A 72,089-nucleotide genomic window follows, 5' to 3' on the forward strand; every position below is an offset into this window, starting at 1 on the left:
TTGTGTTAAGTCATTTTTTTCGTGCAATAACTTACTTTATGTGGTAAAAGAATCTCCATTTACAAATAAAGAGAAAGTATCCAAATATATTTTCTAAGCATCCAGACAAATTGGTGTCACTCCTTGTGAGCACACTAATCTGAAATGCTGCAGGAATCCTCCATGGTGCCCAGAAACCCGCAGTCACTTTGATCCAGCCAACTCTCTGAACAGTCCCCAACATGCCGACATCCTGGGGATCAGAGCCAGGCTGCCGAGGGAGGTAGGAATTTTACTCTACAAATTGCTCTGAATTTATAGAGAAACTCTTAGGGAGTGGGAGAAAGAATTAAAAAAAAGAATGCATTAACAGTACTCTCCCAGTACAGCAAAAGTCCTTTCCAGGAAGAGGGATGCTTCCTAATTTTAGTGCTTCCGGTGGCAGCAGCAGGACAGCGAGTGCTTCCCGAACAGGTGGAGTGTGGGTGTTTGGGGAAGGTGGTGGTAGGCAAGAAGGTTTTATAAGAGAATGCACTTTCCCCCCCTCTCACACAGAGGATTCAAAATAGGCTGGATCATTTGGCTTGCAAAGCTAATTACCCTCCTTCCCTGCCAAGATGCTTCCAAACCATTCCCCAAAATTTAAACTTAACTTTTTAAAGGAAAAAGGAAGGGGAGAAAAATGTCTGGCTTTTAAGATGACGAAGAGAACTCACATGACATACACGGGCTGCCAGTAAAGCAGTGCACTGATAGTATTTGAGTCTGAACAGAGAAATACTAACTATCCTATATCATGTCACGAACCCAACAGAGATGGTTAAAAAGTTAGTGCTAGCTTTTTTTTTTAAAGCCAGCCAAAGCAGGCTGCCGTCATGCCCATTAAGCATGCCATCTCACACAGCTTAAAGGCTCTTCAACATTTCATTGTGATGCCCCAAGAGGACAGAGCCTGGGGCGACTCTACTGTCCATGTGTCCTACTTGACCTAATTTGTGCCAGTGAGATGTAAGAGAGACCAGACACGGGATGGAGCAAGGTTTCACGCTGGGGAAGCAGATGACTAACAGCAGCAGGACTCTCCGGTGCGAAGGAGCTGAGGTTTGCCTAAAAGGATGGGATGCCGACTCGTGCACGTTCCAGTCCACACAGGACAAAAAGCTCCTGTGCAAAGTAGGGAAAAGGTAAGGTATTTCGTGTGCTGAAAATACTTCAACTTTTACAGTGCAGCTCCACACTTGATGGAAAGCAAATGGTTTCCTCTCCTGACAGAGACAACAATGTTTAGTAGCACTGGATAGGAAGGCCAAGAAAAGGGGAAAAAAAGACCTTTAATGTCTGTCTCAGGCTTTGCCTTCCCACACTTCTGTCCTGTATCCTACAAATAGACACATTTCCCTGAATCTAAAGAGAAGCTGTTTTCTATGAAATTCTTCCTCTTAATTTGTAGAGTCCTTCCAGCCTTTATCGGGAAATAAGTTTTTCAGATGGCATGAATGTACTACTCTCTTTTATAATTATAATTCCAGTTATCCTGGCTCTAGAGATTAGTTAACATGCATCACTTTGTATTGCCTAAATGATGCCGTGGGGACTGTGGCACAGGCATGCTGCAATGCTCCCGAACATCTTCAAACGTCCTGGAAACACCAAGTTTGTAAATCTTTGAGAAAGGTAAAAGCTGGCGACACACTCCTACACTGCAGTATCATGGAGAGGAGAGGGCTTCCTTATGCCCACTAGTTTTACAGCAGCGACTGTGGCTGGAAGCTCGCCAACACAGCAGAAAGTACGTTCTGCACAAGATGAGACTTGTGTTTGAAACAGATAAACTTGATGTTGAGAAAGAAAGAGAAAGTGAAATCATGCTCGGTGCTTAAGGTCAAAGCAGAATTCTATGTCTCTTCCAGATAATTAGAAAGAAAATCCTCTAATTTGCTGTTGTTGCTCACATCCTTTGTTTGCTTCTTCACATCTTGCAGCTTGACATGACATTCTTCCCTTGTCTGACCTCCAGAAATTGATTCAGAATGAGAGAAGTCATGAATGTAATTTTTATTTTGCCAGTTGCTCTGTCTTTGGTTCCACTCTTATTTTCCAAAGAACGTGTAAGTATTTTGTTCTCAGCTTTTAGAAAATCAGAGCTCCTCAAGAACTTTACTGTTAAACCACAACTTTTACCTCTTTAAAATAGTATCAAAAGAAAAAAAAAATAAAAAGAAAAAAAATCCAGGCACGGCTATAGAGGAATTCAAAGTTTTTGAATTGTAACATCCAAACTGTTCACCCTTATTAGCGTGAACAAATCTTGCTTTTCCACACTGTCCAGGAATTTCAAGAAGCTGGGGGTACTTCTCCTAGCCTCAGATTCTACAGAGATTCTGTATTTCATTCCCTTTCTTTTTTAAAGAAAAGATCTGAACGGAAATCTAAAATGAAAGACCCCAGCAAACATTTTGTCATGGGGCTGCACCACCTCCGTAACTTTCCATCTAACTGTTTTTTCTTCCTAAGGACATTTTCAGTCAGAAGTTGAAAAAAAATCTCCAAAGCAGTTTGGGGCAAGAAGCTAACTTTTGGAAAGAAGTCAGATGAAAGCATTACTAGCATTTCCAAGATGCACAGATGGGATGGACGCTATCATTGCTTTAAACTAGCGACTGAGTAAGTCTTCCTTTTCTCTCTTGGAAGTAACCTCAGAGTAACGCGTTGTGGACAAACCAGCCCCCAACAGACACAACCACCTCCAAAGAGCCACACGGATGGGAAAGAAGGGCAGCAGACGCCGCCGGGAAGAGGGAGCGGGCTCTGCCAGGCTCCGTCCCCCCCGCAGGAGCGCACCTTCCCCTCAGGAGGGGCTCAACCCACCTCCTCCATCGCCCACCGCTCGCTGGGGGCCGGGCGGCGCCGCGCCCCTGCCTGCGGGAACCTCTATGAAGGAAATCATCCCTCCCGCCGCTCCAGAAACGCGACTGGGGAGGATCCGACCGCGGCTGACACCGGCGCGGAGCCGCCGCCGCCGCCGCCGCCCGGGAGAGGCGCACAAAGAGGCCGGGGTCGCTCCGGGCGCCGGTGCGGGCCACCCCCCGCAGGCGGGAAGGGGGTAGCGGGAGGGGACGGGAGGGGACTCACCGACCTGACGAGGGGCCCGAGCTGCAGGAGGTGCAGCAGCAGCACCAGCGGGCGGTCGCGGCTGACATCGCGGTGGATGAAGACCAGGCTGAGCTGCACCAGCGCGCAGGGCAGGAGGGCGAAGAGCAGCGTCAGCCACTGCCACATGCGGTCCCCGGCCGCCCGGTACGCCCCGCTCAGGCACAGGGCGGCCGCCGTCTCGGCCACGAAGAGGACGAGGGAGACGAGGACGGAGCCCGGGAATTTCATCGCCACCTACCTACCCACCCGCGGGGGAGGGGGCGCGTTTTCGCCGCAGCCGCCCCAAGCGCCGGCCCGGCCCGGCCCGCCCAACCTCCGCGCTGAGGCGCGGTGCGGCCCGGCGGCCGCTAGGGGGCGACTCCGCCGCGCTCCCGCCCCGCCGCCGCCCGGGAAGGGCTCGGGGAAGGCTCGGATGGAGGCGGAGGGAGGGGGCGTCGATCGGCGGGGCCCCTCCGGCGGCCGACCCGGTGCGAGTGAGCTCGGAGGCGGCGGGGCTCGATGCCAGCGGCGGCGGAGCTGGGGGTGTACGTGGGGGAACGGTCCCCGGTGGCGCTTGGGAAGCCGCCTCCCTCGTCACGACTCCCGTGGCCGTAAGGTACATAACTGAACTACCGGGGAGGGGTCGGTGGAGAGGTGGGGGTGCTGTCCAGATCTAATTTTTTAAGCCTTTATGGGCAGCCTGGAGAAATAGCCTGAAAGGAGGAGGCAAGGGCAAAGCCCTGCACCTGGGAGAAAATCACAATAAAGGCTAAGGAACAGCTGATTTAAAAAAATAAAATAAATAAACAAACAAACAAACCCACGAAAAACCCCACCCAAACCCAGAAAAGGAGCTGCAAGTCCTGGTAAGCCTCCCCTTAAGCACCTGGTTCAAAGGCCTCCTCACCAGGTTAATGTCTGCTGGCAGAGGTGCCCTTTTACGACTTTGTCAGGTGGATCTTACTCTTGCTTGTTAGCCAGAATCACAGAACGATATGGGGTTGGAAGGGACCTCCTAGTTGCCTCTAGTCCAACCCTCCCGCCAAAGCAGGTCTGCCTAGGGCAGGTTGCACAGGAACTTGTGCAGGCGGGTTTTGAATGTCTCCACAGACGGAGACCACCGTGCCTTTCTCCCTCACCACCAGAGAGCTCTGGAGTCATTCTGGATGTGCATAAGGTCACCCTGGCAGTGTCGCTAAAGCCCACATGGACAAGCAGGGAAAGGTATAATAGCCCGAGGGCAAAAGAAGCCTTTGCAATCTCTCTGCAGCATCCTAAATCTGAGCACCTGGCAGGAAAATAAAGCTGCTGAGGTGCCAAGGCAGGTTGGCAGAGGGTGCCTGTATCCCACAAATGGGGAATCTCCAGTCACGCCCGCTTCTCTCTTCCTCCTGGTGCAGGTACTTGGTTGATGCTCAGCTGGCTCCGATGCCTGCCCTGATAGATCTTGTTTCTTTTGGCCTGTTCCCAGGTAATTGCAGATTTGCATGTGGAGGTTAGCTACAGACCTGAGACCTACCAGGAGCACAACAGGAAGGCAAGATGTGGTGTTTGAGATGCTATTAGCCTATTAATGGGATCCAGGCTGGATGGGGCTTTGAGCAACCTGCTCTACTGGGAGGTGTCCCTGCCCATGGCAGGGGGGTTGGAACTAGATGATCTTGAAGGTCGCTTCCAACCCTAACCATTCTATGATTCTATAACACTAATGGCTACTTCCGCATGTCTGCTATTATTCTTTAACGTGACTTAAGTTGTCACCAGATTTATATGAAAAACGCCAATATCGCTTTGTTTGGGCCATTTTTTGAACTGCTGCACTGGCGAATCTGCAGAGCCCCATTGCTTACCTTCAGGTGAGCTCAGCTCATGATGGCAAAGACAGAAACCTTGTTATGGGCGGGCGCATGTGAATTTAATGCTCTAGTGCCTTTCTCTGGGAATGGAGGGGTCTTTCTGGAAAGAGAAGAGACCGCATGTACGGAGAATTAAGCAGGCTGAAAAATAAACACCTAAGTGGGAAACTTTAACCTACAGGCCAAAAGCAACCCGTCTTCTCTTATCTCGTGGGAAACTACCATGAGGTAGTCTTACCTAATCGCTATGTGCAGCTTGGATGTTTTACCTAATTCTAAGGTGAATGATTTTACCTTTGATAACACAGTACCACTGAAAAGCTTTTGGAACCCCGAGTCATGACTGCTCTGGAAAGAAAAGTTGCCAGCACTATGAAAGATAAGTATAGAAATAAGCAGTCCAAAGCAAAATCATACTATTCAAGGTTGGGCTTTTATTTAAGGCAAAATATAATCACAGCTTTAATATTCATAATATAGATATACACAGAGTTTTTTCTGCCACTATGAAGCTTAGTATTATCACTGCTTTTAAAAAGCTATAAAATCTAGTTTCTATCATAATCTACAATACAAAACTAATACAATAAACACATCCCAAAAGATCACAGTGTTTAAAACATTAGAAGAGCAGAGGTCCTGCTTTCAAACAATAAGGTGCATTTCTAAAGAATCAAATCAATCTTGATTCTAAGGGCCTGTACCATATTATGGCTGCAAATGGCTATTACACTGAGAATACCCAATCTAGGGTGCGGCATGTACTCAAGAAATGAACACCAGATGTTGGAATATATTGAATAATCAAGTGTCACCAACACAAACTAGACATGAAATAATGCCAATTAAGTTCCCTGTATTTTTATTGGTATTGGCATTCATGTATATTGCAGACATATTGAGGGAAAATGGGTATAAAACTGCTATCAAATAGGGCCTTGCATATGCAAACCCCTGTACTTTCTTCTTACTAATTCTGTGGGACTCGTGTACAGGAAAGTTTGTAGGCTTGGGGTCCAGATTGATGCAGTTTTGCCCCTGTTTCATATGTGTGGAAGGACCTGACCTTGTATGCCTGAAATCAAGTGGAGATTCACCACTGGCATCAGCAGGTGGCATATCAGGCCCTTAAAATGAGTGAAGGAGGCCAAATCAGTGGCAAAATCAGACCATTGTTAGAGGAAATCTTTCTTCTCTCATCTGCGGTCATGATAATGCAGACAGCAGCAGAGTTCAATTTCTGGTCAGTCTTTCTCTTCTATATGAAGCTGAAATGTTTGAATAGGATTTGTTCTCTGCTCACTATGGGATGTGACTGACTTCAGGACTTCCACATAAAATTTTCTGGGGAGTACGCATGTATAGTCATGCAGTGCTGTTGCTGAATATCACTGCGTTATAAAGTATCTTTTATTCAAATATTACTATACCACTAGGCAAAATGAGTTTTTAATTAATTTTCTGCTGTTCTAGTTGGTATTGCTGTACTTGACCTAAATGCCTCCACCTTCTCTTTGAGTCTTGCAATGAACAAAGTCAAGGGACTCCCTCGTAAGTATTAAAAATAAATATGGCCTTATGCATTTTCAAGCAGATTGCTATTTATAAATTTACTTTTTTCAAAACATGATGTAAAATTTTAAATATACAGGGTACAGGACCAACAGTGACATCAGTGACAGTACAAATTAGTCAGGAGGTCTAATAACTCAAAGGCAGGTTGAAAAGTTGGTGCACGTTGGCTTCTTAGATCTATTTTTTTAAACTGCCTAAGCATTGATAGTGTACATTACTTCTATTCCATTAAATGACAGGAGTAGGCAGTACGTTTGGCTACAGGCAACTCCTTCACAGGCAGGCTTCTATCAACATATGATGACTTTGCTACAATGGCAATGAAGCGCTGTTCAAGGCAGCTAAAACCTGTACAGTGCGCACTGTGCCACTATCTGTGCAATGAAGCAAACTGTGCTATTCTCTTGGAAAATGCCTTTTCACATCCCTAAATTGCTGTATTGTTTTGTGGGCCCTGAGCATTTTTGTCTTATGGCTTTGAAGTATGTTGTTCCCTCAGTAATGTGATTTTTTTGGTCATTTTCTTACTTCTTTTCAATTTAGCTTTCTGCTGCTTACTACTTAGTCCAGGATGTGCTTCTGTAAACTGAAATGTCTTCACAGAGCAACCTAGACTGTGCTCTTAGACAGCAACTGCTCATCGATGTAGTTTTTCACAGGAAGATTACTTTTTAAATTCTACAGGGAAATTCTTATTCCTGATATACTAATTTTCCTACAGATTAGAATATGCACTCATGCCAGTGAATATTCAAGATATGTAGAAGATTTACTTGGCAGACCTCAGAGACATTCTGTCCATAGATCTTATAGGTCCAAGTAACAAGGATATGTATGTAGTGCATGCATATGCTAAAATAGGTCACTGTTTGCATAAAACATGCAGTATGTTGGCAGATGCTGTAACTGTATATGCAGATAATACCGATGTCAAGTACACAAATTTGATTGTTTATGAAAGTTTCCATTTGCACATATTGCACCGGTTTCTGAATACATCAGATATCAACATTTTGTTTTTTCCACAATCTTTTAAAAACTAATTGGTATTCTTATTATAGTACTTATTATTAGAACTTATTATTAGAACATCAAAGTGGCATTATTTAATTTCACAGAGTAGCAAAAAGGGTGACCACTTTACTTGCATTTGTTTGTGCATATTTCCCAGAACTACTTAAACGTGTATTTTGGGATATTTAGCCATTTCACTTGTTTTTTATTGTCTTAATAGAATTGAGATACTAGAGAAGTTAACAAGTTCCCTAGAAAGTCTCACTTTTGTTTTATTTAATAATGTAAAACATCAGTGACAATTGTTATACATTATAATGATTTTTCCTTAGCAGGTGGGAATTGGCAGAGCCAGTGAGAAGACACCATCTGGGGGCATAAAATAATGTAATGCAAATAAGTGAAACATCCCTCTTAAGCAAAATTAATCGATCTTATTTTCAGGAACAAAAGACCTGGGCTGCTTCTTCAGCCTTCTGAAGTTATTCCTAGGTTGGGAAAGAAAGGCAGGGAAACTGAAGGAAACAACAATGCAAACAAAGCAGATACTGAAAGCAGTGGCACAAAACGAGTACATTATCATGCTGAGGAGTTGTGAGTAGCAGGAAAAAATTAAGATACATTTGTTAGAACTGTACTGTTGATGAAACTTATTGCATCTGGCTCTATGAATCCTAAAATCACTAAATCTGGACGTTACAGATCTAGTTTCCCTCAAAATTATTCCATGACAGTAATCTAAGGATGACCTACTATAAGTCATGAATAATATATATAGCTCTTTATACTGATAAGTAATCTACAGCTTTACTCACAAACCGCACCACACAAACACAGGTACATCACGAATAAGCACTGATACCCACACAGTGCATCCTCTTTGCTTTAACAGCATAATCAGAAATACTATTATATCACTTAAATTCCTATTGCCTACACTTTAGAAACTAAACACAGTCAAGAAACTAATGTGCAAATGTGACGTAGTAACTTGTGTTTTACACTTTGAAAGAGGCTTCTCGAGATTCTGGTAGCACAGTCGTTTGTCACAGCACCATGGCAGAATCTGTTCAGGAATACGCTTTTCCAGTCTATTAGGGCCCGATTCGGGAGCAGGAGACAGCATCCCACTGGGAATGTCTAGCAAAGGTTGCATGATTGATTTCTCAAAGCAGTAAGGAGGGAACACAAAGGACATTATTTTTTTTTTTACACTGAAAAGTGCTGATGGCTCTGCTCAGGTTGCTTTCCTGTCAATGTCTCAAAAGCAATAAATAAAGGTCGCAAAAGCATGCATGTAACAGCAGATACAGTACAAAGGAAGAAAAGCAGACAGACAATTCAGAGGAGGAAAAAGATGAAAAAAACCTGCTCTTTGAATGATTGCCATTTTGAGAAGAGCCCTGGGGTATATTTACACTGTGTTCAGAAGCTGTGACTACAGCACGTCTAATAGCCACCTTAACCCAGCTAGGTCAGGTAAGAAAAGCCACGAAGCTCTAAGAATGAGCTCAAACTGCCATGTCTGATGAAACGGATGAATAATTATGTTCCAAGATTTTATAAGATGTATCCCATAAGAACTGGATGCTTAAGTTCCTGTTACTGAGCTTATGTGCCAGTAAACAGACTTTCTGAAGTCAGTGCCGAACTCGCGTAACTTGCAGGGAGATGTTCGGGACCTAGATTTTGAAAACTGGGTGGTTGCATGGGTTTTCTCATTGTTGAATGGACTAACTCTTACTCAAATAGCTATTTTCTTTCTCACAGGATTAGCACCAAATGAAGCCAAACACGTGGCTTCATATATGGTGGTGGGTTGCAAAGATTTGTTTTGCGGGTGGCTGTTGAACACAACACAGAGCAGATCAGTCTCCTCTGAAAGTAAATCAGAAGGAATTAATTCTACAAAGAGACACAGAGGAAAAACTACTAGAAAACTGACACCGAGTTCTTAATGTATATTTCCTGCCATTTATGAAAAATTACATCAAAAGAGAAATGCAAACATTTAAATAATAAATGATAAAAGATAAATGCAAATGTTGGAAGTTAAGCATAATAAATGGAGTGATTTTGTCTACTGCTATTATGGTAAATTTTACTGTATTTGTGGCATATGTTACAGTATCAGCATTGATGACTTGGTCAGGATCTAAGTTACTGTACTGATTTATTGTGCTCTAGATTTATTGAGGCTTTGGCAAAGATTTTCTTCTTCAAGCATCTCCTGAGAAATAACTAACTAGAAAAAATTAAATGTTGTGGCCCGATGATAATTATAAAGTAGGCACTGGGGACAAAATTAAAAGGTGATGATTACTTTTCTGACATGCGTAGATTCTGTTAAGGCTTAAGCTTGGAGTTGTTTGGGTTTTTTGTCAGTGTAGTTATCAAATCACTAGGCTGTTTTGTTTTATGTTTGCATCTCTAAATAAAAGGATTGGCAATAAATGTAGGATTGCAACAGCTTGAGTCTAGATCATGGCAGAACTGGTCTCTCTGTCTTACAATAAGATAGAATACAGTTACAGTAGGTATCTAAATGCTGTGGCACAAATGTTGTTACTTACATGTTTTAGCTAAGTGACACGACCCTACAATAAAAATTGAGGCTGAAAAGCTATTGACTACAGGGAAAAAGTGGATAGGCCAAGTTTTACCTTCCTGAAACATTTGTTTTAAAAAGTTCCAGTTATGAAATATATGAGCCACCTGCATTACGGGAAGCAACTAGGTTAAAACCCTATTGGACTTAGGATCTTCACTACTGACAATTGACTTTGCTCTGATCTAACAGGAGCATTTCAGCATGGCTGGGCAGAGCACATGCACATCTCCATTAACTTTTTGATTTAGCCTCCCACATATACCATCCTCTGAAATACATCATCCTATGTGTACACATCTCACTGCTCAGAGTAACAAAGTGAGTGACATTAATGGCTTTCTTTAAAGACCTTTTATCCCACAAATAATAAACACATAATGAGTATATATTGAATTTTAACATCTCCATTCACCCTAAAATTTTGACAAACTGATAAAGAACTACATTATTTTACTCACTAATGAAATATGGTTACTTCTATAATTAAGTAATTAATTAGAGCTGCACAGTGCAAGACAAAATAGCAAAAATCCTAATCTGCAGCTCATAATAATGCAAGCCATCTCATTAAAATAACAGTTGCAAGAGTAGGAATGGGATTACTATATTAAAATGCAGAAGTATTGCAAGACCTGGCTCCAATTTATAGCCTGATCAAGGCCCACTGAAATTAAATGGGAACTTTAATCCATTAGGCATTAAAAATAAAGAAATTGTAATCTCCTCCAGCTGAGAATGCAGGAAGAGAGTCTGCATTGTTTGGCAGTGCATGTACATCAGCTTTTTCACCCTAACTTCAATTTTTGACATACTGGTCTTTCCAATTTGTCTTTAAAGGTAATTACATTACATTATTCACTTATAAATAAAAATAAATAAATACTAAATATATTTAAAATACAGCTGTTGATTTTATAGTTTTTTTAAGTAAAAATCTATGTTAGCATTTTCTTTAGCTTTCAAGTACCATGTCATATATATAATACATATAAAACAGCAACCTTAAGTGCTAGTGCAACTAGTGTTGAGCAACCCATTTACTTCTATAGCTACAAATAATTTGGTTATATACATTATTTTGTTAACCAGGAAAAGAAGCAATTTTCAGTTTTGTTATCAGGTTTTTTTTAAGATCAGTATGCCATCCAAGGTTTGCATTCAGTTTGCAGGGTTTGTAGTGAACAATTCATCAGGGAAATGGATTTCTCATTTTCAGAAATATGTCTGTTATTGTTCAGAAATGCTGCTATAAGTAATTAATTTTCAAAGAAAGCTTTTGTATCACCGAACAATACTTGTCTAGTAATGCTGTACTGTGAAGAAAGCATCTGCCTGCTGTGTCTTTGCTATAGAACTTTTGGATCCAAGTCTTCTCTGTGGCTCCGCTCACCTTCCCTGTGACAGGGAAAGAAAGCATTGACAAGAAGTGACATGGTTAAGGTAAATCAATAAGGAGACCAGCTCCTTGCCACAGACTGAGCTCTGAAAGGAGAGGTCAAATTCAGTTCTCATTTGCACACATGAAACCCCACTAGCTGAAATGAACCCATGAAACTGCAGGCTGAATATATAGCTATCTACATAACCATCATCATATGCATATGAAGATGAAAGAGCTCCAAGATACGGGTATTTCTAATACACGTTACTAGAACTAGTAGATGTGGTTTAGGTAAAAAATCCCAGATTTTGCCTTTGTGCAGTGTAGTGACATGTCTACAATGCCCTCCCCAGTAAGTGCATCACTGCATGAAGACTTATTTTTGCAGGTCTCTTTTTAAAACCTACTGGATGCATCACTGTTTCTTCTTTGCATGTCCTTGTAATTTTAGCTTGCCTTTTTTTTTTTCTCCTGTGTAACCACCAAATTAAAAGTTTAATAATACCCCTTTCTCTGTCTTCTGAATAATTTGATTTTGCTTCTTATTACAGCTAAATATCTACCACATCAGATTCAATCACTTCCCCCAATTTTTTTTTCACTGACCCTTTTTTTTTTTTTACCACACACTTCCCTCCCAAAGCCCCAGTGTATTTTCTTTTTCACCTGACTCCCAGCTACATTAAGGCTAGCATTAGTGGTACCACTGGCTTGTTTTGTAAATAGCCTCTCTTGATAAATAAGTGAAACCGCAGGTGCCCTCTCCCACTGCCACCAGGACGTGGCCCTGGAGAATGTTACTCTCTAGACAAAGACACTGAAGAGAGGAAACTCGGCTTGGTTGGGTTGCAGCAAGTCAGTCAGGAAACACACAGTTCCCGAGAAACCTTCATACAGACTATATACACTTTCTAATGCCCGGGAACCAGCCTTAAATTCTTCTGTAAATAAGAACTCGGCAAACCTAAGAGAAAAAAAAAAAAAAGAGAGCGTTTGTTATATTTGATGTCCCTCTATTGTCTACTTACTTGTTGTTTGAAAGCATCATTTTAATAACATTCAACGATTAAAAAAAGTAGAATGTTCATTATTTAACCTTATCTGCAAATTTTACACTATTCGATTTCCACATGAAACTAAGGTCCATTAGAACTAGAAGAGACAAACCTTTGCAATCTGTACATGCATTATGCTTCTTTAAGAGCTATAAACTTTTTCTGATTTCTGGATGACATATCGTTGAAGAAATGCTTTTTAATAACTTTTATCTTGGTTGTTATTTCAGCAGGCTGCAAGCAATATTTCACATTGATGCAACAAATTCTGTAACATCAGGATGAGACCTGGATGTGCCCCGTTCCTCCTCCTGGTGCTGGAGCGGGTCCAGACAAGGGCAACGAAGCTGGGGAGGGGTCTGGAGAGTAAGTCTTATGAGGAGAGGCTGAGGGAGCTGGGGTTGTTCAGCCTGGAGAAAAGGAGACTCAGGGGAGACCTTATCGCTCTCTACAACTACCTGAAAGGAGGTTGTAGAGAGGCAGGGGTTGGTCTCTTCTCCCAAGTCACAGGCGATATGACAAGAGGAAATGGCCTCAAGTTGCACCAGGGGAGGTTCAGATTGGATATTAGAAGAAATTTTTACACTGAAAGGGTTATTAAGCATTGGAACAGGCTGCCCAGGGAAGTGGTTGAGGTACCAGCCCTGGAGCTATTTAAAAGACGGGTTGACATAGTGCTTAGTGACATGGTTTAGCGATTGTTTTTTTATCAGTTAGGTTGATGGTTGGACTAGATGATCTTAAAGGTCCCTTCCAACCTAGACAATTCTATGATTCTATGATTCTACCCACCCCAGTTCCCTGTGGAGGAGGGCAGGTTCATGGGCAGGGAGGGAGGGAGCCTGGGAGAACCCGATGCTTCTCCCTCCACAGGCAGCCTGGAAGCAGGACCACAGGGCTCCCTGCAGAGCGCGCCTGCCCCACAACTCACAGGTAGAACTGCACCTGAGGCTCAAACAGTCAGGTCACATCCGAGGGTGGTGATCACAGACTCTGGGCAGCTTTATAAATGCTCCTGAAACTCTCTGGTATTACCCTGAATCCAGAAAGGCAGAAATGCTAACCTTTGTGCCCTGTATATGTATTTTGAGTTTCCAGTCAGCCTATACAGCAGCAGGAACACGTAAGCACTACCAGCCACTCCATGGCATATTCCAGGTCCCTTCTTCAACAGGCCTTTCTGCCAAGTTAGCTCCCCGCAACGGATACAAGTGTCCAGATACTGAGGCTTCTTGGAAACCAGGTAAGCTTTGGCGAAGAGGTATGCAATGCCTAGGAAAAGAGCAGTGAGATTGTCTTTTGTAATAAGTAGGCCACGGGTTTCATAGAACACATAAGGAAATAAAGATTAATACACTAAAAAACTGCAGACTCATGCTCTACATGTGTCAACGTTACATATCTATATCCTACATAGGGAGGGGAGAGTATCTGGTATGCTAAAATGCATACGGTGAGACATACTCATCCACTCCCTGTGACACCACCACTTCCAGTCTTTTCAATACATTACTGAATTCCAGGGTTTACTCTAACATCTCTAAAATTTCCAGTCCTTCAGCAATTTAAAATTTAATCGCATTTTCTGCCTTTAAAACAGTAAGCTCTCAGCATTGTCTTTTACCAGTTTCAAATCGCCATTTGCCTCACCTATATACACCAACAGAAACACAAGGATGGGCAAGACAATTTCCTGCATTGGCAACAGATACAATTCCTTACTGAATAAAAAAAAGAAACTTGCTTTTTTTTCAGTGGGGCCCATGCTGCTTTATTCATTATAAACAGTTATGCATACTAAATTCTGTTAAAAAAAAAAAAAAAGCTATTTGGCTTATTTTTAGAGAGGATTCAAATAAATTAATCATATCTTCAACAGAGCACTGCACAGCTCAGTTCATGGTAACCTTAAAGGAAGGCATATGACACATAACCAAATCAAGCCCCTAAGGAAATATTTAGAATAGCTCACTCATGGTCCAAATATAATATACACTGAAGTAGCTGAAAAGTGTTCTTGTAAGCTCCATGTGTGCTATTACTCAAGAACAGGGACAAGATACAGGATTTTCTGGGGAAGAACAACAGCAATTAATGAATTTGCATGTCTCTAAACATCTCCTAAACTAACTTCTATATGCCCTTTGCGATTTTGTCACTTTGGTTGAGTCTCACTGCATGTGCCTCCACTAACAGTTAAACCCAAGTCAAAAGCCACTCTCAAGATACCAAAACAAAAAGGGCATCTTCCCTGCAGGTTTCATCACTAGGCCAGCCATGCTGTAGAAGTAATTTTTTCCTCTTAAAAATAAAAAAGGTAAGCAAAAGCTGTTTTCACTTTACTTCATTAGAGTGTGAGAGCAAGAAGCTTCTTCCTTAATCATACCAACAAAATGATAATGCATCAGCAGAAAGCACATTTAAGAGGTGTTAATTATAATGCATTTTTTGTAATTTAAATAGAACACCTTTAAAAGCAATGCATCAATGCTTATGGACATTCTTTAATGAAAGTAAGTTTTTCTATAACCTTCCAGGTTCATGTTACCAAGCCAATGTGACTCGTTAGCAATAAAATTCTCCCTGGGGGTAAAAAAGCAATTTCAATATACAGCATTACTTGCCAGAATTGCTAAGGTATAGGATTAGATTCTGAAATGACAGACATCAGTCTTACCTCACGAACACAAACTAAGGACTGATTCTCTTTTTCTCTGAAAAGCAGTTTAATATCAGTGACTTACAGAAAAAATGCCTCTTGCTAGTACAGACGCCCCTTCACATGAAAATACTTTGGTCAAATTTTTGCATAATCCATGTAATAAGTGCAGTTTAAACTGTGATTCTGATGAGAGGGGGAAAAGCTATTCTGAAGGCCCTCCCCAAACTCGCAGATATGTCTGTATTTGTGTTCTTTTGCATACTATTTGTCTGTCCAGCCATATGCTGTCTTTTGACTGAGATGTATCATTCTTGAGGTCTTGTCACAAAAAGGAGCAAAAGCAGAAAACATACAGCTCAGGATCACCAGAATTCTTTCAGCTGTGATCACCTATCCTTTTAAGGCAGAAAATATGCCTACCTTTCCAGCTGCTTCAGCAATAAATAAAACACTCTTAACTGGAAGAAAAAGCCTAAATAGCTTGCCTGCATCTCATAAAATGTCAAAATCAGTCAAATTTAACCTGGGATTATCTTCTACGTGGAATCGCCTAACATGGAAAAGCAAAACAACAAAACGATCAGCATCTGGCTATTCATAGCACCAATGGGAAAAGAACCTGGAGCTCCATGACACCAGTGGACAAGCTCATTCTCCCTCTCGATTGTCTCTCCCAGTTCAGGAGGCCAGTTGCTGTTCTGTTCTTGGTCCATAAGAAAATCAACGCTCTGCCACACAAGCTCCTGATCTGCTGGCTGCAGGTACTCGTAATAGGAAAGCAACATCTGAAGGATCGATGAAAGCCCATGTGCTGCACCTGTAAAGAACAGAAACAGTCAAATTAGAGGGTAGGTTTAGGTGCTACCTCAACCTTACTGCGACTTTCCCTTGGGACTGCTTTCCTTGCCAAGTGCATGGCTCTTCCATCTTCTTTACGCATATTACAACAGCGCTTGGAAAAAAAGCTTTCTAGGTGCATGAAACTATGATTTGTTACTACTTCTGTCATTTCCATTTCCCCAAGCTATGCAAAAAACACATATAAATTTTTTCTGCTGTTAGTCTGATATGACTGGAACTCAGTGCATGAAGTTAAACTGAACCTAAACTGAATACTGTTGCAAGATGTTACTCTTCTTGATACACTACTGAATCTGGACCATTATTCTGATGTCTTTCTTGAACCCAAATTGAAACTGGACCATAAATGGTATTCCCAGTTACTGACTGACAGTATCAGTCAACTAAACCCCAAATTTCAGTGCAAGAGTTGTCTGTACCTGCCAAAGTCTGTGGAGCAGCACCACTCAGTGACTTCTCCCTCTGCTCCCTTGCCAGAGAACTCACTAACATCTGCAAATCAATCTCACACTTTCTGCGGTGTGATATTGTCCCTTGAGGACCCCACGAGGGAGACCTGCTCAATGACCTTTCACCACTGCTTCAGATGAGCTCCAAGTAAGCTGCTTGCGATGGGTAGGAGCTCACCATATGCTTGAGTTGCACTGCTACTGCCAAAAATGCTTTGCAAGTCCCTGCGTGGCAACAGCAGCTTACAAATAACATCCCCTGACAGTTCTCTCTGGGAACCTTCTCCACACAGGCATGGGCACCACACCTCTCGCTGCCTCCATCTGGCCAGGGCAGATTTATCAAGGCCAAAAGGAGAAGAAGGAATGAAGCTGCTGCTTGCTGCTCCCCTCGTCCAGCACAGGCACCTCATGTATTCCGCAGCCCTAGGCGGTATCAGTCCTTCCCTCCAGCTCCTCAGTCCCACTTCCCAGTTTTAGGAGGTTGGATGGTCCCAACTCAGTCAGGAGAAATTCCACACTGTAGGTTTTATGTATTTTATTTCTGAAACGTCTACTGGCTCAGCATCTACACACAGCATCACTTTCAATGTAGTTGGTGTGTTCTACTCACCAAGATACTCTGTTCCATAGTAGGAATACATGAGTGGGCACGGTTTCCTCTTCTTCACTGCATACTGCTTTCCTGATTCTAGTATGGCCAGGCAAATTGATTTTATTTGTGCTGGGGTCAGCACCTAAACAGAAACATCAAAAAAACTATCAACCTATTATAATAATTTTATTTTTTAGACATTTTTCAAGACTCTGCTTTTTTGCTGGGGCACAAGACAAAATACTGCCTTTAATCTTATGAGCATGTTGTACTGTACATCATTATTAAGAGTTCCTTACATAAACCAGTAAATTTACATAATCCTTCTCAAAAACGGAGTTTCATCCTGTCTCAGGAAAGTGAATGTCAAATCTTTAGCTGCACAGATGAGGTGAAAAGAGACCCACTAAGAGCCTCTCCTTCCCACAGATCCATCAGTCTGATGGAAGCTGACAACAAGCACTGGGCAAGCTGCAGAACAACAGCCTCCAGACTGGAGGAAGAGACATTAGGAGAAGAAAGAGGAAAATAGACCTAGAGAAGAAGTAAATGTTATAGGCTTCATTGGGGCACACTGAGCTAGACAGATTTTTCTCAGACAATATAAAATAGGAAGCAAGGAAGAGGGTACTAAACTTTATTGAAAATCAATACTACATATTGGGTAGTGGGTTCAGAAACATCTTAGTAAAAGAATCAAGCCTTCTTACTTCAAGAAAATGGTAAGAAAAATAAAGTGCAAGACAGGTTTCTGTGAAGAGAGGCTAGCTGTGTTTATGGAACTTTATCATCATGAACACCGCCTTCAATGCAGCCCTAAGAAATGACTAATGCCTTACTCATCGTGGTGCCAAAACTAAGATTGACAAATCATGTATTTCATCAGACATGAACTTTTCCAAGTTACTGACCTAAACCATTCAGTGAGGAATCGGTTTTACAGGTTTTAACTACAGCTCTAATGCTATGCAATTCACTGCAATCATCCACAATTTCCTGTGTCAGCCATATTAGTACATTACTGACCAATACCTAGGTCATTAAAATAATTTATTTTAAGTAGCGTTTTGGCTTTCAGAGAAAGCCTGTATGGCAGCTGTACTTTGCAAAAATATGAACTTATGAAAAGAGAACTGAAAAATTAAAAAGGCAAAATGAGGCAGAAAGAAGAAAAAGGCTGTAGACATAGCCCTGACAAGATAAATAGTAATCCTAAAACTAACTGAAATATCAAGATAATGTCTTTAAAATGTTTCTGAAGACATTTGGGTTTGCTGTAATTTGTATTATCATAGGATTTACAATTACTTCTTCAAGTTTAAAAAATACTGTTAGCATTAAGAATGGAGGCAACATCTGTTATAAACTATATTCTCTCATTTGACATGTGAAAGATGCTATGGATAATTAACGTTACTTAGAACTTGACTGAAAACTAACGGCCGAAAAATGTTGTTTGTCTGTCTTACCTTGCTCCCTGATAACAAGGCATCTTATTATAGCTGCTCCAAATGACTGAGATATTTATACAACCTGAAGAACAACCTACTTATGTTCTTGATTAGTGTTCTTTCACGTTACTGCAGTAGAAATAAATAAGCCGTTAACATCTGGAGACTTCACTCATTTCCAGTCATTTTTAAATAAATTGTTTCAGCTTCACTGAATTCAAAGAAATGGTTTAAATCCTAAGAAAGCGAGGATATCAGAGACACGGTGAGACTCACTGCATTTTCTCCAGAGCTCTTATTTTACCATCTTGCAGTTTGGGACCTAGTCCTCCAAATCCTCTACTTTGTAAAAGGATTAGTAAGATAACCCTTTAAAAAGAAATGTGAAGGATAAGATCTCCTAGTTGTAATTCTGGAAGGCAAAGGCACACTGATTAGAAAAATCTTATCAGTTCATTTTCTGTATGTAATGGTTCCTTTACTTAATAAATCAACTGGCTTTCAATACAAACCATGTTTTGCTAGGCTTATGTATATGTTCAGCAGATTTAATTTTTAAATTGAATTAATGACTTTTTTAAAATGCTGATTGTGTATTTTAAATGGATTTAAACTTCTACCCAAATCCAGCGTTGCACAATGCTACGTAAAGAAGTATCAGCTAGCAAGAAATGCATTGTTCACCATTTTTAAAAATAAAGTAAGTGTAAAAAGTCAAACACTTAAGCACTATGATTAGTGATTAATTGTATACATAGCATATACCCTTTTGGCTGGCATAATGAAATATGCTAATGAATATCACCTCTTTTTCGGAATGCAAAAAAAGCCCTTGTGCAAAGCCAGATGAAAAATGATTCTTTTAAATCAATATTAGACTGGATGATATAAATCAACTTATCCCAACCCACTTCCACCTTACCAAAGAAAACGGAAAAGAAAATAACCCGTATGACTTGAAAGCAACCTTCTCTCTGGCCACTTGGACTGACCTGTACGCTTAAGGCAGGTAGGAGATGTGTCCTAACTAATAGCTAAATAAGAAAATCTTTGTGATGACTCCAAATATGTCTTACCAAGTGCCTCAATCCACAGTCATTATAGGGCTGCTGCCTGTTTTCCAAAACACTTAAATATGAAGGATTTGTATTTGCTCTTTATTCTAGAAAATGGTTGGCTGGAACAGAGACCCTCAGTTACCATCACTATTAGCAGCCTTCCAAAGGTAAAAATGGTCAGAGATCACATTTAAGATCTCCATTGGCTTACCACGTTTTATTTCAACCAAATCTGTGTTAAAATCTCCTCAGATTTCTTTCACCTTGCCAACAAATAAGATCTGTGGCTAGTCTCTGTATGCTCCCTCACAGTATCTTTAATAAAACAGCTAAAAATTTACAACTGAAACAACAATCATAGAATACATTAATCATAACCACAGACGGTGTAGCTGTGGTTCTGCAAAGTTCATTTTCATTTCAGTGTAATCGCAATGCCTACTTGCCCCTGGAATTACTGAAGCAATATGTTTAATTAGGGACAGCAAAGAAATAGACTGATCATCCCAAAGGCTTTGAAAGGACAAATTGCATATTGATATCACATCCTTTGGTGAAAGCTGTCTGATGCTTTGATGAAGAATAAAGCCAATATGAGAATATGCTACCCAGAAAAAAAATTTCATGCTTGAGATAGCTGCATTTTTTGAGAAACTTCTGCAATGTCATTTAATATGAGCTGGCTACACAGTAGGTAAAATTATCCTTTATCATGTCAGTACTTACTCAAAAGACTACTGGCAGCAAGAGATATATTGCTGGTAGTTTAATATTTCAGCTAACTTTTTGTATTTTTAAAGACACCCCAACCTATCCTATCACATTAGAAGTATTCATTTTATAGAATCTTCTTCTTGGTTGGAAGGGACCTTTGAGATCATCAAGTCCAACCACATAAAAAAAAACCAAAACCAAAACCAAAAAAAACCCCACAAAAAAAAAAAACAAAAAACCAAACACCAAAACCAAAACAAAAACAAAAACCACACAAAACAAACACCCACAACCCCACACCACACCCACCCACAAACAGACACAAACCAACAATCTCGGGCACTAGAGCATGCCCTGAAGTGCCATGTCTACACATTCCTTAAATACCTCCAGGGATGGCGACTCCACCACCTCCCTGGGCAGGCTGTTCCAGTGCCTGACCACCCTCTCAGTAAAGTAATTCTTCCTAATATCTAATCTAAACCTCCCCTGCTGCAACTTTAGACCATTTCCTCTGGTCCTGTCATTATTCCCTTGGGAGAAGAGGCCAACACCCACCTCCCTACACCCTCCTTTCAGGTAGTTGTAGAGGGCAATGAGGTCCCCCCTCAGCCTCCTCTTCTCCAAACTAAACATGCCCCTTTAGTCTACTCAGGAGACTGAAGTTTGGAATACATGCATTCCACATTTCCCTTGCAATTTCCTTATCAATTGGTTGGTGGAGTTTTTTATTTTCTGTTTTAAATCATTGTCCAGTGATGCTGCATGCTGTTAAATAACTGTTCTGCTCACACTGGTGACAGCTGCATTCCCATATATCTTTTACTTTAAGCATAATGCTTAAGCAGCACTATAATACTTCATATTTGTACTACTGCCTGTGCCTCGGAGCCCTACTTAGAGTAAAAGACCACTGTGATTGTTTCTAAAGTCTCAGTTTTTTCTCTTGTGCAGACAATGTGCCTTCTCCCATTAAAGCACTCCACAAATTTGTGAATTATTTAAGGCAGGTACTTTATTCAGTAAATCCCTGTTAAAAGTCAGCAAGGAAGTGCTGTGTCTACAGCAATTGCAGAACACCGTCTTTTTTGTTGTTAGCAGTCTTTCTCAACCTGAGATGTTTAGTTGGAAGCAAATCATTTCACAACTCCTTTTAATCTCCTAAGACAGATTTTGTAATATATTAGTTATGACAATGGTAGGCCCTAGATATGCATTTCAAAAACTGTAGACAGAAATCCTGACCTTGAGGATTAGGCAGAAAGAAGCAAAACTACTTCTTTGCTTCTAATTACAATAACATTTTCAGCACTTCATCATTCTTCTAAATGTTTTCTACAAGCCCCTTGGATCACGCTTTGCCTTTTGAAAACCGCTGCTACATAAAGCTGCATACTGTATTGAGGATATTTGAGGACTGTAAGCTTTCCATTCTTTTAAAAGATCTGCATTTATTTTCTTAGAGCTCTTTCCTGTATGTAAGTAACAGAAGGCATTACTGAATGCCAAGTATCATCTTTTTATAGATGCGTCGGTGCTTTTAGGAGATAACAGCTACTTTTACATTATTGTGGAAAAAGCTGCCTTCTATGCATGTAAAAAAAATTTAATATGCATCTAACCACATCAAACCTCTCTCTGTCACACTTCTAAAAAGCCATTTACATGCATTTGATCATATACTTTTTCTGATGCTGTAGAAAGTGTCAAAATAAGCTGAAAAAAATGGGTCACTCCACAAATAACCTAAGAGGAGCTTTGCCATTAGTCTCCTATGCTGAAAGCCCAGCAGAGGGAGCTTGTGAATTAGTTATAATATTCAAAAATGCTATAAAAAATTGTGCATCTCTGTGTTCAGCAGCACAGCTGACTCAAGCAGAGAGATGCTAGAGCCAACTTGGTAATTTAATGATACCTTACTGCACTGTGTGATGTTTAAGTTCACTACTTAAGCTTTATCTTTTTCTACCAAAGACAAGGGCTAGGATTGTTCAGGAACCTTTCCCTGCAATCTCATGGCCAGTTTCTTTTTCTTTCAGATGATGCTAACACCTGAAGCCACAGAAGAGTTGCAGGTACAAAGACAGAGGGGTCTGCCTCCCCCTGGTGTTATTCCAGTTTGACTGATGTACCTCTCCTGCAGCACAGTGGGAAACCCAGCTCCAAGTGCACAGCTGTCTGCTTTCCTTAAGAGCAGCGTCAAGTACACCCTTCTTTAAAAAAAAAATAAATAAAAAATTGTTAAATCTCCTGAAAACTTTGTTCACGGAATCAGATTAGTTCCTGAAGCATTACTGATGCTGTTGCTAATGCAGTGTTTCATGCTGTAATGGCACAATGAACAGCACCTTTCTAGAGAGCATACTTTCCCAAATTTCTCATATTAATGACAGTGTGTGTAGACTCAGCACAACTACTAATATGATTGTGTCAGTTCATTGGAAAATGGTACTTCACTGCAATCTTGAGTAGAATACACCACTATAGGTCCCATAGTTATTGCTTGTTTTTAACATGTAAATTTGGGGTTTTTTTAAGACCTTGAAGTGTTCAAGGCCAGGCTGGATGGGGCTTTGAGCAACCTGGTCTAGTGGAAGGTGTCCCTGCCCATGGTAGGGGGGCTGGAACTAGATGATCTTTAAGGTCCCTTCCAACTCAAACCATTCTATGATTCTTTGCCTCAGTAGTATGGAAACAGCAATGTCAGTCCTGTCCTGTTTCATGGGTCGCTAATCCTGAGTCCAATCAGAAACTGAAGTCTGCATTTATTCCTGATGAATCAGATTACTGGTAAAGAACACAATACAGCACTTTTGTTATTGCTGAGTACAAAATTTCCACAGGTCTCACTTGCCAGGACTCTGTAGCACTAAACCCATCAAATTCTGCTGTTAAACCTGTGCTTCAGAAGGGGAAAATTTCAGACACAGCCGCAAATGAAGTGTTGCAGAAAAGGATGGAGCACAACTGTTACTGTAGCTAGGAGGCTGGCTGAGAGCAGCTGGTGCTCCATTCTGCATTCTCCATTCATTCTGTCTCAACTTAAAACACTGGAGAGTTTCAAGGGAAAAACAACAATCATCCTTTCTTTAAGCTCGCCCTAACCCGGGTCAATGAAGAGAGAGGGAAAACATGAGTTTCTCTGGTTACACTCTGTTCCTCTTTCCTATCTACCTCACCCCCAATTAATGACAGACCCCAACACCTCTCATTCAGCTACACCGGCATCTGGCTGGATACAGCTATCTAGTTCTAATACAATGGCTCTCCTAGGTCTTGGGAAGGAAAGAAGAGGTCCCCGTCACCCTCTTTACTTGAATAAAGTATGGAAGCACAACCCCTCGCTCTCTGCTGCTGGAGAACTGAAGTATGAAGAATGTCAAGGAGCAGATCTAAGAGGAGAGCAGTTCAGATAACCAACAGGATTCACAGAATCACAGAATCTTCTTGGATGGAAGGGACCTTTGAGATCATCGAGTCCAACCACAAAAAACAAACAAACAAACAAACAAACCCAAAAAACCCACCACAAAACAAACACCAAAACCAAAACAAAAAACAAAACCCCCACAAAACAAACACCCACAACCCCACACCACACCCACCCACAAACAGACACAAACCAACAATCTCGGGCACTAGAGCATGCCCTGAAGTGCCATGTCTACACATTCCTTAAATACCTCCAGGGATGGCGACTCCACCACCTCCCTGGGCAGGCTGTTCCAGTGCCTGACCACCGTCTCAGTATAGTAATTCTTCCTAATATCTAATCTAAACCTCCCCTGCCACAACTTTAGACCATTTCCTCTGGTCCTGTCATTATTCCCTTGGGAGAAGAGGCCAACACCCACCTCTCTACAACCTCCTTTCAGGAGGTATCAGTCTGCCTCTTGAGAGCGCAGGTGCCATTCAGCCAAACCTGGCTGGTCAACAGCAAAGACAGCAGAGAATTGCTCAGGAGGACAAGTCCCATCACAGAAGAAGTGAGGTGCCCCTGGGATGCACGCCTGTGTTATGACTTTCACATGGCAGCTGTCTGCACTCCAGCTGCGGGTTCTCTTCCACCTAGTAAAGCGTAGAGTTACCACAGAGAGCCAACAATTTAATTTCAAGCATCTCTCCCTAGAATTGAACCCAAATTCAAGAGCATGAATTGAAGAGCATGTTTAAAAACAGTAAAAATATGATTTGCAAATTGACTTGGAAACAAACCCAGCGTTGCCTGGAGAGGCTTCTTTCTACATGGCAGAATTCTACCCCAACTGTTTTCAATAAACAAGTAAAAATTCTTCTTTTTTCCTTTCCTATTATTATTCACCAGCCTCATAAAGCATGGCTGAGCCATTCTGGGGGCACAGACCCTGGGAACTGGCCAAAATGGAAGTATCACTGATCAACTTTCTGTGATCCAAATCCTTGTTTGGAGCTCCTGTGTGACAACCACTCCTCCACCAGACATCGGAGTAGTTTATAACAGCTGCAAATGAGTCAGAGATTAGTGCTGCATGGATACGGGCAGGAGGATACTGGGTAGGAGGAAGATTATTCATGTAAAAACTTCTTCATCAGTGGGAAATCCTTTGGCTCTGTTTAGTCTCAGTCAGAAAGTACACCAGTACCTGAGTCTTGTAGTTAGCTTATGCCAAAACTGCAGCGTGGAGCTGTCATTTCCTGATGGGAGATCTATCCTTCTGCACTCTAAATACGTGTCCCTGACAATTCTGTGTTACGATGAAAAACATCTTCCAAGCTGGGCACCTTGCACTCCGGTTTGAGTAACAGGCAGCCCGGTGTGTTTTAGCTGTGCTGCCCCAGGATCCCATCCCATTTTTTACACTAGTAAGCAAGGAACATCTGCTCTGCCCGTGTATTTTGGAACAGCTTACTTTCCCTTAACAGCAGGTCTGCTGGTTCATTGGAAGTTAATCCATGCCTTCATCTGTTCCACAGACATTTCTTGTTGTAGAAAAGCTGCCCCAGTGCTGGAACTGGTTGATGCATGCAACCTATGCAGAGTCATAAGAAGTACTGCCCATTCTTCCAGCTCCTGGGCAGCAGGAAACAGGATTGATGAAACAGCCTTTGCGAGATAAAAACTTGTCACACAGATGAGAGAGCCTCCCCAAACATTGCAGTAACCATGGCAGTGCCTTTAGTCTGAACTCAAAAATGATGCAAGTCCAGTCTAATTGGACACCACCATTTGCTACCGGTTGCTTAGGCAGACCGCTCCTTGGAAAAATGAATTTTGTAGTGTTTGTACACATCTACCCATGAGATGGGTAGAACTTAATCTCAAGTCAGTCAGTAAAGGCTAGTATTTTTCACAGGGAAGCTGACCTAGGCTTAGAATCCTACAAATGAAAATGGCAACTGTATCTAGAAAGCAAAGAAAGTTGCTAAGCCAGATTTTAAGATGTCCTGAAGGTCTTCAGAAAGAAATGGACACTTTCATTCCCTCATTCCTTTACTTCATCTGGAAAGGAGAGCACTCAGCATCTAACAGGGCACTGATCTCACAAAACGTAATGTATTTACTTCTGAGGAGTATAAATGTGCTAAGAGAAATTATCATGCTAGGACCTTTTAAGATTATGAACCATACTGCTGCCAAGTTCACGAAGACATAGTTAATTTTGAAGGTGCCACTACCTATAGAAGTGAAATAAGGCACTGGAAAGCACTGTTGCAAAAGGTAAGAGGAAATGAGGACACCTCTGGTTCACCTCCAAAATTTAAGCTCTGAGAGACTTAGTCTAGTTTTCCATGGGAAACTGACAAAGTTCCTTCAAACTGATGTTTGGTTAAGAAAGACAAAGAGAGAAGAGCATAGTGTATACACGTCACTTAACAAAACCTTACTGCTTTAGTGATCTCTCCTGGTAGAGGTTATGTGCTTGGTGGTTGGCTTTTGTATTTCTTGCCTGGGCTGGGAAGGGCCAGCGGGGTGCTACATTGCAAAAGTTGCCACAAAACAGAGATGGTTTGGCATCACTGGCCCCGGGAGAGAGGTGAAGGGGGTAAAGAGAGAGGGAGAGAGAGATATGAAAGATTCAAAGAGCTCCTGGGCCCCACAGGCTATGTTAAAGCTGTGTCTGAAGACAATGGTCTACCTCAGTTCAAATCCCAAATTCCAATTCCAAATACAAATACTGGCCTGGAGAAAACAATTAGCAGTTTGCATATAGCATATTTGGATGATTAAATGTTTTTCTACCACACACTTTGCTGAGGCATCTCTCTGACCAAATTATTGCATAGAACCTGTGTGGTCACACAACCTTTTATCAATTTCCAGCTTATCCTAAATACCATTTCACAGAATCACAGAGAATCACAGAATGGTAGGGGTTGGGAGGGACCTCTGGAGATCATCTTGTCCAAACCCCCTGCCAAAGCAGGTTCACCTACAGCAGGTTGGAGAGAAACCCATCCAGGCGGATTTTGAGTATCTCCAGAGAAGGAGACTCCACAACCTCTCTGGGCAGCTTGTTCCAGTGCTCTGTCACCCTCAAAATTGCTCTATTTTCATGCTGCATTTGTATATAACTTTAAAGCCTCACTTGTTTCAGCAACAGTAATTATGTTGTTCATGTGAGATAGCCAAAAAAGATGAATAAAACTAAAAGATCACAGTGAAAGCAACTACATAATAGAATAAATAAAAAGTATAGGATGGGGACAGAGAAAGATTGATTGCTAGTTCCTTGACAGTATCTCTAAGGATGTTCATAGCTCGATTCATCTTGAGTAATACCATCATCTTAATCACTTAGAGTGATGGAAAAGGAAAAGGAAAAAAGCCTTTTCAGTCTCATGCAATATTTAGTTTTTTCAATTTCTCAAAGTCATTTCACCTATTAGATCATTCATACTGCTTTTAATATCAATGTCCTTATTGACCTGAATGGGTCTTGACTTGGGGGTGTTACCCCTCGCAAGTATTCTATAAGAAATTCTTGAAGTTTTACCAGGTGGCATAATATTTAACATAGATATAAAAATGGAGTCACTTCAGGACCCCCAGGAATGGAGTCCAATAAATCACTCAGTAACTAGGTTGATAAACTAGGGTTTCTATGCCATGTAATTATTCTTGCAAATTCTTGTTATTCCATGACTTGCCAGTAACACCACGGGGCTGGCTCACAGTCTGTTGAGACTGATAATCATTTTGTCTGAGGTAGTAGCCTATAAAGATTGAGACTACAGGAATATGGCTTAGTTGACAGAACAGAATGCTGACCTTGCTTGCAGAAACCTAACTGATACAGCTGAGCAAACATCTAACTCTTCAAGGATTGATCCAACTCTCATTTCAGTGAGTTTGATGGGAAGTGACTAGCAGATGCATCCTTGTTCATTGCTCTGCACCAATGTGGAGTACATGACTAACACACAATAAAAATATTTGGGGTTTTTTAATCACTTTTTCTTCAGTTCAAGGCTGTGTACACTCTATGCCTCTATTGAATAAAGCTGCATTTATAAACAATAGTTCTCCCTGGAACTTGTGGATGAATTGTGCTTCATGTCAACAAATATTCTCAAGGAGATTGTTTCTTGTGACGAGCTGGGCGTTATACCATTTTCCATATTTAAATGAAAGAGGATTAAAAATTTCTGTTTAGGTATGAGTCACCACTCCCTCAAAGCTAGAATTCCAAATAACGATTTATATTTTGTGTTGAGACAGAGCTTTACACTCTTGCTGTAAAGCTTCTTTGCTACTGCAAATACATTGAGGAATTAAAAACCTAGCAATAAAATGTACAGCGAGCATTAAAATGTACTGGACAGAACTACCCGATCGTGCTTGATTTTCAGTTTAACAGGAATTCCTTTGCCTTTCAAGCAGTTATGCTAGGTCATGGTTCACAGACGCATCTGTGCTTGCAGGATGCAAGTCAAATTTCCACTGTTTTCCAAGGGGAAATTCTTTCTGTCAGGACTACAGGCTTGGGTCTGGAGTACACCTGTCAATAACATTTTATCACTTTTCAATTAATCAAATATTACAATGTAAGCAATTGTTCCTCCTTTTTTTGGCTTCCTCAGTGTTTTGTTTAGCATTGTTCACATGGCTGCAACTTGCCAAACTTGAAACCCAGGAAGACAGAGACTTCATTCTATACATTATTAAGCAGCCTTATGGTTTTTTTACTCTTCATGTTAAAGATACTGAACTCCTCGTCGTTCATCATCATCCAGTCCTCTTATCTTCCCCATGCAATAATTCCCAGTCTACCTCGAATGCCTTTAGGCTTGTTTTCCAAGTGTTCAGACCTCCTCCCTCTATACGATGAGCATACTTCATCCACAGGCTTAGTGAACTAAATAAGAAAACAGATATGCCTCCTCAAAGACTCATGGCAGAAGTGTCAGAACCAACAAAAAAAGCGATGGGGGAGGAGAGTGGCTGAGAGGAAAGGCTGAGGCAGAGCATCCATTTTGCACTCTTCTACCCAAACCCAAACACCACCTATTTCCCTCACAGCTCAGAACCAATCGTACCAATTGCTAATGAATTCTGCTACAGAAAGTAGCATTTGCAAAACTATCCATAAAAGACTTTATAGCTTGTTACTGTGCTAAACTTGCAGAGAGGAACTACAGAAGCACAGAAAAGCAAAATACTATTATTTTCTTCATCTGTTTTAAATTGAGGTTCAAGATAGAGAACACAGTTGCTGCCAGTGTTGGAGATTCCCAATTGCAATGGTTTTATTGTGGGTTTGTTTCCCCATTTAAAACCAATAAAAGCTTAGTTTTAAAAATTCAGATGCTATGTAGGGATGCATGGAATGCCCTGATAGTGGCTGTATAATACACGCACAGTTATAACAGTTCACTACCTTAGAGGAGTCCTTGACCTTCTCAAAATCTTACATTCCTGGAAGAGAAGGACCTAAACTGTATGTGGCAATTTGCATAGTGCTGTGAACGGCTCAGTGAAAATCTCTGCTTAGTGTAATGCAGCACTGTAGAAAGCAAACAGAAAGTGTTAGAATGCATGAGAGTAATACTGAAATGGTTATTAAAAAGCTACTTTAGCAGTTATTGCTTTGTTCTTTCTTCTGATATTTCTCCAGGTCTGTTTTCCAATTATCAACATAAAACAAAATTTAAAAAAAAATCAAGCAGAAACAGATAGTTTAGAGATAAGTAAGAATTTTTCTAAGAAGTGAAGCTAAAAAGACTGCAACATTTATTTTCTGGACAGGAGGTAATTAATATGATAAGGAACACAAAAAGTTATTTTATCTTGTGATGTAAGAACAAAATAATAACTTATGAAAAGCCGCAAGTTTAAAGGCAAAATATTTCTCCTTTCACCTAAAACTCAATTAAGCTAGGGAGCTTATTTCTGCAAAATTTAGCTAAGTCCACTTGCACTGTGCAATTTTTAGCAAACCAACTGAACCTCTCTATAATTAAGGTGAGAATTTTTAAAAAAGATTCTTGGGTTAACTGCCAGAAGTGCCCCACCACTCCAACTGAATTAAATATACAATTCTTCAGAGCCTGTGTTGTTTAAATAAGTAATTTATCACCTTTCAACTCATCAGATATTACAATGTAAGAGTATTTATTCCTGACAGGTGTTGCAAGGCCAAGTCATACAAACAACTCCCAGAACTCAGCCCACTAATTATGGAAGAAATTTAAACCCTTGTGCTTCAGAGCATAAAGCCAGTCCTCAAAAAGTGCAGGTTAGACATGTTACAGACAACACGTCTCAAAATTACCTTCCACAGACATTCGTGCAGCTACTCTGAGTCATCTAGTAGTGGCACAAGAAATTAAACCAGATGGAGCATTGGAAACAAATCCTGAAGAAGAAAGGTTTGTTTGTACACTACCGTGCTCCTCACTGCAAGCAAATGGAAGCGTTCAACTGCTTGGACAATGTCCATGTTGTGCTGTGTGTAGCACAGCTTGAAAACTGTTACTCAAAAGCTGTTCCGCAGTTAGTGTGTCTCTGGTGAGCAGGAACAGTTTCTTTCCCTGCTTACACTTCAGGTGACAGAGAAACAGAGTGACTTTGGAGCCTGGAGTTTGGGGCACTTCCCTACAGGCCCTGCTCTGCGTATTTTATGTAAGTAATTTCAATCAGAGCTGCAATAAGAGAGACTTGCTCTAGCCATCAGCACACTCAGCTTAGAAGCATCAGCTTAAATTCTTGCACTGTGTCAGAAAAAGAAGGGATGTGAATTTGAACTACCAGGTTAGTGATGAAATCCCAAGCTTATTGTATATAAAAAGGAAGAGACTATGGCCCCCACTTGGACTGTAATTTGCTGAGAGCCCAATTTGGTCTTAAAACCTGCAAGGGTGATGAGAGGTGAACACATCCTGCCCTTGCTAGTGGGAAAAGACACGATGCTTAGTTTGCTTTTACTCTACGCCGGGCCAGACCCTGGCTGGAGTTCTGCGAGAAAAGCATCTCCAAGAAACTGGGAGAGACTGCAACAGGGAGAGAGGAGCTAGGTGGGAGGTGGTCCCCAGATGCAGCTTTACAACTTCCTTTGGAGGAGGCAGAGAAGAGTCACATCAAGTCAGATTGAGTTCAAACTGCCACTACTGCGGCAGGGCAACTGGGAGAGGTCGCATAAATGCCATGGAGAAAAGAGGGCACTATAAATATGCAACAGAGCTCCATGGATTGTAAGTGACGCAGTTGTTGGCTTATGAATTCTGGCATGGCTTATGTGCCCCACAGTGTAGCACTCAGATTTGCATGCCTACCAAAAGATGCCCAGAAGACTTCAATAAACTAGGTGCCTCGGACATTTAGGCACATCAAACCTTAGTCAGCAGCAGGGGTAAGTTTTGACTACAGAACTTTCAGGTCTTGGCATCTAGAGTGGGCTTTAGGCAACGGAAAGGCCTGAGGAATCACAGAGAGTGAATCCATAATGTCTCTATTGGGTGGTACACCTGCGTAGGCAGTCCAAAATTTCACTGACTTTCTGCAAGCCATGTTGTGTTAACCTCTATCAGGACTGGTTATGACTTTTCATTTATATTAGCTGTTCATTCCCATGCAGAATAAACATGAAGAAACATAACATTAATTTACATTAAAGTAAGCGTAGAACTTCGATGTGCTACCACATTACATCCAGACGTACAAGCAAACTCAAGCTGTCACGTTCAGCTTACTTGAATCGCAGTTTCTTCCTAGTATAGAGATTTTTTCCTAGCATTAGAGAGAATTCTCCCCAGATACATGTGCTTGTACTGCTAAAAATAAACGTTATTTTAGCTCATTTTTTAATCTCTTGAGCTGTTTTCATACTTTCCCTCTGCCTGTCTATGGTATTTGGCACTTGTCTCAGTTAAAAAGCCAAAGTAATTCTTATCCAGTGAGTTGCCTCTTCTGGGTCATTAATGAAGATAATAAATAAGACCAGTTCCCACATCAGCCCTTTGTTAGTACTTATGATTAGCTTTGCTTGTGGTCTTTCAACCAATTCCAAATCCACAATGCCCCCATCCAAGCCAGCATGAATTAAGTTTTCAAGGATGATTATATTTGACACTGCATCAAAAGCTTTATTCAAATGTAAACAGGGTATTGGATACTGCTCTTTCATCAGCCACTAATTTTATAATTCTGTTATTTACAACAAGTGATCTTGTTTGTCTCGCAAGACTTCTTTATCGTTCTAAGTCAGGCTGATTTATATGTATTGTTCCATTATGCAGTTATTTATGAGGCATGTAACTTCTGGAAGTATGTCTAAATATTTGCTGCTGAGAAACTATGTGGTTACCTGTGAAATTATTTAATGAGGTAAATGAAAAAACAGCATCATTCACAGGCTAACAGAAGCATAGATTAGTCACTTTAAAGTAGCAACAGCATTGTTTTCAAGCAAAGGTAATTCTAGAGAACTCCATGCTGGCATCATGCCCCTTTTACTTTGCGTGATGATCTGCAATTTGTGCCATGCCAATAAGCCACTGAATGAAATATCAACTTAAGCTACAAGAAGAATGCTGACAACATAATGCAGGAAAACCAGATGAAGGTGATCGAGTCCTCTGAGTCATCTGAATTTTACCCTACTCTTAGACTATGGTAGCAGCCTGATGTAGTAAAAATCCTGATGATCTGTATGTGGCTCCTAGATCTTCCCAGGCACATCAACGAAGACAGTTCTAAAGGAAAAGACAGTAACAAAAGAGTTTCCAGTGGCATACAGTGCCATTAGCATTGCCTGGAAATACGCCCACAACTCCAAATACAATTCAAATCATACTTCAGATACAGACAGTCACTTTTATTCATTATTGCCATATTTCAAGGGCAAGAGTAAAAGTCATGGGATTAATTTGAGGAAGTGTGGGATACTGTGCTCTTTAAAATGTAGCTTACTTGGTAAGTAACGGGATCACCATCTGTGCTTTTCTCCTAGTTAAAAGACTGCCATTTGGTACTATAATAAAATTAGGAAAGTGTTATCCATCTTCCCTTTGTGCAACTTATTCTCAGTTGTGACTGTATAAACAAAGCATGTTTTGGGAAAAAGAGACTGCTGTGCTAGAAGGCACAGTTCAGATTACTCTAAAAGAGTTCAAACCTCACACAGAAAGGAGGAAGAGACATAAGAGCCCGGCGACAAATCATACCACCACCAACAATAATAAACAAATATTCACTGCACTTAGCCATTACCTTGCCTTTGAAGATCTCGAAGTGCTGTATAAATAACTAACAGGAATTACTACTACCTCATGCTACAAATTACACTGTGTTGCTGCTGCCTTGGGAGCACTCAGTGCCATGCTTCTCTTGCTGGATTTGTCATTTTACACGACTAGTCTCTGCAGCCGTACAGTGGGAACCGTGCAAAGTGAGACAGGAGGGCCTGGCCAGCTATTTCTAGACCTACAGATGGCAAAACGTGTTTTCTAAGTCAAGCTTGTTAAGTCAAACTTCATGTATTTAAAATTCTTTGCCAGATGCCTTTCCTACCTATTCTGTGTGCTTAATATTCCGATGCCCTTGCAGAAAAGCAGCTTCACTTCAAGGGCCCAGAAGGACATGGAAGTCCTCTGATGTCTGTCTTGCAAAATTTGAAAAATATCCCATATGAAAACAACAGAAAAGAACCTCCCCAACAGCCCTCATGCTGTCTGCAGACACCAGGAAAAATGTTTTATCACCTCTGGCCTGTACCTCAGCTTTCAGAAAAAGGTTTTGCCTTCTTCCCCTGATGCGTCCTTGGCTCCTTACATGTAATGTGGGACAGGGAACTCCCCTTCTCCACTAGCAAACAGCAATCTCAGGTGTTTGATTAAATATGTGGGCTTCGGAAATAATCTTTCCATAGCTCAGGGGGACAGGTACATTTAGAGAATTTCTTGTACTCCCCCGTACTGTGGGGCATGGGCCCCTGATGTCTAGATTATCTAGACATTTTCAGTAACAGATGTTCAATGCTGCAGGGGTGCAAGGCGCTGAAGAATCCCTTGGGCAGCAGTACACTCTCAGATTGTTTTTTTTTTTAAAAATCTTTACACCAAAGCTCTTCAGATCCAGAACCTTCCCAATAAGCTGCAAAAGCCAGGAATAATTTTGTCAACCTTAATACTTCGCTACTGGGGGAAGATTTTGCCTTTCCTTAATACAGCAATGACTGAGTAGGAAAGATGCAACTGGTGTTCAAGGCTCTGTGGCAGAGTGTGGCACTGAACGGCTCCTTTTGACCCTTCTGGAACTTCAGGCTCTTTCCTGCTTGCAGCTGCAGGGGACTGGACATGACTGAAAAACCTATGATCCTTTGCCCATCCAAGGCACTAGAGAAAGTCAGAGGATGCGGAACAGCATTGTCAACCTGGTATCAGGGAAAGAGGCAAAAGGAGCAGGAATGATTACAATTTATGGGAGCAATTTTTCTGTCTCTCCATGGCTGCTTTCCATGTATTAAATCAGGGATTGTTCAGTGTGGACAAGAGAAGGCTCAGGGGAGATTTTATTAATGTGTATAAACACCTGATGGGAGGGAGCAGAGAAGATGGAGCCAGGCTCCTCAGCAGCACCCAGTGACAAAAAATTCTACTTAAAGAGAACACTTTTTTACTGTGAAGGTGGTCAAACACAGGAATAGGTTGTCCAGGAAGGTCATGGAGTAGAAATATTCAAAACCAAGTGGACACGGCTCTGATGCTCTCCTCCTGCTCTGGACCAGATCTCCAGAGGTGCCTTCCAGCCTTGGCCATGCTTTGACTCTATGACTGAGCTAAATCTAAATGTGAGTATGTTGATACACTGTTCAACCAGATGGTATGGATTTTACTCCTCTAGAAATCTTTAGATTCAACTCTGAGTTTGACTCAGCTTACCTGTGTGGTTTTTTACAAATTTACCTCACAATATTTGTTTTCACAAAATAAGCCAGCACAACAAAAAGCCAGAGAACAAAATCAAAATAGGACAAATGCATTCCTACTATAACTCGGTCTACATTTTGTCTTCTGGATATGCAGCGGTTATATAAGCATTATTCCCAGGTATTTTTGCTGGAATAATAAAAAATGTGTATGTATGAAAATGGCAGCCTGGCATAAGAAAGCTGATGATTGATTCAGCTCTGCAAAACCAAGAACAAACAAATCAATATTTATTTAAAGAGCCTGAAGAAGTTTGTTTTGCTGTTCTATTACTAAGTTCATATTTGACCAACTTAAGTCTGATCAAATTTAAACAGCTACATGTGGAATGTGTATCTTGGGGTCCATTGCTATTATAACTGTAATTTTGACTAATTAATCACTGGATTAGCCTTAGAAAACTAAAACAATTAAGTATAATATTAGCCATTTTACAGATGGCAAGTAGAAATATCTAGAGATCAAGAGTTAGCTTTACAAAGGGATGAAGAACCTTAGTGAAAATGGCATGCTCAAAGTCCTATGAACTGGTGGTCCCACGCCATCCTATGGCATGGGTGATGCTTCCAAACCCTGCCTACAGGTATTACTTTACTACAAGATAACCTACTTTTGTTAGGACAGTTCCGGTAAGATAAAAAAAAAAAACAAAAAAAACACATTTGTGATATTGGATGAAGCTATTAGAAACTTTTATAAAAATAAAAGAATGGATTTCCATTGACTCGTGCTGCTGGTGAATCTAAGAATATATAAAATGGCCCTCACTGAAGATGACCGAACTAGGGAGAGAGACAACACTCAGCTTTATCTTTACATTAGCAACAGAAGTAAATCAGAAGAATAGACTAAGATTAACCTCCAGAGACTTCAGATGTCACTAATTCCTTGACTTCTAATGTGGACAAAATAATTGACTTAATATGGTCCTCTCAAATATATTGTTCCAACTATACTTCCACAAAGAAACCCTATCACTTCACAGATGTTCCCCTAAATCTATAACGTTACACCTGGTGTTACAACATAGAATAACATACTCCCAGTTTTATTCAGGGAACAAAGTAAAGGAGATTCTCTAGTTGGCATTAATGAAACAAAGCTCCTTCAGTTGAAGAACCTTCTAATTTTGGGTATGACAGCACAGTTTCTGTGGTTCAATGATTCCCTGGCTTTACATGACCCCTACCTACTTCACTTACTCAGAGGCTTTTCCTAATGAATACCTGTCCATGTAGCAGCGGCCCATTAAAAGACTGCTGGATAACAGCAGGTCATGAGCTGCATGTGAGTCAGTGTCACACTGGTGTGAGATACAAACACCTTACCGAGCAGTATAAATAGAAACAAGACCTGGAAGAAACACAAAGTTATCTCTCTGCTCAATTAGGAAGGCCTGTGCCAGAACCATGCGTCCAACTTCTGGCACTCTTCAGGAAAAGCTGGGTGGAGTCCGGCGGGGTGCAGTGGAATGATGAGAGGTGTAGAAAACATGACACACGTGGGAAGACTGGAAGGATCGGGATTGTTTGTTTTAGAGAAGATTAAGGGTAGAAATTATAACAGTCTTGAAGTGTATGAAGAGCTTCTGTAAAGAGGAAGAGAATTTCTCACTATTTCTCGATGGATGGGACAAGGAATATCAGGCTTAAATTACAGCAAGATTTAGATTAGTCATTAGGCTCGACTTTCTACCAGGGAAGCTAACGAAAGAGTGCCTCAGACAGCCAAGGCAGACTGCAGATCCTCCATCACTGGTGGGGTATGAAGAGCAGGGAAGCGAGAAGGGCTGCCAGGGAGGACACAGGCATACCAGCCTGGGGGCTATACAGCAGCCTGATTTACCTCTCAAGGTCCCTACCAGTTCTTTGACTCTGGTAGGGATATCACTTGGTTGTCAGGACCAAGCAGACAAACTGCAGAACACTGTCAGTGTGGAACATGAAATACCCACCATTTTCCAATTCTACTGACCCACCAGCTGAGAGCTGCTTTGTCCCGTGCTGCCTCTTGCCCCAGACCCACATGCCGTTAAGAGCAGCTTCCATTTCCTTGGCACTGAGATCTGAATTTGACCAGCACATCCCCAACGAACAATCCTCAATTACGTTAACATTGTAGCAGTGAGGGAACAGAAGTATTCTGAGAAGAAAAAGATTAGCCACACAAAATAACTAAATGCCTTAGACAGTTAGAAGGTGTATTTATCTGCCACATTTTTTATTCCGTGGGTCATTCCATGCTATCTGACATGCATTCCATCTTGCTCATGATCCACTGTTCTTCAACAAGAGATATTAAGCCATTAAAATGAGCAATTCAGGAATGCTGATCTGCTGCAAAAATAGATTTATGGTTCTGCTCTCAGACATCAAAATATACCGAGCTGAGAAACACCAAATGACTCAGCAACGGCTTGGACTGCTAGTAAGATACTTCTTGATCACGTTTGCCTGAAATTAAATAGCTATTTCAATTATTTTGCTTTGCAAATCCCTAGAAAAATTAATCAACTCACTATCACTATCACTTGAAAATAATCCTACAACATAGATAAGAAATAATTGTTTTTGACAGCGTATTTTCATTGAGCTTTGTTGTAATGAAGTGGACAGAAGGTTACGCAACATCACTCGGTGCTTAATCTCATGCTTGTCAATGGTCAAAGAGCTGCATGACAGACTCAGACAAAAAGGCGTTTTGACAGACTGTCTTATCAAAAATCGTGACCTGACTGCATATATTGAATTTTGATGTTTTTAAAAAGGGGGTGGAATAGAGAAGTTGGCTGACAAACAAAACCCTCATTTATAGCAAATGCCTTACACCAGGCTGTGCTGGGATGCTCCTGCAGCAGCAGTGGAGTAGGACCATGGGACTTTCCCATTTCAGTTGCCTCCCAGATCCTCTACAGAGCTCCTCTACTGTGGTGTATAGGTGAGCTACAATTTAGGTACAAGTGTAATGTTCTAAATACGGGTATTAAATGACTACAGAGAAACTTAAGGCTTAATTTTATCATTCCGTTTCAGTTCTCTAAAGTGCTGAGGATGTTAAGCTTTCATTAGTAATTGGTGTCAGCCTCATGCTCTTTTTTTCCTCTGAGGAGCAGCTCGGTCTTTCACATTTCTGCTTCTTCAGCCTAGTACCAAAGTAAGGTTTACTAACAGCATTATGGTTAGGTCACATACTAATTTATAGCATTATATCCTAATATAATACTAATTATAGTATTATATACAGTATATATAATATTATATTTATAGTATTATATATAGCATTATATAATAGGAAAATGTCAGTGTCAGAAGATGCAGAACAATGTTCATGAAAATGCCCATATTTGCTTCCAGACACCTAGTAGTTATCTCCATTATTCCTTAGAGAAACAAAATATGGAATATAAGACATAATGTTGTGCTCTGAATTTGCAAGCACTGAATGTGATGACACCTATTTTTGTAAGTGTACGAGCCTATGCAAAGAGAATACGGTGACGGAAGAGTGACAAACAAGAAACAAGCAGACAAAAATAGTAATTTTCCTCAACAAAATGTAGTTTACTCCTCTGCCCACTCCCTAGCCTGTTTTCTCCCTGTCTCTACCCTTCTGTTGAACTTTTATCTTCTTCTAAACTGATTACATTAGCTATCAGATCCACAACAGTTTGCCAGAGAACCTGATTTTAGTTTTAAATCTCCCCTGATCCAGGGTCTTTGTTATTTCTTGCCTTTTCACCTTCATCTTTGAATTCTGCTACCCCTTTGCAGCCTTCCATTTTTTTAGTTTTGCCAGTAACTTATTCTTTTGCTTTTTAATAATATTTTATTGGATCTTTGTTTCTGCGTTCTGTTCAGCCTCTGTCAAACGTCGTTTTTCCCCATGCCTGCCTGTTTCTCTGCCTTCACACACGCCACCATATATGCATGCTCTACACACGCACTCTTTCTTTCTGCTATGTCATCCAGGGTTAACTTTGAGTTAACACAGTTAACTCTTGCTTTTGGTCCTTTGGGAGAACCATGCCAAAAAAACACCATTAGCCTTTTCCATGGAGGAAAACATAAATGTCAAATATAGCTATCTGTAGTAACACAGTGTTGTAATAAAGTTCTTTGACATATGTATAAAATACAACATACAAAAATCTGAAAACCTAAAGCAACAGATTTAAGAACTTCCCGCACTGTGCCACTGAACTGACCACAAGTAACTAATGTTGTGAAGAACAGTAGCTTCCACCTAAGCCTTTCCCCTCTCTGCTGCAGAGATCCCCCGTTTCTCTGCTTCAAACACTCTGAAGGCTCCGGATGCTTCTAGAGATTCAGTCACCAGATACACTCCACAGGTCCAAAGAACCACTCAGCAGCTTTTCCGAAAAATGCCCCCTTTCCAATTCCTGCATTTTGTTCCACAGATCCCATCTTCAAGCCAGAGGCAGCGTGCTCTGCTCTGCAGAGGATAAAGACACTGCATTCAAGACCTCTGCTTTTAGAGGGCTAAGGAGTGGTACCAACAAACTCCAAAGGGTGACCTAGAAGTACTCCATGGTGATGATAAGCAAGATGACCGAACTGACAAACTTTAAGAGTTAACTTCCAGTATGTGAAATTTAAAGGAGTTAGAAGAAGGATGAGAAAGTAGAGATCTATTTTGGATACAAGAGAAGCTCTAGAAAAATATATTTCTTTTCTTGGTATTACTGCTTGGGCTGCTTTTTCAGCAAAAAGATGATGCTGCATAGGCAAACATGCTTCCAACAGCACAAAGCAGTATAGAGATATGACAGTGCTTTTGTACAGAACTGTCTTTATAGAAGATGATGGCAGGTTAATACCACTCTTCCGCTATAAGCAGTTGAAATCTGCATTTCTGCAACAGAATATATAATGTATGTAGCTAAACTTGTGTCAATCAAGCTTCCAGTCCTGGCAGGATCCACACCAAACCCTCTGTACCACAATGTTTTTTACTGGCAGTTAAACAATACACTTGAAATTCATCATTTTTCACCTCAAATTTTCAACTTTATCTCTACAATGGGATATTCAGCGTCCACTGTACTGAACTGAATCCAGGCAGCCATTATCCAGGCATTTCCATCTCAGAATTTGAAGGCTGTTTAAAATAAAAAAGATTTGTGTTGCCCTGCTGAAGAAAAACAGAGAGATTCTGAAATGCAAACCCAAACTATTTCAGAATGCTTTCTAAAAAATTGCAGACATAAATAATTCCCTTTGTTTCACTGTTTACTTTAGAAAATCCCCATTTTCAACTCCTTGTTTAAATTCATCAATTTAAGCAAATTAATGCAAAATCTAGCCCCTGTGTGTGGTTTGGGAAACCATGGCTAGTATAATGTACATTTGAAAGAGTCAGGCTAGGATCAAAAGCTTTTTATCTTTACTGGTTTCTCATTTTAATCCTCTGTGGCAACAAACGACATCCTGGCTGTGTAGTGGCCTGTGTAAAATGAAATCAGTAGAGCTCCAGCTAGCACCATGATATTTGACATTTCAAACACCACGTTTCAGATAAACTGGCAAATTCGTCCACAGAGAGAAGGACTTTAATGGGCACAGAGAAGGAATGAAATCTCACCTCAAAGGACAATCCTTCCCTTCCAGGCATAGGTGAGATTAAAATCCCGACACAGGGACCCTGCGCTACAGCACTCAGAGGTGCTGTGGATATTTTGCAGATTTCCCTTTCTAAGATCAATCCATCAAGTGTCTTTCATAAACACAATGTTCGGCATGAATACATTTACATCCCACTGTAAAGAGACGCAAATGAACATTCTAGGCAGGATTCAGGAAGCTCCTTCCTCTCACTCTTTTGGAATTTTTTTCTAAGAGACTGAAAAAAAAACCACAAAAAATGTGGAGCAAAGTAGCCTACAATAGTCTTTAAATACTAGCTGGAGGGAAGACTCTGAGGAACAAGTAATATAATCTAGAGTTGTCTGAGAAGCTGAAAGGAAATAGTTTTCATTCATTTATATCTTCTCTGAATATGAAATACACTGGCTGGACCTGTCAGGTCCCATGCACTGCACATCAGTCTGTTCCACTGCCTTTTAAAGCCAGTCCTGCCTCACATCTCCCTTGCTGTGGCACCCAGACATCACACAGCAGTGCCATTTCTCTTTTTCATGTACCAGGTGAAGTTGGTCAGCATGATCTGCAATCTTGTGAGGTCCAAGAGAAAAGAGGCTCTGGTGATAGACAACAGCCAGGGTTAGGTATGGTTTTTAGCAGGGCACAACATGCAACGGAGTCGTGCTAGAAAGACCATTGCCTTCTCTGGGCATCCTATAACAAAGTAACATCAGCAGCGTGTCCTCCCTGTGACATCAGGACAACAACCTCAGAAACACACACCACCTCATGACATCGCATTTGTTGGAAAAGGAAATTGAGGTGCCCCTCTGCCATAGTGACAGGCTCTCAAGACTCACCCCCAGCAGCACAGCGCCCGAGGGAACTGGTTTGGCTGTGTTGCTGCCAGAGTGTGCCAGTTCAGCTTGTCACCACTGCAACTGCAGGCAAGAGTGTCTTACGGTGTCCCCAATGTCTTCTAAAAGTCCAGTCTCTAACAAAACCACCGCATCAGGCAGTCATGCAGAATGCTGCCCTGCCTCCTACGTGGTACATCGCTACCCATTGCTGTCGTTTTTGCTGCAACCCAGAGCTAGCCCGTAGATTCAGTCAGTCATTAAAAGAAAATCTGAGGTGTGCTAGGAGGTGGTAACATCTCAGCAGATGGTGATGCAAGAAGCAACTTGAACTTCTGTACCTTTTCCTCTGTCATCTGACAGTTACACTGCCAGAAGGAAGTGCAACTACCAAGACACACCACGCTCCATCAGCCACGAAATGGGACAGAAACACCACTGAGGAAAAATGAGGAGAGGATAAAATACTATCAGAACAGGGGGATGGGACCACCATTTTAATGGTGTCTTACTACTGTTTGCATGAGCAAATAGAGACTGAATGAAGAGAATTAAAAGCAGGACTGACAAATTTCCCCAAGCAAACATAATGAACGAACCATCAGAACAGGAGGTAGCCGAAGAAGACAGAAGAGAAACAAAACTTCCTCTGAACAGTGAGAACACAGCAGTTAAGGACAGCTAAAGTACATGCACCTTATTTATATGTACCTTATACAAATGACACCTTGTTTCTTCCAAAACAGTATTTTACTCATCTCTGCCCTGGGAGCACTAACTCCAATGTAACAGAAATTAAAGAAAGGATGAAAACAACCATCTTTCCTAATGCACAGTGCATCATGAAAGTCAGATCCTGTTAAGCCTTGACTGTAATCCTTACTCGTGCAAAACCTCCCAATTAATTCATCAGTGGAAAATGCTGTATTAGCCTAAAACTCTAAAAATCGGCTGAATGCAAATGCCTTCTTCACACGAGGTCAGTGTTATTCAACAGACTGGATCCTTCAGGACAGTCCATTAACTTTCTGAGGAACACATGAAGCTTTAAAACACCGAGACTCTTGACTAAGAAACAGATGCATCAGAGCACAGCAGCTGAGCTAAATTGGCATTTTCTGAAATAAAACAGTTTCCTTTCTTCCTTCCCTGCCCGGAAAAAACAAAAACCAAATGCACAACATAAATTGTAAAATTTTCTCAAAAAGTCTCTCTTCAAGGGCAAGCAATTTCTTGTATATAGGTCACCATTTGACTTATTCAGAGGAAAAACCCAACCATACAGGCAGAAGCAGCTGTATTTCAATGTAAGGAATGGATTTCACTTTGTGCTGGAAATGTTTGCACAGTGTCCTCAAAAAAATAGAACGTGGGAAACAAGAAAACATGCTGCAATGAACCATGTGAGACTGTGCACAATCAAATTACAGGAGGTAGCATTTTCCAGTGGTTTGAATCACAAGACGTTGCTTCTATTCTGGGATGTACCTGACTTACCATTTGACCTTGGGTAATAAATGACATGCACTCTCTCTGGGCATCCCTTTCTTCATTTGTAAAAAGATGCAGGGTCTGGTCTGTCAATGTACTAATTATTTTAACTAGGATTGTATTAGGATGGGAACATTTATCTATGGACACATATTTTGCGCATGAGTACATACTGGCTACAGATCATTATCATTTTCCTCATTAAGGCACAAAATATTTTAGTTAAAAGCTTTACTTTTTGTTAGAATTAAAAATTGAAGTTGGTTTTACTAATACTTAATAGTTTGGATTATTTTAATTTATTTCTTGTACCATACGTTTAAAATTACAATGTGGTGACAGAATAAATAATATTAGGGAAGGATGTTAACTTGCTGATTAGAACATCAGCAAGGGGAGACAGAATATGTTTTAGTGGCAAAATAAACCCCTCTATGATCATATTTAACCTACCTGCTAAATGGATTCCATAATTCCCTGTGCTCATCTGTGGGGATTTTTAACTCTTTACAGCTGCCTAAGGTATAATTTTTCATCAAGCAAGCAAACAGAGATGAGAGCTTTATCCCCTTCTTGCACTGCCTGTCAGAGGTGACTGCACCTACTCTCCAAACTGTTCAGTGATTGTTCTCAAGGACGTAAGACAAATGGACGAAGGAATTAAATGAAGCAGTTGAGTCCAGGGAGCTACCTCATTCAGCTGGTATGTCACGACACCATCATAAGCACTGACATGGGTACTAGACAAACTCCCCCAATGCAAACTGAACTACTAAGGATGGCTTGTTCCTTTGTGAGGAACCATCCCCTCAGGCTGGCACTACTGCACAATGCATGGAGCATCTATACGCATTGTGATGCACCTACAAAACTTTCCTCGTAAAAAATACTGTCAAAATGAAAAGTTTGGTTTTGTTATATTTACAAATAGCATAACCATTTTATGGATGTAATTATCAAACAATCCTATACAAGGAAACAGCACACATGGTATGCTACTTTAAATGCTTAGTGCTGTAAGAATTTTTGTTCAAGGCAAGCAAAACATTCAACTGACTTAACATTCTTCTTGTCTTCTCTGGATACCCTGGAGTCTCCTGAATCCTCCATTAAATGAATTTCCTTGGACTCTGATTGCAGTGACTGGTATTGGATGGGTCAGAGCCACTTGTTTTTACATCATTTATTTACTTGTAATAGTTGCTTCCTCTCCCAGGAGGAAAGAAAGCCAGAAGCATATGAACTTGCAAATCAGTGATTAACAGAGGAAACACAGATTGGACCTGACAAGAGGACAGGAAAAAAAAATCTAACAAATGCCTGCTCAGATACTGCACTGACCACTTAGTAACAAATACCACAGCAAACAGAATCAGTTGCATTAATTATTACGCTGTAGTCAGTGGAAGCTCTGAATGTCAGCACTGACAATGACAATTTCCTACGGTAAAGTCCCGACTACTGAAACCAACAACATGTTGAACCATAATCACATCTCACATCTCCCAGAAAAAAAAAAACCACACAACTCTTATTAACAGAAAGAACCGAAATACATGGCCAGATTTCCACAAGACTACCAGCTCCTGTATGCCGGGATTAGTAAAATCAAGAGCCTCTGAAAATCCAGTTTCTTGCAGTTCCTTGCTTGCAAATTATAGCACAGCACCACTCTGCTTTACCCAACACTACTCCTTTTCCTACCCATTTCATTTTATGGAAATACTCTTGAAAAGCCCGGGCTTGCTCCTGCCAAGTAATTCCCCACCTGGCAACCGACAGCTGATGCTCCGGGCGTGCCCGGGGAGCGGGATGCAGCGGGATGCGTGGCCCTGCTCCCAGAGCCCTGCCCCAGCAGCGGGACCGCATCCCGCACGCCCTGCGCCCCTCGCTCCCTCTTGCAACAGACGCACCTTTTATTTCAGGGAAAGAGCGCTGCGAAGAAACAGCTCCTACAAAAAGGCAACCCCCCGCACCCCCATCCCCCGGGGGCTCCTCCCGCAGCATGCCCCCAAAGCGCAAGCTGGAAAAGGCGTTTTTTTTGTTTTTTTTTTTTTCTGTGCGGTGAGAGCCCCGGTACCGGTGCATCCTCCTCTACCGCGGAGCAGAGGCGAGGGCATTGCGGGGCGGGATGCCGGGCTGCCAGCCCGGGGCACCGCCGCCAGCCGCCGACGGCCCCCGACGGTGTGGCTTGTCCCCCCCCCGCCCCGGGGGTGCCCCGCCGCATCCCTCCCGGCCTTCCCCGCCCTTACCTCCATGCCCAGCCGCTGCTTCAGCACCAGGGCGGCGCACAGGTACCCGGCGCGGCCGACGAAGAGCTCGTCGGAGCCGCACTCGAGGAAGGAGAGCGGGGCGCAGACCTCGCTCAGCTCCCGGAACTTGCCCAGCGGCCGGGCGAACTCGGGCAGCCCCAGGGCGCGGTAGACCAGGGCCGCCACCGCGTACACCCCGGCGCCGCCCAGCAGGAAGGCGGCGCGGGTGTCGGCGTCGGCCTCCCCGCCGCCCTCCTGGTAGCGCAGGCAGGCGTCCACGACGCGGCGGGCCGCCCGCAGGTAGGCCTCCCGCGACGGCGCGAAGAGCGGGCACTGCGCGACGTGGTAGAGCATGTAGGCCACGCCGGCCACGCCGCCGTACAGCCCGCCCGGGCAGCCGCGGGGGCCGCCCAGGGGCGGCAGCTCCCGCAGGATCCGCTCGATGGTGGCCGTCACCAACGGCACCGCCGCCTCCTTGTCCGGCGCCGCCGCCGGGCTGCCCGGGTAGTCATCGAAGCGGTTGGCGAAGCAGCGCTGGTTCTCCATCTCCCCCCGCCCGCCCGCCCGGCGCGGCGCTCTGCGCGGCGGGAGGCAGCGAGCGAGCGAGCGGGGAGCTGCCGGGGGAGGGGGCGGGGGAGCGGGGGGGAGGGAGCTGCCGGGGGAGGCGGGAGGGAGCGGGAGAGGCGGGAAAGGGGCGCCCTCGTAGACGCCCGGGGCCCGTGAGGGAGGGCGGCGGTCCCCGTGAGGGGCGGCCGCTGCCGAACCGCCGGGAGCGCGGGTGGGGGCGAGACCGGCCGGCGGCCTCGGCCGTGGCGGGGAGGGGTCTGCCAGAGGGCGGCCGCCGCCTCCCTCGCCCCGGGGCGGAGCGGCCGCCGCCGCCGCCGCCGCTGTCCCCCTCAGCGCCCCTCCGCCACCTTCGCTCGGCCGGGACTGTCCTGGGTTTCCAGAGCGTCGAGCGAGCCGGCCGGCCCGGTTCTGGCGTCCCCCTCATCCCGCCGGGCACCTTCATCCTTCCCACATGGATGACCCCGCTGCGCCTTCGCGCGACCCGTCTGCAGATTCTCCAGGAAAAGGGGTTTATTGGGTTTCTCATCCTCTGCCGCCCCGCTGCCGCCGGAAGATTTGGCTCAGGGAGGTGTGCGGACCCTGCAGGAGAGGTCCAGGGGCGGGAAGGGTGGCCAGAGGGCTGCGGAGTTATTCCTGGCTGTGGAACAGCCCCTCGGGGGCTGCCTCAGCCAGAGAAGAAGGATGCAGCCAAATCCGAACCAGGGCAGCCCAAAGACAATTTATGCGGAAAGCTAAGCAAGTCCCCAGAAGACCAGTGATGGCACAAGGCCATCTTTGGCCCCTTTCCTTCACGCGTGAGCCAAGCAGAGCTTATGAGGAACAGAAAATTTAGGCCACTGAATAGATTCCTAGTTAAAGGAAAAAATAAGAAGAAAAATCTTGAAGCAGATAGTAAGAGCAACTCTTACATGATACAAATACACAGTTGTCCCGTCTTCCCCTGACGATGTAGAGTGGTGCAGCATAAGCGAATTTGAACTTGAAATGAAAAGAGGATGTGAAGAGATTGAAGATCCATGACTTATGGTCACATGGTGATCTCTGCTACTTTCTCTGGAGATGCATCTTCTGTAACGAAGGGCCTCCCCAAAGGGGGGTGGAAGGAGCAGCTGGCCAGGGTCTCCAGCCAGTAGCCAGCAGCTGGAACAGCAGTAGCAAGAGCCAAAGCGTTGTCTTTTGGATATTGAAAGACCTTTCTAGAATTGTGGCTGGCTTCTGTCTGCTCCGTGCTGGCTGCTGGTTTCAGCCCTCTTCCTACCTCCATCTCAAAACACCTCCAACTCGGTGCAGCTCCTCGCTAGCACTTTCACATCCCCTTTTCATTTCAACTCACCTGTCCTTTTTGTTTCCCTCCTTCTTTGGGGTGTATGATCCGTTCAGAGATGATTGCTGCCACCCTCTGGTTTTGATTTCTACACTTTCCTTCGGTACGTTTTTGCCATGTTTATGTACATTCCAGGTACCACCAGGTACTAGTAGGTGATACCTGGACTGCACAAACACTGTTTGTATAGTGTTCCTTAAAGCCCCATTTTTTGGGCTTATTGCCAACTGTACCGTGTGGGGTTACTACCATACAGATCTTGGTGATCTAGAGCACTGAAAATGTGAAAATGCCCTACCAATGGATAGAACATCCCATTCATATATTATTTTCTGTCATGAACTGTCTTCTGTTGGCCCACTGATAGGGTTCAGGATTTGCCTGCATAATTTCTGTTTGTTGTAGAGAAGCGCTTTCCTTAAGTGCTCTTTTAAGTGAAAATTTTGGAGTTTTATTTTTCATTCTGACACCATTTATTCCACATTTGGGGGATTCTTGCTTCATCTTTTCAGTCTTTTTTTTTTTTTTTTTTTTTTCAAATTAAAAGAGCTGGTATTTTCCTGCAATCTTCTGGGGTGGGAGGTGTCTCGGACATAGTTCTCCCATTGATGTGAAGGTATCTTCTCACTTGAGGTGCCTGTCTCCCTGTGCTGGAGACAGTTGGTTTTGCAGCTAGCTCCTCTTGCTGCCCGTTCAGGCTTTGTCCTGGTAATCCACGCTTCTAAGTGAGTCACTCCAGGGTTTGCAGGGCCACCTCTATCCCTGCCTTATAATCAGTTCATGTTTGCTAGGCAGCTGGCTCTTGGGCATTTGGCAGAAGAGGACAAATTAGAGCTGTTTCATGTCCGCGTTAGAAAAGAAGTACCTGCATTCCCCATATGCCCCTCTTCTACCTTCCCTGCCATGGATTCTTGAAGAGAAAATTATCACTGCGCACTGCAGAGACCATGCTAGTGGCCAGAATGTGGAGGAGTCTGACAAGGAGTCATGCAGCGGAGGTAGCCCCAAGGATCTCATAGCACTGTAATTTCGTAGCCACATTGCTGCAGCAGTCTCTGGTCGCTCAGTATATTCTGGTTTCTTACCATAAGTATTTTTTTAATTTCTCAGGTTGGGCTATCCTGTTCTATATGGACACCACTTACAAAGCTACACAAAAGCTTTTGTGGTTTTTGTTCCATGACGATCAATTGACAGTGACATGAGGACCTGCTTTGAAAATGAAGTGCTTCTTGGCATTGCACAATGGAATCTCTTTTCCTAAGTCAACCTTTTATTCTGTTACTTGTGTAAATTTGATAATGGAAACACAATTTCTGCTTGACAGAAGTGATACAAGTTTTAGTGCATGTATTGCCATTTCATCACAAGGAAAATTACACATCAGAAGATAAAGCATGTTATTTCACAGAGATTATGTTAAATATTGTGTCGTATATTTAAATTATCCTACCTCATTTGAATTCCAGTAGGTATACAATGACTGCTCTTGTGCTTTCATGCAGCAGACCTACACTCTGAGACTTGCGTGTATTTGTTCTTAATCAAGCTGGTCCATGAGCAGTGGATCTAATAAGGTCTGGTGTCTGACTAATTTGTTTTCTGTTTTCCATTATCACTGTATTATTCCCAGGCCTGTCCCATGTTGGCATTTCTCACCTTGGTCTCTGCTACCCAGCCATGTTCTTCCCACTTGGTGGGACCCACGTGCTGCGGGTGGTTTGGGGGACTCGGCAGGTGACTGCAGCTGCTGAGTGGAGCTGGGTTACAGTTGCCCCCTTGTAAGGGGCTGCACTGAATTACTTTTTGCTCCAAGGGGGCACTGAATTTCTCTCCACTGCTCAGTTTCACGAAACTTAGGAATTGAACAGGAGTTTAATTTCTTTGAGACTCTGTCTTAATTACCGGATTTGGTTGAAGTTGGCCAACGTGCAAAGCTATCAGGATAGTGGGAAATGCTGCACGGACAGTCACGCATGGTCATGGGAACCTTACTTCCTCAAGAAACAAGGCTAGGAAGATTTTTGTTGGGTTTTTTTTGGTGAGAACATACAGTGAACAACTTAAAGGTTCTTGTAACAAGACACTGAAAGTGTGGGTAGAGGTACTCATTGCTCACAGAATTGATTCTGCTTGCAAAATATCACATTTCCAATTTGGAGAGGTGGGCTAGTTTTAGGAAGGGTTTCAGTTTAGATAAGGACAGAGCAGCTGTTATGAAGTCTCTGGAGAGAGTTTTACATTTTTCAGAGTCTCTACGTAGACTTCCTTGCGATGGGTGAATTGCCATTCAGCTGTTGACAAATCCCAGGGTTTTCTGCAGGAGGTTTGAAATTCTGAGTTTTGTCTCAACTGGCAAAAATCTAACTTCAAAATAGCGTTACCTTGACCCTATCCTGAGCTTTTTCCATAGGCATTGTTATTCCTAGTGTTCCTTCCCTTGGCTTGAGCCTACTCAAACTAACAGGATGGTGGAGCTCTATTCTGCAGACAGGTCTGTCACAGTCCAGTTTCTTCATCCAGCAGATTATGTCCAATTGTTCAAGGTGATTTCTAATGAACCACGAGTACCCTTATATGCTTAGAGAGCAGTAGTTAATCTGCAGTTCTCTGTGTGGTTCTGACATTGGCTAACAGAACAAGGAAGCAGAAAATCCCACTGTGCACTCCACTGTTAATATTAAAACAAAATAGTTATTTTTGTCTTACTAATTAGTCTGTCAGTACAACACACATTGTCAGTTCTAAATTTCCTTAAGCGCGTCTTTTCTACAACTGATGTCAGTGTGAGATCCAAGATTTTAATTGTAACATTTTTGTCAGAGTCAGAATTTGGAAGCATTTCAAAGTACAGGAACAAAAATCAATATCTCAAATCAAGTAGTGTTTTTACCTGAAAGCAGCTAACATTTTTATCCATAACGTTTTACTCGCATTTCCTTCTCTGTACGTTTTTGCTATTGCCTTTGTGCTAGCTCATGCCAGGAACTGTTGTGATGGAAATGTTAGACTTTTATTAACGAGTCATGCTTCTACTTGCCAGGGCAGGGACCTCACCCAGGGGGCCTCATCCCGCAGCACCTGCAGGCCATGAAGAGAGCTGGGGACACTGACTGGGCCCATTGCAGCCCTGGGAGCAGGCACAGCTGGAGGGGCTGAGTAATAATACATGCTGTTGGAATTTCAGGCTATAAGACTAAGTCTGATAAGAAAATGTCCTGGGGTCTTAAATGCAACTAATGACGATACTGATAATAATGGTTTTATGTCCTTGAGGAAAGATAGCACCTCCAGAAACAGGTTACCCTTTAACGATACGCTAGGAAGTTGGATGCATGCTAATGTGGATGGAAGATTTCCAAGTTCCGAATCATCAAAACTAGTGCAGCATTTGACCTTTTTTAAAATTTCCATCATGCATGTTGACCAGGTCTAAGTTTCTTAGCTTGACATATTGGAAGCATTCATGGTGCCAGGTGATGTGCTGTGTGTTACAAAATACATACACACACATGGTCACACACATAGAAATACCATATTTTCCAGAAACAAAACCTCTTCCAGGTGGTTTGTCAGGTGGTTAGTGGGGGTTTTTTTGGTCAAACTAACAAAACCATAAGACAAGGCTGGGTTTGCAAAAGTGAAAACTTTAATATGGGACTTTTTCTGAGAACTTTTTATCCCAGCTGTTTTCAGCATAACCTATGGAGTAAAGCAGTCTAGGTTAGGAAACATGGAGTCATGTAAAATTGCACAGGTCCAGCTTTGTGCAAGTAAGAGCAGCCTGGTCTAGATGCTTTCACGTGTCAGCAAAATACCAACTTCTCTCTACGGGATCCTGATGAATTATCCCTTACAACTGCAGACCTAGAAAAACAAAATAACCTGACTTTGCATGTATAGTTTTTGTCCACTCAAAGCATGAAACAGATGGCTTAATTTAAGACATAGAAAATAGATGAGTTTGATACTCAAGAAAACTGCTCTCACCTCAGGAATTTTTTTGATTGACACACTTTAAAGCACAGTTCTCGATATATTCACAGGGTGACAGAATGGCTGAGCTTGGAAGGGACCTCTGGAGGTCATCTGGTCCAACCTCCCTGCTCAAGCAGGGTCACCTAGACCCAGTTGCCCAGGTCCATGTCTGTTGAATATATGAGCATGGAGACTCCACGACATTAGGAAGCACTTTTTTACTGTGAGGGTGACTGACACCCTAGCTAGTGCTCAGTCACCCTCACAGTAAAAAAGTGTTTCCTAACGTTCAGACAGCACCTCCTGTGTTTCACTTTGTGCCCTTTGCCTCTAGTCCTGTCAGCAGGCACTACTGAGAAGATCCTAGCTCCGTCCCCTTTGCACCCTCCCTTCAGGTCTTTCTATACACTGATGAGATCCCTCCCTCAGCCTTCTCTTCTCCAGGCTGAGCAGTCCCAGGTCTCTCAGCCTTTCCTTATAAGGGATGCTCCAGTCTCTTTATAGTATTTGTCACCCTTCACTGGACTCTCTCCAGTAGCTCCATATCTGTCTTGTACTGGGAAGCCCAAAAGGAGACACATTACTCCAGTACTATCCTTGGTCTACTCAATTTTAAGAGTCCATAAAAGTTTGGTTTTTTATATAGATGTTGCAACTCAACTGAAAATAGGTATCAGAAGAGAAAATAACTAAGGAGGCCAGAGTTTTTAATTCTTAGGAATCCTGAAACAATGCATGGAGCACTTTTTTTTAAATACAGTGATGTTTTCTTGGTAAAGTGCCAAGAACATTTCAAAATCAATTTCTGTTCACGTTCATTTACAGCTCTTGCACTTAGTACACCGTCTGTCTTCATTTCATTGCTATATGTTAGTCTGATGGGATGCATAGAAGCTCTGCTAGACTGTGCTAGATGAAGATTCATCTGCAGCAGTTTATGCTATTTTGCTTGTTCAACATCTAGGGGGAGGTAACAGAAATGTGAAATATATTAGACTGGCTGGGGTTTTCTTTTTGGTAGGAGCAAGCTTTATTAGTGGTTTGAAGTTATAAATTAAAATAATATGAAGTATCATTATTGGACTTTGAACAAAAGTATTTTGCGTTATTTTTGCACCCTCAAACGTGTAAGCTATCGTCCAGGAAATGTTTACACTTGGGATTTATCTTACATGTGTGAATGGTCCCTCATTGCTCTCAGTAAATACTGTTAGCAACATCATACTCTTAAGATTGTTCCAGAATGCCATTAACCATGTTTGTTTTTCTTGTCTTCGATTTGCAAATGCCTTTTCAAAAAAAGCTCGAGGATATATAAAAATAATTCACAGCTTCATGAATTATGCAGGGAGACATTCTAGTTCCCTGTTGATAGGCAAAATGTTCAGGTACTGAGATATAAATTTGGATGGGGTATTACAAAATTAGGCTCTGATTCAGTAAACCATATGGGTCAGGAATATTACTTACATACTTGATCTAAAGCACATGCTCAAGTGGATCAGACCTGTACTGCTCTGGCACAGGATATATAGCACATTTGCCCTTTTCAGCTTTCTCTAAGTTGAGATTTCTCTGAAGTAGGCAATATTAAGGCTGTTTAAAGGGCATTTTGAACCTCTTAAGACTTCACAAAGGGACACTAGTGAATGGCAGAAACCCCCACTGCCTTTCCACACAAATATAGTTATTTTAAGTTCTCTATGTAAGCCGGATGATTCAAGTTCTTGAATGAAAAAGGCAATGTAGGTAAAGGAAATCATATATATATGTAATATTTATGTACAAACTTACATTATATATATGTATATATAAGCTCATGTTTCAAATTTTAATATAAAACCTGCTCCGGTGAGTCTGAAGATCATTTTAAAGTGGAATTCTTCCTTTCTCTCATTGTTACCTTTATTATCGCACCTTGTTAGAAACAAATGAATTCAATTATATCTACTCATTTATTGCTTGGTTTATTTGCTGGTTTCCACTCTCCTGGTGTTAAAGCCAGCCTTTTTTTGTGTCACCTCATTCCTTTCAGCACTTGTGCAAAGAAGAAGAGCCTTGACACTACTTTTTAGAATCACAACTAATTTAAAAGAATTTGCCTGTGTTTGCCACCTTCTGTTGCTGCTTCTTTTTCCCTGTTCCCCTCTGTCAGAGTCAAATCATGAAACAAAGCCATCAGCTTTCTGGCATTAATACACAGTTTGATGAGAAGCCTCTCCTTTGAAAAGGACACTGGGCTCAGAAGTCACTGCGATAAAAACTTTGCCTTTGTGCTTGGAAATGCAGCTGCTGATGCTGGCAGGGCCGGGCTGGCTGGCTTTCTGGATGCCCCACATTTGGATGCTTGCTCTTCAATGCACAGTGACTTTCACAGATGTCAGTGCTTGTTACCTACTGTGGGGAAATTAAACCTCTGCATGTTAGCCAATGTACAAACTGTTCCTGTACCCTGCCAATGTACTCTGAAGGGAGCCTACAGGAGAGACGGAGAGGGACTTGTCAGGAAGTGTAGTGACAGGACAAGGGGTAACGGTTTTAAATTTGAAGAGGGAAGATTTAGATTAGATACCAGAAAGAAATTCTTTACTGTGAGGGTGGTGAGGCACTGGAACAGGTTGCCCAGGGAAGTTGTGGATGCCCCATCCCTGGAAGTGTTTAAGGCCAGGCTGGATGGGGCTTTGAGCAGCCTGCTCTAGTGGGAGGTGTCCCTGCCCATGGCAGGGGGGTTGGAACTGGATGATCTTTAAGGTCCCTCCCAACTCTAACCATTCTGTGATTCTATTCTATGATTCCCTCTAATGTCACTTCTCCTTACAGCATAGGAAGGCTTAGAGGCACACACTGTGGTACTTAGTCACATTTTCTCGTATCCACCTTTAGATTTAGGTATCTTTGTGTTCAGGAGATGGATTTGTATTTCAAATATTTCTTCTGATTAGAACAACCCTATCTCAGCAAAAGATCTGACTGATGCTTTCAACGAGCTTGACTCCCATTTGCATTAAGGTCCTGGACTCCCATTTGTGCCGAGGTCCTATTCTCACATAATGTTTCCTGGAGCTGCACCTGGATCAGCCTTGGCTGTCACTCCGGTAGCTTTTCATTGTTTAAGCTGTTAAAAAAAGATGGAAAACCAGTATACCTGACCTTGTTGTGCACAGGAATTTTTCACTGACATCCTCCCCACCATTGCCACAGAGGGAGTTTCTGAGTGAGAGAGGACATGTTCCAAGCCTTTTGTGGCCCAGTGATGACCTCTTCCTAAAATAACACCTAAAGACCATTAATTTCTGGAACATTCCTACTCTCCCACTCACATATCCCTTTCAAACACATCCTGGGGAGTGTGGGCACTCCCTCTCACTAGCAGGCAGCAAGTGGAGTGTGAAAGGAGCTCTGTGGCACTCAGGCAACATTTTGCTGCCAACACGTTATGTCCTTGGATCCCTGTTCTTCACCTTATGGACCACAGGCATGACTGTTAAATATATAAGGTTAGGAACAGAGGTTTCCACGTGTTGTGTGTAAAATTACCGGTTAATTCATTCTAGGTCCTACTCTAAGCCGGGGTTGACTGTGAATGAAGATTTCTGAAAAGCCATCTCTGCTTCCATCATGCTGCAGAGAGAAGACAAATTCTGTAGAAGGTGCCTTGCCAGGTGCAATTTCTTTCTTCCATCACCAAAAACTCCCTATGTCTTACTTCGTTAAAAGTTTACTTTCTTTGGTGCTTGCCTTGCCAGCCCACAAAGCTCAGGTACTTCTTCTTCCAAAGAGTAAGATTCCACAGACAGTGTGGGGAGGCACTCTAATCAAGGGGCAGAGGAGGTGGTACAGAAGCCAGGAAGGTGTGCTGTGGAATAATGGTCCCTCCCTTAGTCTGCTTTCTCTTCCCTTAGTCTATTTTCTCCTCCCTTGTCCTGTACGCCGGAGGAATAAGGGATGGCAGCTGGAGCAGCTGGCTGCTTCTGGAAGGTGGATTTTTTTCTAGCAAGAAGGAGGACTTGGTAAAGCATCGCAAACAAGTGGGATGTAGCCATAGCCAGGGGATGTGTGAGATGAGCCAAGCGTATTAGTGTCACTCTCAGTATCTGGGAGTTGACAGGTCTTTCATCTCTGAGGCACAAAGGTCATGTGTGTTTTTGGAGCCTGTCCCTTAGGGCAGCATCAGCATGATTCAAGACTTGAAATTAAGTCCATTTAGTTTAAATAAATTCAAAAGATGTTTCCTTCTTCCATGACTTTCTTCTCTGTGTAGGTTGGGTTTTTATGACGTTAGAAATTAGTAATATCACTTCCAGCATGTGGCATAACTGAGATGAGTTAAGAATTCATAAATGCATTTGGAACAAACAACTCCATGTTACTCAAAATAAGATCAGTTATGTGATTAAAATGAATGCAATCAAATTTGAAGCTTCAGGCACTGCAGCTAAACAAACTGATATCTCTAATCAGCGAACGATGTCCTTTTAAGGAACCTTATAATTTAAAATGGAGAAACTACTTTAAAACTGTCCTCTCTAGTGAACAAATGACTATGCAGCAATATTTACGTAGTTGTATGTAACATCTTTTAAATGGAATTCATGAAGATTTTCTAATTGGACCTCACTGAAAACTTTGTGTCTAAGAATTTGATACAAGGGAGACATCTGGTGAGACATCCCCGTAATGCCAAGCCTCTGCACTGTCAGGCTCACAGCAAGTGGAGCTGGGCTTAGCTCAGCACAGAATTCCTCAGTGAGCCTCAAACCTACCTGGATATGAGACACATTGAAAATTGCTACATCCTAGCAAAAACCCGACTTCTCTGTTATAAATTATCACTTGAAGTATTTATAACATCAGCCTCGAGGACTTACAGAAGAAGGAAGGGAAGGGAAGAAGGGAAGGGAAGGGAAGGGAAGGGAAGGGAAGGGAAGGGAAGGGAAGGGAAGGGAAGGGAAGGGAAGGGAAGGGAAGGGAAGGGAAGGGAAGGGAAGGGAAGGGAAGGGAAGGGAAGGGAAGGGAAGGGAAGGGAAGGGAAGGGAAGGGAAGGGAGCAACAAAGAGAAAAAAAAGAATTTCTGTGTATTATATTTTATGCTTCTCTGACATTTTTACACACAAGCAATTTCTTATAATTTTTATGAGTTCCCTGTTATTATTTCCTTCACTGAATTTTCACTGAATTTTTTTTTTTAGAGTTGGAAGGGACCATATAGATCATCTAGTCCAACTCCCCTGCCGAAGCAGGATTGCTTAGAGAATGCTACTCAGGACTGCATCCAGGCGGGTCTTGAAAATCTCCAAAGAAGGGGACTCCACAACCTCCCTGGGCAGCCTGTTCCAGGGCTCTGTCACCCTCACCGTGAAGAAATTCTTCCTCATATTCGAGTGGAACCTCCTATGTTCCAACTTGTGCCCGTTGCCCCTTGTCCTGTCACTGGGAACCACTGAAAAGAGTCTGGCTCCCTCCTCCTTCAGCCCACCCTTGAGATACTTATAGGCGTTAATAAGGTCTCCCCTCAGCCTTCTCTTCTCCAGACTAAAGAGTCCCAGCTCTCTCAGCCTTTCCTCATAAGGGAGATGCTCCAATCCCTTAATCATCTTTGTTGCCCTTCGCTGGACTCTTTCCAGTAGTTCCCTATCCCTCTTGAATTGGGGAGCCCAGAACTGGATGCAATACTCCAGTTGTGGCCTCACCAGTGCAGAGTAGAGGGGGAGCATGACTTCCCTCGACCTACTAGCCACACTCTTCCCTATGCAGCCCAGGATTCCGTTGGCCTTCCTGGCCACAAGAGCACACTGCTTGCTCATTGTCATTTTGCTGTCTACCAGGACTCCCAGATCTTTCTCTTCGGAGCTTGGCTCCAGCAGGTCCACGCCTAACCTGTATTGGTGCCTGACATTCTTCTTGCCCAGGTGTAGCACCTTACACTTTTCCTTGTTGAACCTCATGAGGTTCTTCCTTGCCCAGCTCTCCAGCCTGTCCAGGTCTCTCTGGATGGCAGCACGGCCCTCAGCATTTCCTTTGAAGCTTTTTAATTAAAATGCCAATGATGTTATAGTGTAGTGGTGCTCTCCCAGAATTAAAGATGCATATTGTGTTTTGTTTAAAGGCTGACATGTCAAGTGCTCTTGATGCTACATGTAGACTCTAGTTGTCTTGAAATTTGCTGTGTTTAATGGGGACAGAAATGAAAATGCTTTTCATTTATTCTACCCTTATGCTTTTTTTACTCTAAGTTAATGCTCTTGTAAAACATCCACGTGACTGGACCAGGCTAATCCATGACTGAGAAGAGCCAGGAACATAAACTGCCTCTCAGACCTGTCCTTTGGTGCACCCTGCTTTTGGAAAGAGTGGTCATGCTGGTGAAATCACTGAATGTGACTCCAAAGAGTCTTGGTTCTGCTCCCAGCGGTTCTTTTCATTTGCAGAATAAATGGAGAGGTGAATTGATCCTCTGTGGGAGAGCTGCTTATCTGTTCGATAAAGCATAGAGAACTGGTACGTCTGTTTTCAGAGCTAACATCCATGAAGGTGTCCATGAGACCATATTCAGGTCTCTGGATATGTGAGACTATAGAAGTGTAAAACTTTAATAAAGATATGAAAAGCTAATAATATTTGATTACCATGGCTGTTTTCATGAAGCATTTATTTGGAAGTGACATTTTTACTGTTGTAAAACTCTGCCTGTTTTAAAGCATATTTTTGAATGCACATCTTTGGCAGTATGCCTCTATACAAACACAAAGGTGGATTGCAAAATTAAAGCCAATCCTAAATTTACTGTGACATTTGTGTCAGACTTAGATAACTGGTTTTTATTTTGTTGCATTGATGGAAACATTTTTGGTAACAACACATAAGAAATAATTCAGGCACTGTATTTTTTTGCACCCACAATTAGAAATTGAGCAACTCAATGGAAATTCATCAGAACAACTTATCCTGTGCTGCAGACGTATCTGTTCTGAGATCTGATATATCTGATGATATTCTATCATTTATCAGTGTTGCGTCAAGAGGCAAAATAGTTTTGGCAGAAAATAACCCCCCTTGCGTTCTAACAGTCCTCCCCGAGGTTGGAGGCTAGGGGCGGCTGGGTTTAAATTCTGAGTGATGCCCAATTCACCACTATCAGTCCAGTCGCGTTTAATATATTTAAAACTATCACGATTCTGGATGCACTAATAGTGGACTGCACCTTCAGTCCAGTCGTGCTCACGAACTAGCACGGCCGCACTGTAGTGTTTGGTCGCGTTCAGTGAGAAACTGAAAACGGCTAGCTACTTAAGCAGTGCAGTTTATTTAAGCAACAGATATAAAGGTTCTTATGGTTTGCCGGTGATAAATACACTGTCTGCAAAGCACGTGCAAGTAAAAGAAAAAACGTTCATGGTACAAAGCACATGACAAAGTTCCAAACAATACAGCCTGGCTATAAACGTAACAGGTAACCCTCTAGAGAGATTTCTAAGTTCCCCGAGGAAGCACTCGGTATAGTCTAAGTCTTACCCACAGGCGTCCCTATGGGGGGGAAGAAAGGCTCAGCCCGTCGACTGGTCCCGGGAGTCAGAGGCAGTCCGTGATGGGGTCCTCCCTGACTTGTTTACGATGGTGTCTTCCCTAGCATCCCCCCTTTCTCAGGCTATTTTTATATTATTTTTTACCTTCAAGGTGGAGTTTGAGTGACTTTAGTCATAAATACCTTTATTATGATTGGTGTAAAATTCTCTCACCTCGCATTTAAAGGTATAGTTTACAAAAAATTCAGGGAGCAGACTCAAGGAGGAGTGGTCGCACCTTGGAGGCGGGTAGCCTTCGGGCTGGAAGTGTGTTTTGGTATTATAATGACATTATAATGAGCAAAGTTCGCACAAAGGACAGCATTTCATCAAAATTTGACAGACTGTTGGCTCAGGGTAGCAAGCATGCCGCTTATCAGTTCCATAGGATCACCTTGTTCCCATATCTGCTGTGTAATCACAGAGCTTGACCATGGAATCTTCACTCCACTCCATCCTCCGTGTTGCTTTTGCAAGCAATATTGTTCAGGGAGTCATAGATGTAGCGGATTCCTCGCATACCAGCTGCCGCTATGTTCCACCCTGGAAATGTTTCGATTTTATACCTTTCCTTAATGTGTGAACAATGCTATATATTTTTAATAAAAATTATATTTTAGGAATTATTCCACAATCAGCAGTCCTGGCTGAGGTGGTCCCAGTTGACTGGAGATTAGCAAATGTGATGCCCATCTACAAGAAGGGCCAGAAGGAGGATGGGGTGAACTACAGGCCTGTCAGTCTGACCTCTGTGTTGGGGAAGGTGATGGAGCAGATCATCTTGAGTGCCATCATGCAGGTACAATGCAGGTACAGGACAACAAGGTGATCAGGCCCAGCCAGCATGGGTTTATGAAAGGCAGGTCCTGCTTGACTAAGCTGATCTCCTTCTATGACAAGATGCCTCACTTAGTGGATGGCTGGGCCCAAAGAGTGGTGGTGAATGTGGTTCAATTCAGCTGGTGGCCAGTCACAAGTGATATTCCTCAGGGCTCAGTATTGGGGCCAGTTCTCTTTAATGTCTTTATCAACAATCTGTACAAGGGACACCCTCAGTAAGTTTGCATATGACACCAAGTTGGGTGGGAGTGTTGATCTGCTTGAGGGTAGGAAGGCTCTACAGAGGGATCTGGACAGGTTGGATCGATGGACTGAGGCCAATGGTATAAGGTTCAATAAGGCCAAGTGCCAGGTCCTGCACTTGGGTCACAACAATCCTGTGCAGCGCTACAGGCTTGAGGAAGAGTGGCTGGAGAGCGGCCCAGCAGAAAAGGACCTGGGGGTGTTGGTCAACAGCCGGTGAATATGAGCCAGCAGTGTGCCCAGGTGGCCAAAAAGGCCAACAGCATCCTGGCTTGTATCAGGAATAAGAGTGGCCAGCAGGAGTAGGGAAGCGAACATCCTCCAGTATTTAGCACTGGTGAGGCAGCACCTCAGATACTGTGTGCAGTTTTGGACCCCTCACTATGGGAAAGACATTGAGGTGCTGGAGCGTGTCCAGAGAAGGGCAACGAAGCTGGCAAGGGGTCTAAAGCACAAGTCTTATGAGGAACGGCTGAGGGAACAGGGGTTGTTTAGCTTGGAGAAAAGGAGGCTGAGGGGAGACCTTATCACTCTCTACAACTACCTGAAAAGAGGTTGTAGTGAGGTGAAAATCGGTTTCTTCTCCCAAGTAACAAGTGATAGGACAAGAGGAAACAGCCTCAAGTTGCACCAGGAGATGTTTAGATTGGATATTAGGAAAAATTTCCTCACTGAAAGGGTTGTCAAACATTGGAACAGGCTGCCCAGTGAAGTGGTTGAGTCACCATCCCTGGGGGTATTTAAAAGCCCTGTAGATGTGGTGTTGAGGGACATGGTTTAGTGGTGGACTTGGTGGTCTTAGTATAGTTGGACTTGATGATCTTAAAGGTCTTTTCCAAGCTAAATTATTCTATGATTCTATTGCAGCAGTCTAATGTAATGATTAGGCTCAAGGTGATTCCTCACTTGAGGCTCATTTGGCAAGTCCAGTTGTTTTCTAAATTTCTGCCTATGTATAAATCTCAAGTCAGAAAAAAAAAATATTTTAAATACCCTTATGGTGTCTATTTATAGTGCTGTCAGGCTCCGGCTGAGGTCACACTCAGTTCAGCTGCCCTTCTGCCCACAAGATTTCAGTTCTCCCAGGCATCTGAGATGCTGCCCAGCCTTCACTTTCCTGTCCTTGGAGCTGCACTGCTTGCACTGCTGCTTCATGTGGCTTTTCTGTTCTTCAGAGCTGTGAGCATTCATAAAGTGTAGGGATATGCACTACCAAAGGTCCCTGCAGTGCTTATCATGTCATACATTAAGAATAACTTAAATTTAGTTTCCACAATGAAAGGTGCTGGTCCTGGCAGATAAGGCTGGCCAAGACATTAGTACTCTGTTATCTATCATAGACACAACAAAAACTTGCAAAAAATTGTCAGATCTGTGTGCACTCTTTTCGTCGTTAGTGTCTGATAGCCCCTGCTGAACAGAGGCTGCAGAGGGCTGCTAGTTAATATTTCCTGAGTCTCATACGTGATGTTTGAGACCATTCTCTTTAAATGTGACATCAGAAAAAGACTTTATCTTCATACTATAATTGAACGATGTTTACCTTTCCAGTCATTACTGATTGTGTTTAGACAAGGGGGAAGCGGGCACTTGTGGCTCTGCTGCGAATTGGGTACTGAATGGCAACTTCTGCATGGATGCCATTTACTTCAGAAATCATGTTTCAGCATCAGTTGTCCGAAGAATGGAAAAAAGACTGTAAGGCTGTCAAATTCATCTCAAGACTGTCGTATTAGCCAGGATACGCAGAAAAACAAGGAAAAATGCCCTTAGAAAAAAATATGCTGCTGTGCACTTCTCTTTCATCTACCGTTTTTCCTTGTTATCCCGTGTTTTTGATTTGTTTTCAGAGTGCCTAAAACAGTAGGTTTCAGACCCCTTCTTGCAGCTTCCCAGATTGTACTGCAGTGCACATAATAAAGATTGAATATTTGCTACTGGAATAAAAATTACCTAATCAGGTGGCTAGGATACAGATTCACAAATCAGAGAAACTCATCTCAGTTCTTGCCTTAGCTGATGTTCTACTTTGTGCCTTCAGTGGCTGTGGCAATTTCTCAGATATAGAGTAGGGAGAGAAGGATGTATTTTTCATCATAAAAAGAAGAGCTGCTCAGGTGAAAAATATTCTGAAACCTTACCATGATTTAATTATATTTTAATTCCCCATGATAAAGAACAATGATATCTCTAAATTAAAAATGAAATATTATTGAGGCATATAAAAGTGAAATTTTATTTTTACAAGTCAAACTAGGACTTGTTTGAATGCCTCTGGACTTTGGTATTGAGATTTTTCAAATAAGATAAATCTACCTCTTTCAGTTGCATATTTAACTATTGTAACCTCATTGAGTGATGACTGAAGCAACAAAATAATGAGTTGTCATACTTATTTGCAAACTATATTTTTATTTGTTTATTGCAAGGAATGCAAAGATTGAGAATTAGAACTATAAATAAAATGTTATTTATCGTGTTTGTCAAACACACACACACACATACACACTCTGACCTTTTTTAATTTCTGGTGGTCTGAATAACCACAAGCAACAAACAGTTTGGAAAATCAGGAAAAGGTAAACATAAGAACCAAGATAAAATCATAATTATCACATCTTTTATAATTATTTAACCACTACAGAATAATTCCTTTAGACGTTGTTTTCTTCGTATCCTCAGAGAGTGCAACACAGTTTTTCTGCTCACAGGCATAAGCCAAACGGTTGTTGTTCTTTTTATTCTGAATAAGGGAGATGAGTTAGTATTTCTTCCAGATGGAGAATTCTGCATCATATGCAGAAAGTTGTCAAGAACAATCAAATCAAACAGTAGTATAAAATATATAACATAACCCACCTGAAAAATTGAAGAGAAAAATTTTGCTATATTCTTATTCCCTTTTAAACAAAAGCTAGTTGAGAATTTCTAACCATTTGTGTTTTTCAAATCATTGATTTTTCACTGAAGTGGCAAAAAAAGGAAGATATTGCAACTCAACCCAACCTCATCAGTATTTCGTGCCACTGAAAAGTGAAATATGATTTGCTTTCAGATGCTTTTCATAACTTGATTAGTAGAGCTGAGTCAGATTTGGATCAGTAGTTACTTTCTCTCAAAGGACTGTTTACTCCCCACCTTTGATTGTACAACCTTATGAAGCAAGGGCAAGCATTGTCATTGCTGCCACTTCCTGGTGAAGTAAATCTATTCACCTTTATCACTGGCCAGAATTAGGAACTAAACATAACTATAGCATGGTTGTTGCAGCACTGACCTGCTGACAGAACAAATGGCTTTGAGTCATTGTGTCCATTAATTTTTAAGTATTTTATATAGAATTGACAGCTTCAGTGAGAGTTTTCAAGGCCAAATATTGCAGCATACAAGTAGGCACACATTTACCTCCTTCAGTTGCCGCTAACCCTACAGCTCAAACTAAGGCCAGCTCCAAATTATCTGCCATGTGAATTGTGCCAAATGAACTCAAACTGCCTTTTCAGTTCATAAAACATTCATTCAGTCCCAGCTGGGACTGTAAAATATGAATGTTTGTTTATAGTGTTGATAACATACGCTTACATGTGTATTAAGGAAATAGTACAGCTATAAGATAAACTAAAGCTCTAAAAAAAATTAACTTCTCCGTCTCACTCTGCTGGAGGCCTATTTGACACTATAATCATCTGTCTAATCCAAATGATAGCCATTACGAAAATGTTGCAAATTTTCACCCTGCCATAAATTTCTACCCTCTCCCTTCATATCTGTCTCCCATATGGGAAATTTAAGTTCCTTAACATTACCATCTCCAGGCATTCAATTTTCCATATTGGACAAACGTTTGTGGTAGGATCAATGCAATGCAATTCAGAGCGAAAATGCTAATGGAACGAAGAGCTTTGGAGTCTCCCAGAATACATAGCCACTATACTAGTTTAGAGAAACAGAGATTGCTGAGACATACAATTTTAAACAGAGAAGCTTAATGCATAGAAGAGCAATTTAGGACATATTTGAGAAATTTTGCCTGCATTACTCCTGTGTTTCCTCTGTTCTTTTGATTTACAGAGAAGAATTAATGCAAATCTTTAAGCTTACAGAGATTAAAATATTTAGCTCCCAAAACACTGTTAACATATTCTGAAAAATATTTAAAATATAACTTTTCAGTAGAAAATAATATACACACATATCTATCTGTACTAGGGGTGTTTAAATTAGATACTGTAATGACATAATGCATAGGTTTATTTGCAAGATTTGGGACAAATGTGTTGTCTTTACAGAGTCCAAACAACTGCTAGTAAAATGCTCAGAATGCCTCATGCTAAGAAGTGTTAGGAGAGAAGAGCTGGGATGAGTTTGCCTTGTAGCCCCAGTGTTGTGACACAAGCTATTATGACACAATGACAGACACTGCAATTTGAGTTGGAACTATACTTATCACTTTTAAAGAGGAAGAATGCGGTGTGCTTTGTGAGGTGCTAAATTTTATTATTCGGTCTTTATTGGCATCTGATTTACACAATTCAAAAAGCTGTCATTTGTCCTTAAATCAGAATGAGGTCCCACTCTAGATGAACCCAGTACTCACCACATGAGTGGTAAGAGGAGTACTTACATGCTACTTTAAAAATTGTTTTATATATTCTACTGGTGTTACGTTTGGATCATCTCAAGTACAAGCTGCTTGCTGCTGTAATTATCTCTCTGTATTGGAGATAAAGAGCTGAGGAAGGCCTGTATCCTGTTTGCATTAAAAAAAAAAAAAAAGTTTAACAACTTGTCTGTGTTGTGTTGCCTCTGTTGCTGATAAAGGCTATTTTAGTCACAACTGGAGAAGGATGATTTTTTTGAATTAACTAGGAATGTGAACCAGTTTGATTAAGAACTTTGGATATATCTGAAATGAAATGCCATGCCATAAAAAAGCTCAAACAAGGAGTAACAGTCATGTAGCAGTCATGAACGTCTTAATATTTCCAACTAAAGTGACAAGAGAGAAAGGTAACTGGACATGCTGAGTTCAAATGCATGGCCCACTATCACTGCAAGAACCAAATTTAGGTCCCAGTCAGAGACCAGATGCCTGACTGGCAGAGAAACTCTGAAGAGATGTAACAGTTGGTTGGAAAAATACTTTTTTTTATGGGAAAGGGCAAGGTGGCTACAGCTGTCAGATGCACTTTCAATGAACTGATGAAGAGCTCTATGTTCTTAAGTTTCACTAAGTACTGTAGGATCATGCTTAAAGAATCCCCCTAAGTGTCACAGGCACATTTATATATAGTGTCAAAACCCCAGTCCACTGGCCTTCATTCAGATCTAGTAGACTCCTTTGTGTTTTTTATAAGGAGATTTCATCTGAAGCACGATCAGTCATGGTCTCACCCTCAGAGTATTCCAGCCACAGTGCTGTGAGATGCAGGGACTTGGGGTTTAGATAAAGCCACTCTTCCCAAAATCCCTTTACTAGAAGTTTGGGACTTTTAACCTTTCCAAGTCATAAGGAAATTGTTCATGGAACATCCCTGATCACAGAAAATCTTGTGAAGATACTGTCTTGAACTGTTTGTACAGACTCAGACTGTCTGTTAGAATGATAACATGACCCCTAATCTGGGTGGAAGAGACTGCAGAAAACCAGTCTGATACATCACATCCCAGAGACACAGGTTTGCTGCTTCTCAACAAAGGGAAAATTCCTGGTACTTCCCATCTTGCTTGTAGAATTAGCTTTGGCTGTCATTGCCTAGATATGAAAGGAAAGGCTGGCACACTTGCCAGACAGTCCACATCTCTAAAGCACTGATGCATAAACAAGCACTTGGGTGGACAGGAAACCCAATTTTATAAGGGTGAACAAATCCGTGCACTGTGTTCAAGCCTTGAGGTGTCTGTTACACATTGCTCCAGTCAAAGTTTTGTTTTGAAAGCATACTTCCTCCAGCTACTTAAAAGTTCATGCTACTACAAGAGGGAATACAGTCAGACAGGGGACTATCAAAGTGGTTGAGTCTGCAGGTAGGTAATTCAAAGGGAATCCATTTTCTGAGGGAAAAGAGTCATTGATATGAATTTCCTTCATTCTGAGCTGAGGAGGGCTGGTTGTCTAGCCCCTATGCTAGAAGAGAAGCCAGTTGCTGCAGAAGTTGAAACTGGTGAGAAGAGTGTCCAGGAAATGATGAGGAAGGTGAATAAGTAGCGCCAAAGAAACCAGATTGCATTCTGTCTCCACAAATTGCATGGTCCAACACTTCAGCCTCTGAAACGGTTGCTTCCAAAGTAGAAAGACATCTGGCTAATTACTTGTTGAAAGGGATTGATAATGAAGATTGATTGCGTGGGGAAAGAGGAAGGCTGCACCCTTCAATATGCCTCCAAAGCTGTTCTGTAGGGTATGAAGGTACAGAAGTCTGGTAGGTATAAACAAGTGGCCTCCAGCAGCAGTGATGTCTGGCTGAACCTTCGTATCCCAAGATTGTGTTGATACATTGTCATGGAGGACAACTGGCTTCTGGACTGACCACACTAAAAGATAAACATAGTGTACATTTTTGCTTATGCTCAGTGTTTCTAGATATTCTTAAAGATTAAATGGTAGCCTTTGATCTCTTGAAAGACTCAGAGTCCCATCTTTTTTGGGACTGAAGATCTGCAGGCTCTCAAGAAGATGCTCTGCTGCCTGCTGCTTTTCCCTTGGCAATCTCTATGCATACATTTTACCAAGACTGAAGAGACAAAGCATTGAATGACAGTGACCATGGCATCAAGTTTCACTCATAAAACACTCACGAAGGCAACAGCTTGAATAAGGAAAAGATTAACAGCTTTACCTTGAGACAGGTCATCAACAACTGCTTTCATTCAGACAAAGAAGAGATGTGCATAAAGTGTGAAAAGGACTCCATACTTGATGATTATAAATAAAAATATTTGCTAGGTACAACTTTTTACTTATTGTATCATCTCTCTCTCCAGACTTCTCATATAAGGATTATTGGACAGCTGAGTCTTTTCCAAGGCTCCTGCTGTCACTACAAGTCCAGGGTAAGGTGCATTTAAAAGAAAACAACTTTCATATGCAGGGTGCTGCTGTCACTGCCTCACATTTTGACTTAGGTGCTGCACAAGGTCCTCCAGATCAAAAAGGCCATTTCCACAATGCTTGGATTGACTGATTGATCTTGAAATAGTGCACATGGATATAAAATGAATGTTACATCATGCTTGAGTCCTAGCACACGGCAATTTGTGGGGACCTACTATTTCATCTCATAAGAGCCAAGGAACCTCTGTAACTGCATACCTTGGATGAACCTGCAAAGAAACCCATTCCTACTAAGGCAGAGCAGTAATAAGAAGGCCGGTTGCAGGAAGATGGCCCTAAGTGAGAGTGTGCACTTGCAGGGTCTGCTCTGGCTTCGGTGCTGAGAAAATGTGACCTCAACAGTCTGCCCACGCTATCTACCAAACAGGCTGTGAAAGGAGCTACTGCTAGAAGAACGAGTGTGAAGAAGAGGAAGGTATATATCATACAGCCATCATGCCCTAAACCATCTCAAAGGAACCTGAGACTCATCCCAGTGCATTTAGCTGGGATGTTTTTTGGTCATTGGTGCACGATTTGGAGGGAACTGATGGGAGATAGCCTGGATGTGAGGAGCCGTCTGTACGGTCTCTCAGAGGCTGGAGAGGCTCTGGGAAAGAGCCTGGCCTAAGGCAAGGGCCCAAGTTTGCTTACCTGACTGTGCCTCAGAGCCACATGTGGGACTATGAAAGTGTCCGTTTGGTAAAATCCCTTTCAGCCAGATCTTGTTCTGGCAGGCAGGAGAAGTTGAGAATAAAAGTGGTGATTTTGAAAAAAAAACTTTAAGAAAGAATAATCTAGATTCTCTTGAGAGATATAAAGTCCTCGTTTGGTGCTTGCTGATAAGACTTGGGGCTGAGGAAGTGCCTGAGAAGTGCCCTGAAATCCAGAGGAGATGCTTTAGTGAGTGAAAGAGAAGCCATGTGTTTTCTCTCTCATTTTCATCATGTGATAAAGACCGGCCATGCCAGTTTGGAGGCACTGATCAGGAAAGGGAGCTCATTCAAACCTCTTTATAAGCTCCAAAGATAGAGATCTCATATCATGAAGGTGTCAGTAGCGATGGAGAAGCCACTTTCCTGGGCTGCTTTGCAAGTGTTCGGTGCCTCCTTCCTACCCCTGGAGTTGTGGTTGGTAGAAATTCTGCAGTGTTGGGTCCTTCATGTTTCTCTTTAAGTCAGTGCTGAAGTTTCAGGAAATCATACACTTCCCAGGAACATACTTTTCCCTGAGGCAATATAGTTATTTATAGCATATCTGCCAGAAAGGGAAATATCTCTCCTGTAATCTGAACTCTACTGTATGTTTCTGAGGAGCCCACAGACAATGAAAAAAATGTCCAATTGATAAATGAAAGAAAGTAAGGATGAAAACAAGCTCAAGAAAGAGTAAGGTCTGTGTGAGAGCAGTAAGCCAAAAAAAAAAAAAAAAAAGGAAAAAGAAAAGGAGCCTCCTTTGGCTGGTAGATAGGCAGTGATGAGTGTGATCATCTCTTATAATTACTATGCAACTAAGCAGGAGGTACATCATTATGGATGTTGTTAAGGCTAAAAATCTTGTCTTGCATGTTTGGATATATGCACACCACAGTTTGCATGCTCACATGGACAATCACTTGAAGGGAAAACACAATCTGCTGTAATGCCTATCTGCTAGACGAAATGTGCATGATTAGTTCCATATGGCTTTTCTTTCTGAAACAGTAGAGCTCCAAGTGAGGAAAAATTTCAAAGAGAAGTGATGATATATTTCAAAATCCCAGTTCAATAATGCACTTAGGGGGGAAATCGGCCTTCAGTGGGATTTAAACACACATTTGTGTGCTTTTCTGAATAGAGATGTCCTTCAACATCTGCTTAAGGACACGTACATACTAAGACGTGATCTTCTTTTGGTGGGCTTTGAATCAACTCCCAAGTGATTTGCTGAATGAGGATTCAAAAGAAGATATCTGCCATCTACAGAAAAACAGGATCTGTTTTCTAATGTAACATTTTCCTTTACTGCTGAGCTGCATTCTCAAGTGGAAAAGTGCTAATGCTATTCCGCCTCACACACATTTAGGAGGTACACTACGCAACGGAGGGAGGTGCCTAGTCTTATATGTGCCTCTTCTTACAGTCACAGGGGAGAGAGTCCTTTAGAGGACAAAACACAAAATCCAGAGGCTGTGCTGCATTTTAACTTAACTCACTGCTGATGACTTTAAAACAGCCCCTGACCTTTAGTTCCAGCTTTGAAAAGCTTCTAGGTGAACTTTCTTTCTCCACACGCTACACAAGGGAAATGGGACAGGCTAGTCTCCTGGAATTTAGATGTCTAAATTTCTTGCCTAAATTTAAGTGCTGTTAGTAAGCAACATAAATAACCCTTTTCACATAGATTATTTTAGGGGAGATGGGCTCTAAAATCACACTTTGTCATAAATGCAAGAAAGAAAACAAAGCTGCCTGTCCAGAGTGGTGGTTTGATTCCAACAGCCAAGAGCTCTTTAGCAGGTGTTCGGGATTTGGGCTGTAGGAGTTGCAACGTACAGGAGGTGGCATCTCTATTGTACCCCTCCTGCCACTCTCATCTGCAAGGGTGACATAGTGGGGTGACAGTCACTCTCCATCGAAGACAGAAAAATCAGGCACCCAAGTGGGAATGCCCAAAAGCTAAATCACTGAGAGCAGAGGAGTTTTAAACTAGTCAATCAGAAACACTAAGATAGCTGTGAGTCTGAAACCTTGTCTTTGATGTTTCCCCAGAGAAACAGGGATTCGGAGCCCTGAAAGCACTCTCTGCAGTCTTGTCTGCTTTCTTGCATAGCCCAGGATGAGGAAACATGCCGGGGAGGTGAGAGCTAAATCCCAGACCAGCATCACCCTCGCAGACATTTGAACTAATGGCTCTGCGTTATAGGAAAATATGTTAGCTGCCAGTTTATGGGACACTTTGTACACAGGTGATCTTCACCTCTTTTACTGAACTCAGACTGTTCCGTAGTCAGAAGTGCTGAATTTGTGAGAGCAGATGGCAAGGGTCCCCATGGGGTACTGGTCAGTAGCCTTGGCTCTTAGCTTGGGGAGGGGCAGTCTGTTGTTCCTCAGGCTGCTAAGAAAATTGGAACATAGTGCTCATAAATCAGAGAAAATGCTCTAGAGTAGGAGCCAGAGGCCTGCCCTCAGGAAACTCACAGCCCACTGAGCTCCAGGTCATGGCTGCTCTCTGCTGGTGCTGTGGTTCTTCCCTTCTCGGATGTACAATGGCCCAAGAGTAATGCGGACCACTACCACCCCAAATCTGCAGTGCCTGATGTTTAGGGCATTTTTCTAAGCTCAGGGAGGTGGAGGCTCAAACTTTCATGGGATTAGAAGTGCCTAGGCCACAGATTTTGTGTATCCCGGAGCTGTGCTCTAGGTTATTGGATAGAAATAGTGCATCATGTTTTGGGATAAAGACATCTTAACTGAACTCCAGGATAGTTCAGCCTTGTGAAATGAATTCTGAACAGCAGGTCAGGCCCCAAACAGCCTCACAGATTAAGCATAAACCTATCTGCTCAGCTCAGCGAAGCCAAGGCCATGTATAGCATGCCTGTTGACACTGCAGTAGGCTCTCAGGGAAGATGTTCTCTGGGGATATTGGTGTCCCATGTGCATAAAACAAGGCAGGCAGCGTTTCCCTCAGCTAGTCACAGCAGGGTAGGACAAGATCTTATCTTGAATCCTTCCCCTCTGGGAGCTTTGCAAGCTGTGCCTCACCCCAACGTGATTGCTAGAAGCTCAGGCTGCATGTGAAGTCCTAGCTGAATGCAGTTTTATTTAGGAACTTCTATTTCATATACAGACATAAATGGCTCGTAACAAGAAGTTGAACTGCTGTCACTTTTCCTCTCCCTCAGGCAGAGAAGGGAACTCCCTGTCGGCTTCCTGCATGCCAGCAGACACCTCCAGCCACTGAACAGGGCTTTTTGCAATGTACATTTTAGTTATAGACTCTTAAATTCTGCCTAAGCACCACTTTACATGCATAAATCTCTTTTTGGAGCTGCGAATTAATCCGCGTGCCTCACTTTGTCATCTGCAAAATGGAGAATTTCCTTACCTGACAAGAAAAGTGAGAGGATAAATATTTCAGAGACCATGAAGTACTCAGACAACTCTCTCAGTGCGGGTGACAGAAGTACCTTGGCTAGACAGGAAAACGCTGCTTTAAAATTCCCAAAAGAAGAGCACAGAATAGAGATGAGGTATAACAACGTGGGAGGCAATTGCAGCAATCTGTGTGATAGATGGCATCGTTCACAAGGAAGCAAAAGGGATCTGTGTGTAGACTTCCATCCCTGGTACGCTTCATTCCTGACACGCACTTCGTCTGCACACTGTGCCACGAAATAATGTTGTTGGTCTTCCTGCTTTTTAATTACTCTTTGCTACCTCAAGTCCTGCAGAAAGAGAATTGGGAAGAGGAGTTGTACCGTTATTTGTACTGCTTATTGTTTAGATGTTAATCTTTGCAATTCCGGTAGGGACCTAGCCTCGGAGATGTTTTCGACAGAAATGTAGAAACAGAAGTTTTAGGGGACAATTGACTTATATGACTAAATGTTTACCGTGAGGAAGTCTCTGACCACTTTCTCTCTGGCCAGTGAAAGCCCGTGACACTGAGGGAGGGAAGCTGGCAGCTCCGGCCCCTTTAGCTGCTGCTTCCAGATCGCCCCACGAGAGGGCAATATAGCAACATCCATTGCACTTCCCTGCCTTAATTAAAAAAAAAAATAACCAAAAAAGGATCAGATTTTTGAACTAAGAATTTCATTCTACGATATATGTATAGTCTTTATAGAAAGAGCATTTACTTTTGCAAAATGTTTCTATTTTGCTTATAGCAGTAACATATAATCAGTATGCATTAAATTTCTTTCATCTCACAGAAGCTAACATGACCCTCTGCTGCTATCCAATCTAGGACAACTAAGTATCGAAAGAAAAATTTGTTTTCATATCTCAGACACTCCATAAGACAACTAAACTGGAGGTTCAGTGCTACAACTCATCTGCAGGGGGTATCCCCTTTATCAGTCATTTTAATAGGACTAACAGTACGAATAAAATTCTCAAGGTTCACGTCCTTACTTTCATTGACCCTCATGCAATTAAATACCTTATTTTGTATCTCACCCTCAGGTCTGTAACCTCCCTTGTTTAGCTGACAAATTTCTGTATCACCTCCTCACCTGGTTGATCCAAATATGCTTTTCAAAAGTGCCACTGACAGCAAATCACTGCTCCTACTGCAGTCTATAAAAGGTTTATCTTCCACTTGACTGGAAACTGCTAACCATATGCTAAATATTTTTTGATAATGCCATCCAGAAATGGTTTTTTTTTTCCCCATGTTTCATATTCTGTCTTATATTCCAAAAGGCAGTGTGTATTTTGCAGCTGTCTTCTCAGATGCAGCTGAAATATTTTTCTTCTGAGTGATTCAGTTCTGGA

At 42.2% G+C, this 72,089-nt stretch overlaps 2 protein-coding genes across 2 annotated transcripts in view; both read right to left on the bottom strand.

Moving 5' to 3' along the window:
- XK (X-linked Kx blood group antigen, Kell and VPS13A binding protein) overlaps positions 1–3,454 on the bottom strand; it is a 21,979-nt gene extending 18,525 nt beyond the window's left edge. Inside the window, exon 1 of the mRNA XM_074155299.1 lies at positions 3,116–3,454. Coding sequence (XP_074011400.1) covers positions 3,116–3,360 — 245 coding nt within the window. The 5' untranslated portion in view covers positions 3,361–3,454. The remainder of the gene's footprint in view (positions 1–3,115) is intronic.
- An 8,898-nt stretch (positions 3,455–12,352) lies between these two features.
- Positions 12,353–45,545, bottom strand: LANCL3 (LanC like family member 3). Its single transcript, XM_074156382.1, has 5 exons — positions 45,000–45,545; positions 17,189–17,312; positions 15,885–16,082; positions 13,668–13,875; positions 12,353–12,512 (listed from the first exon to the last, which is right to left on the bottom strand). Exons 1-5 carry the CDS (start codon positions 45,543–45,545, stop codon positions 12,353–12,355), a joined length of 1,236 nt encoding a protein of 411 aa, XP_074012483.1.
- Positions 45,546–72,089: the final 26,544 nt, after the last annotated feature.

This window comes from Numenius arquata, chromosome 1 (assembly GCF_964106895.1).
Source record: "Numenius arquata chromosome 1, bNumArq3.hap1.1, whole genome shotgun sequence".
Taxonomy (NCBI): Eukaryota; Metazoa; Chordata; class Aves; order Charadriiformes; family Scolopacidae; genus Numenius; species Numenius arquata.

Bases quoted from the DNA above. Each gene is read 5' to 3' on its own strand.
- LANCL3 (XM_074156382.1), bottom strand. From the start codon at position 45,545: ATGGAGAACCAGCGCTGCTTCGCCAACCGCTTCGATGACTACCCGGGC. The intron at 17,313-44,999 runs GTAAGGGCGGGG...GTTTCTGTTTAG, and splicing joins AGCAGCGGCTGGGCATGGAG to GTGCTGACCCCAGCACAAAT. The intron at 12,513-13,667 runs GTTAGCATTTCT...TTTTTCTCTTAG, and splicing joins TACATATACAGGGCACAAAG to GTTTGCCGAGTTCTTATTTA.